At 41.6% G+C, this 62,539-nt stretch overlaps 1 long non-coding RNA gene across 1 annotated transcript; it reads left to right on the top strand.

The window, feature by feature from the left end:
- Nucleotides 1-24,888: 24,888 nt before the first annotated feature.
- On the top strand, nucleotides 24,889-26,159 carry LOC127016709 (uncharacterized). Its single transcript, XR_007766514.1, has 3 exons — nucleotides 24,889-24,950; nucleotides 25,243-25,380; nucleotides 26,104-26,159. It is a non-coding gene; the product is annotated as an uncharacterized LOC127016709 (long non-coding RNA).
- The last annotated feature ends 36,380 nt before the right edge of the window (nucleotides 26,160-62,539 follow it).

The raw sequence follows: 62,539 nt of genomic DNA on the forward strand, positions 1-62,539 counted from the left end.
GTTTAAACTTCAAGTGTCTTTTAAAGGTGGCCAGTTGTAACACTTCATAGAGAGATGCCACAAGATTGGTTCTTTTTTTTTTTTTTTTTTAAAAAGGTGAACTTTATTTTTCTTGGAACAATTGAGTATGGTGGCTTTTTAAGGAAATTAAGCCCAGATTTTTTTCTGCATTTTTTAATGATAACTAAACTAATGTTGCTGGCAGTGAGAGGGCTGCTACTGAGTCAAAGGACAGCAAAGGTTCCTGTGCTTGCCAGCAAAGCTCCCCCTGGGCTGAGTCTGGCTTGGCAAAAAGAGTTCCATATGGTCCCATATATCTATGTGTGTGTGTGGGGGTATATATAGAGATATATATATTCTTGTGTGTGTGTATATACCTATATGTAGACAGGAGTTTTTAAAAACAAAAAACTAATCTCAAGGAAATAAACCACTTATCAGATCCCAAAGGGCTCTGCTCATTAAAAAATATTTTTATTTTGAAATATTTCTGTTATTTAAAAAAATATTTCCCATGAGGTCAAGATTCAGAAGTATCATCTCAATAGACTGTGTATTTTTTAGGAGTGTGGAGGGGATGGAGGGCGAGGTTAAGTTATCAGAAATATCGACGACAGGCTACATGAGCATCACGGCAAGTATCTGAAGAGCGGATTGAATTTTATGCTGGGTTCATGGTTTGGTGAAGGGTTTTCACTGGTGCTATGATGAAAACCTGCCCCTCTGCCCGTATTTTGAATGTGGGACAGAAAGAGCTCTATAAGCGTTTCTTGTCAATAGGGATGAATTCTGGTGTGAGAACAGGGAATTTTTTCTAGCACATGAGGTAAGAGGGAAGAGGAGATTAGTTTACTAGCTTTGTGCACTTTGGCCCTTTTACAGATACTAATTAAAGTGGTTTGATGGTAGTTTGAGGATAGTATTAGGATCATCTGTTAGTCAGACTTCAAGTTAATTAACCAGCCAACCCGCTCACAGTGGAAGGGGCTCGTGTATGATTATGAGTCACCCACTTGGGTAACTGATATTTGTTTATTTTTAGGCAGACTACGAGGCACCCAGACGCTACGGCAATGGGTTCCAGATCAGTACTTTAAATATACGAAATATACTGGTGATTTGGACCTTGCAGATGAGAGGAGTGTCTGCTTGCTCACAACCTCTCCCTTTGTAGATTATGAGGTCAGGCTCGTCACATGAAGACAAATTCCTTATCCTAAGTATAGTTAAGGCTCATTCCTGAAATACACAGAAAACATTATTTTGGGATGGATCTGTACGTGCTCCTGCAGGCCTTGATTGGCCCTATATTCCTACGTGAAAAAGTTGGTCTTTTCTGTGTAAGAGTATAAATATGTATGGCGCTACATTAATAGCTTCCAAATTTGTTTTGCGCCTTTGTCCTTTATTCTTGAAGCGTGGTACTGCTGGGTCCATGAAAGCACGAGAGGTTGGCAAAAGCAAGGCGCAGAAAGCACAGTGGGATTTGGGAACAGAGGTGGGGGTCTTTGGGACTGTTGAACTGTTGAAACAAGTTGCCTGTCTTCGCAGGTGATCGCACTATATAAGCCCTTTAATGAATTCATCACGCTCCATTTCATCCTGAATTAAGCTCCTGCCCTTTGCCACCCCAGAGCCACACTTCTCGCTGCCACAAACACATTTGTGGCCAGCTCAGACCCATTTGTTGTGCCAATGCTGACTTTGTTTCAGTAGCTTTTGTTATAGGGCATGTCCCAATTTGTTTCATCAGGAGTAGGAGGAAAATTTTTCTTGTCCACATTTCTGTATGAGGAATTTGGAAACAGAAGGAGGGCTTTGTCTAACTGGGAGTCTTCCAGGGGCCAGTGCCTCCTCCTCAAGTGGAGTAAGTACTTCTCTTCATTTCCCCTTCCTTTCCTCAATTTTTGCCTCCTCCATCCTTTCCTCTACCACGTTTCTCCCACTGGCCTCCTGTTTTGTTTCCTGTGGCACCTGGCGTGTGCATTCCCTGTCACTTCTGTGCCCATTTTGCTCGCTTTCCTCTCCGCCATCGCTTTGACGCCCAGGCTTCCTGGAGGCCGGCTCCTTCACCCATGGTGGTTCGGGTTCCCTTTCCGGCTCAGGTGAGGCTCCCTCACCTCCCGGCCAGCCACTGCTCCATCAAGGGCCAGGCACAGCTTTACAGTGGTGGCTGCAGACTTCTAGTGCTGGTAGCTCAGGCCAGTGCTCAACCCTCAACAGGGGTGAGATGTCACCCATCATGGCTCTTCAACTCTGTTTCAGTGAAACGATGGTGCTTGGGATCCTTGGCTTACCCCTTCTTACTTGTTTCTCTCTTCAGGGTCTCCCCTGGTGCTGTCAAAGTGCATCTCCCATGGGTGGCCTCAAGCCTCGTAGAGGGACCAGTGTCCACGTGGCTTTCCAGCTCAGCTGTGAACCTTTGCTGTGGGTGGGCAATGAGGAGCACCTGGGAGAGGGGGCTGAGAGACAAAACCCGCTGCCCCCCAGGGTAAGGCAGCTGCCTGTCTTCTCCGTGTTGAAGGGCAGCAGCGGAGAGAAAGGTGACACAGTTTCCATTGCTTGTTATTTGCTTTTGGTTTTGGGGAAGGCATGGGGTAGGGGGGCATAAATGTCACCGATTCCCCTGCAGAAGTGACTTTGGACTGTGGAGGGTGACGGGAAGAGAGACAGCCGTAGTGAAATGCAGTCCTGGTAGCTTCTTGTATTGCTGGATACCTTGAGTCCCACACATTTATCTGTGAATGTGAGATGTGGAGCATTACTTAAACTGTGTAAATGATCATTTATTCATTCTTACTCTATGGCCTGGTACACAGAAAGAAAATATGCTGGGAATAAGGTATCTTTCTGGAAAAGTGTCATTTTTATACAAATTGCATTAAGCAAAGAGTTGACTTAATTTAGAATTCCCCTTTTGTGGATTTATGTCTTAATATTGTAATTTTAACATTGTTTTTGTTTCGTGTATTTTGTGTAAGCAGTCACTTAATTTGCAATGACTTTATTTCATTATTACAAAGCTGATTTCCGTATTTTCTGGTATTTGTTTTAGCTTTGTAACTACATAAGCACAGTCTTCCCTTTGGTTTCCAGATGGAAACCCCTGCATTTTCATTTTCCAGAAGTGGGATCTTTTAAGATTTTTCCTTGAAATTGTTTTGCTGTATACATTTCATGTTTGGTCACTTCTGCAATGAAATTTAATGAGCTTTCCTTACAATAGTTTCCAGTGCAATAGTACTGCAGCACGAGTCCTATGATTTTGGTAAATGCAGCGAGAAGGTTTTTACATGAACTCTTTCTATATTGTGGTTACAACAGGATTTGGAAAACACTTTTTGACAATTATGGTGAAAATTAAAGAGAGGTCCTTTGTGCATGAGTTCAGACTCTGAGACAACTCACAGCAGTTTCATCCCAGTTGCTGGTGATGGGAGAATCACATTAAAGAGGTTTAGTACTGGGTGATCAGAAAGGGATTTTCTGCAAGCCATGGAGGCCTGGCAATGGCAGCGTGACGGGGGAAGTTTTTCTGCATGCCTTCTGGCTCTTGGCTCAAGCCAATGGCACAGATCTCATGCTATTACAAACACTCAATTAAATCACCACTGTATTTAATAAACAATTTAAAAATATCAGATGTAGCAAAACAAACATGGAGATGACAGAATCAGTTTTGTTTTTAGAGGTGGCAGAGAACAGAATGTCCTTTTCTTGGAAACGCTACATGTCCAGGAGGAAAGCTGCTCCTTTGCAGCATGTGTCTCAGCTTCTCCAGACTTTGTTTGGAAAGTCTCAGGCAACACTGGCCCATGGAAACCCGTGTGCCAATGTTTGTAGGAGCATGGGCTCCCCAGCTCTCCCGGCGATGCTCGTTCTATCTGTCACCTAAATAAAAATCACTCTTGCAATTCTTGCATATGAGGACTAAAAAGATTTTGTAAGAACCTAGGAAATAAGTAATTTGGATAGAGAAAAAGAAGTGTTTTTACTGACCTAGAAGTAGCTGTCCATTTTGAAAAGCAGCCGCAAAAATCATGCCTGGGCTTTGTCTTGAAATCTGTTATTTTAAGCTGATGACCAAGAAGTAGGTAGCTGCCATGCTTTCCACCTAGACAACTGCACCCAAGGGCTGGGTTTGCTGGCTGATGTGTGAGAAAGGAAGACCAACCTCCCCTTCAGGTCTCAGGTTGTGTTGATGCTTGAGTAGTTTGAAAACATACTAATGACCCCTTATTTAATAAAGGAATGGACCGAACCTCACTTCAACATACTGAACATCCCGAACATCCCGAATACAGCACAGTATTAAATCATTTCTCCAAAGTAGCCTTCCAAAGTTAAGCTGCAGATGAGTCCTCCTTTGTGTCAGTGTCCTAGTATACCAGGAGTTCTCAGAGAGTTGCCTGATTTTTGTTCTCTTTGGGCTGACAGATGCATTTCTGAGCAGGCTTGGAGGCTTTCATGCAGGTTGCCCTGTTGCCCGTATTTCATGCTCATCTGTCGGATCTTGAGGAGCCACTGTGCTGCTGTCTGTCCCCATTTGTTGGTGTGCTGGTAGAAATGCTGGTGCAAGGTGAGAAGCTTACAGCTGAGATCCTGGGGGTTCATTTAGCATGCAGCATGGATGCAGCAACTCTGGAAAGCTGCCTTAACTTGCGTAGGTGCTGTATCCCCAACAGGTGTTGCAACGGCAGAGAAATTACAGGATGCCTCACTGTGTTTGTTTTTGCTCCTTATTCTTTCTACGTCCGGCTCTAGCAGCTCTCTCTGGGGTACAGATTCTCTGCTGGAGTCATCCTCCAGGAAAGCTTTACAATCCTCTCACCCTGGCTTAGCAACTAAATGTTTTGCAGTCTAGGAGAGTCCTGAGGTTTTTGCATCTGTAAGGAAGAGCTGATCCTCCTGAATGGACTAGATAACCAGATGGATTAGATGACCTCTCAAGGGACCTTCAATCCCTTTCTTCTGTCATCACTCTCCTCAAAGAGATCCTCCAAGTGCTGGGAATGGGACTGAGGGCTGCCTGAGGGGTCGGAAGAACAGAGATTTAAAATGGGTATTTCCATGGAAGGGCAAGAAATGACCCTGAGGACTAAAATAGACTGGTGTCCTTCTGTGAGTGTTTGCAGTTAAACTCCCAGTATCACATGTGTCATCTCTCAGGGCTTGGGGAGAATCTAGAGAAACCAGTACACTTTAGCCTCTAGATAACGCTCATTTAATTCTTGGGCTCTATACCTTAAAAAAATTGCATTAAAAAAATCTATTAAGATTAGGTTCTATTTCAGTAATGATTTATTTTTGTCAAGGACTACTGGTTTCATTCTTGGGCGGGTGTGCTCTTTGGCTACCTCCGTTCCTCAGCTTTAACAGTCCTTCAGCTGCCGACGTTTCTCTTGAAGTAACAGCCGAGTTATTAAAAAAAATGACGGTCGCAAAGCAAAAGCAAAGACCAAACCTATTCAGCTTATGAAAATTTACAGGGAGTGGGGGCAAATATCTGTTTAGCTCTGTTTCAGTTTTGTTGGCATGAAGTTAAGGTGTATAAAATGTCCTGGAGTTTAAGATGTCAGTCCTTCAGGTGACTTTACACAGGTTGGTCACTGTGTGATGCGGAAAGCCTGTCTGGCTTGCTTTGCTCCTGTCCCTTCTCCCCCACCAGACCGAGCAGCACCCTCAGTTGTCAGCTCCCTCACCTGGACCCTGGGCCCAGGTCTGAACAGGACCCTCCTGTCAACCTGGGGAGGTGTTCTTATCCTCCTTCCTTCACGGGGAAGTAAAGGGAAGGGCAAGAGAAGAATAAAAATCAAATTTCTTCACTGGGGCCTGGGCAAATAGTTGACGCTCCAGCGTCTCCAGGTTATTTTTGTTTAATAAAACGCAGCAGAGGAGGCTTTCTCAGGAGGCTCTCTTTACTTCACTCTGTACTTCAGGGTCAATATTTTAACAACTTATTTTTCCTTGCATTTGTACTTTTACAGTAAGTATTTCTGCTGGCATGGCTCAGGTGGGACCGGCCCCATTCAAATGCAGGGAGAGAGGAATTAACAGCTGGGACCCTCAGCCTGTCACACTGCGACAGAATGAACAAAACGCCACAAACATACACACCAGGCACGGGTGGCGGGAGCTTTCTCGGGTGCTGCTACACCCACTGCACAGAGAGAGCACATGGGCAGCAAGGGGCAGATCTGTACACGAGTAAGTGGAAAACCATGATCTTCAAAATCCCTCTGTAGCTAAAACCTAACCCAAAGAAGCACCTTGGCTTTCGAAATGAAAATTCACTGGATACCTGAAGTTTATGTGCGCGTGTAGAGGCACTCCAGCCCTAAAGCCAAAAGCGTGATGCTAAGACCGTGCCCATGCATCTCCCCACAGGGATGCCAGACGACAGGATCCAACCACTTCCAACGTATCTGTAGCTGTGCTCTCTTGCAAATCAAGGTGAGGGGACCCCCTCGCTCTGCAATGTCTCTCCCGTTCCCCCTTGTGCTGGGCCAAGGCTCTGCTCTGGCACAGCCACAACAGCCTTGTGAGCAGGCCCGTGGCTCAGACCCTCTCCTGGGGCTGGATGAGACAGGGCTGATTTCTCTCCTGAATTAGTGCCTGGACCACTGTGCTGTGGGACACAGAGGGGAGCTGCGCTGCAGAGGGGCCGCTGCTGCCATGCTGGCAGAGGGAGGGTTTGCCTGCCCGCTTTCTGTCTGGGGCAGCTGGCAGTAGCAGCCTGCTTTTTTCCCTGGGGCCCTGCAATCCCTTCCCCAGCGTTTCAGGAGTAGACGTTTGCTCGTGTACCGAGCATGGCGCTTATCCCTCCACTTATGGGGGAGAACAGTGGCTGCAGATGGCTGTGGTGCCAGCCAGAGCAATAACTGCGGGCTCCCTGCCCGAGCCCCTGCGAAAGCGCGGAAGCAGGATATGTGCGGTGCACGCTGCCTCCCAGCAACAGCCATGGGGGCTCTGCCACAGCCCGGCCTGGCACAAGGAAAGCTTGTCCTACAAGAGGTGACCACTCTCTGGGAGCTTGCACGCTGCAGTGGATTAGAGTGTGACGGCTGAATCAGCTTCCCAGTAGTGTTGTGTCCACCCTCCCCGGCATCCCTACAGCGGAGACGGGAACCGAGGATGTGCAGGAGCTCCTGAACTGCAGCAGTTGTGACAGTCCACTACATTAAATTAAAGCAGGACTGATTTTGGTTTAATAAAGCAGGGTGAAAATGTGGAAATCAACACCTTTAAGTTATTTAGAGTTACACAGGGTTGAACTCAGTCCCTCACACAAGATTTTTTTAAAAATAAAAGTAATGAAAGTATTAAAAATACATGGAATTGATTGGAGCAGAAGGCCTATTGTCACAGGCTCAGGGTTCTGTTAAATGTATGTGGCAAACTAGAAGGTCATTAATAAAGGATAAAATGATGAGTGAGTGGGGTTTCTGCCCATTTGGGGTCTGCAGTGGGCACTAGGTGAGGAGGACAGATTTCTGGGGAATTTGTTAACCATCAGGGCTGCCCTGCCCAGGCTCTTCTCGAATCCCAGAAACCACTAAGTTACTAAGATGGGTGTCTTCTACTTGATCTCGGAAAAATTATGTAGTCAGGGAAATTGAAGGAAAGGATCTGGCTGAAATCTTCATTTCCACCCGGTTGGGCTTCTACTTCTTGTTTTCTTTCTTCCCTCTCCCTGTTTCTTCTTCTCCTCTCCTCTGTCTGCTTGTGCCCCTATTTCAAAGTCTGGATTAGGCAGCCAAGATTGCATTTTGTTAGAGTACTGCGAGGGCGCTCAGAAAGGCTGAGCGGTGCCCTGAACAGCTGAATGCTGGTACAAATCATCTCAGAGAAAATGATAAGAGCATGTGCTGTGCCCTTTCTTTCACAATGAGATGGAGAGGAAGAGTCAGCACCACAACAGCCGCTGTGTTTTCTGTCTCCGCAGCTCTTCCCTCTCGCTCTCCATTCGTGTGCTCTTGTCTTTTTTCCCTCTGGAGGAACAAAAGAAAACAACATCTGCTCCAGCCCATTTAAAATAACCTTTTCCCTTTTTGCCAAAACGGACAGTTGTTGTCACCTCCAGTACCTTACAAGAACCAGCCAAAGAGTGGCTTTCCCTGATAGTCGGTCATTCTGTAAGCAGGAAAAATAATGAAGCCTGTTTCTCTGCAGATCTATGTTCCTATCATGTAAAGGGCAGTATTGACTTTTAAGTTAATTATACTCAAATCTACTGTTATCTCTGCATAAAGCAGAAATGATATCGTGCTCTGCGACTTCCATGTTCTTCAGCCACTCTGCCTCCCTCGCCTCCCCACGGCTGCTCTGCTGCCTTTAGCTGGCTGGCTTTCCTCCTCCTTTCCATCTTCCCTGCACGTTACAGCTTCCGTGTTTTCCTGCTGCTCCAGGTTTCTCTTGAGATTGTCTTGTCATTTCCTCCTCCTTTTTAACCCATCCCTTGCCCTGACGTGACCGTTCTTCTCTTTGCAGGGCCATGCGAGCTGCCGTTGTAACCATAAATAACGGGAGGGCTGTGGTCAAGCAGTAACAACTCCCAGTATATGGGGAGCACCAGGGGAAGCGGGGCGATACCTCACCCCACTGCCCCACAACCGGTGATCTCTCAAGGTCCCTCATATCCCCATTAACCACAACAGACCCTCCAGAACTAGCCGTGTTCCAGAGATGGGACCCGTCAATGGTCCTCCTCCACTGCTGACCGTTATCCACTGGCCATAGTCCAGCTAGGGAATCTCTTTTTCCTGCTGTCTGCCATTGCACTGCAGGGACTACAGCTCTTCCACGCAGCTCTAGACAGCACAGGGTTCATCCCAGCTCTCGGTATGGGGGTGGGACTGTAGCTGTAACGATGGTACCAGGGCTCATGTGGCACAGCAACTAAAGGTAGAACAACTGAGCTACAGCTACGCCTCCCTGGTACTCAATCAGCCCTTTGCACTGTGCAGTGCACTTCCTCGGTGGGTGCTATCTCCTATTATACATTTTTAATTGATTAATTTTTCATCCTTATCCTAAGGTCGCACGTTCATAGCAGTCATTGTCAGCACCCCGTGTTCATCTCATGTAAAGCTATATTTAGACATTTCCCAGATGACATATCCCTAATGTCCAATATCCTTGTATGGCTTGTGTTAAGTCAGACTTCAGACCTTTAGACTAGGATTTGGTTAGTCCTTGTCTGGACCATAAGCCGTGCTGCTCAGGAGAAGCTTGTTGGTCCCACCGGTGTGACTGCAGTTACACAGCTACATGAGGTTTCCTGGTTTTTTCACACTTTTTTTGGCATTGCATTAGCCTGCCCTCGGCATGCTATCCGAGTGCGGCCGGGAGGGCTCCTGTGTTTGGCCTTTACCACAATGGCACCGCAGTGGCTGTCGTGTATAGCGTGAGTTGAGGCACCGCATGTACTCACCGCAGCACTATGCTTCCCCTTTCTTTTCCCTTACAACATTCCTCTTCCCCGAGTATTTTAAAGCCAAGTGGTATTCTAGAAATTGGGTGACAGGAACAAAATCATCTGAGGTCAACTTGGGAAGGTCCAAACCATGCTCTCTGCTTCCTGGCCACTGGTTTTTATAAATCCCGTAAGAATTTAATTAACTCTGAAGAACTTTACTTTCTGTATTAAATTCTGTTGAGATTGGCTAACGGGGGAAAGAAGATGGGGGGGAGAGATCTGCATTGCCCAGTTGATCTCATAAGCCTTATTTCTATAGGAAATTGGGATAAAATGGGAAAGGGAATAAGGGTGTTAAAAATAACAGCCTTAGTTGATCCTTTGCATATCTGATGCTTTTAATATTTTCTCTCTTTTTCAATATGTTAAGGAGGATACGCAGGGCTGAGATGCTCTGTCTGAAGCCTTGGACTTAATTTACCAAGTTGAAGTTGAGTTAGCACCTCCGAGCCTCTGGGGCTGTGTCTTGCATCAGAAACAACACAGCTCATTATCATCCCTGAACTCTGCTCCTATCAGTCACTGTGCTAGGTGATGCTAGGTGACACGTGGAGGAAAAAGGATCTCTTCCAGAATATGTGAAAAGGTAGGTTTGACATAAGATTAAATCAATAAGAGGAAGATGGATGAGCATTCATTACCTGTATTTATCGAGGAGACTGTTTTAAGAGAAGGGAAAGTTTACCTTAGGACATTTGTTCCCCTCCCTTTTGTTGTACAGCTGCTTATCAGTCAGCTCTTTGGCTGCCACAGTTGGGAGTGTGTGTTTCAAGGTGAACTGTTGCTTATTTCAGTTTGCCTTAAAATGTTGCTTGGCAAACCGAGGTAGTTCAGGAGATGATTGATGAGCAATGAGACAAGTACGCAGCAGGGACAGGCTGGACAGCTGGGATGACTTCAGCCACAGTCCAGAGCTGATCCTATCGTTTAAAGGGCAGGATTGGGTCGAAAGGAAAAGGGATGCTAAGGGAGAAAGGATGAATAAGGGAGAGAAAGAGAGAGTTTCAAAGGCTAGGAGACAGACTGTGATATGGTAGTCACCATAGTGATGACGAGGGAGGGAGGCAGGAGACAAGGCAAAAACAAAAAGTCAGTTGATAGTAAAAACATTCAAGGTTCAAAAGGCAGCCTGCTGGCTTTGTGCATGTCTGGGGATCCTGAAGACTGGGCAGGCACCAGCTGGCATCTCCATGCCTTTCTGCTGCTATTGGTTTTATTTTGCTAAAGATACACTTAAAGTTACTATTTGGACCATCACGTAACAGTGAGAACAATGTTTTAGCTAAAGGATATTCTCTTTTGATACAAGTGACTCTTGGCTAAGCTTGACTAACTTTGTGGTAGGATTGATATGGGAAAAAATTCCTTGTGGCTTCCTTCCTGTCTTTTACTAGTGCCTTTGAATTGTTAGTGCATTTATTTGCTGTGAAGGGAGGATTGCCCTACTGATGGGGTAATCAGAACACAGCTAAACACCAGCCACAGCAGGATCTGCAGATCTGTGGTAGACCCCTTGGTCCCCCAGTGCATGGAGACGGTAAGGTAACATCAGAAGGGGATCCACAAAATCCACTATGCTGAAATGCCAGTTATTGAAAATAGTCCAAAGGAGGCACTGAAAAGAGGAGACATCCTTGGATATACACTACCACTTCAGAAGAGGCTGCAGCAATTTAAGACATGATCATCCTTTCAGCTGTTTGAGTTCGTCACGTTTCTGCCCGAGGCTACCATTGTCACAGCAGAACGGCTCACCTGAGCACTCCTCGTCGGCTCCAGTGCAATGTGTGACCAGTTAGCTCTTGCACTGAAGCAGATGAGTTATGTCACAAGCAACTCTGCCAGCCCTGCCAAGGGAAAGCAACAGTTTTCAGCCCAGGAGTTGTAGCTGAAGGACAAGGAGCTAACTCCTTACACTGCCACAGTTACATTTGCAAGAGGCCATCTGACCAAAGCTTTAAATCCATCCCTTCCCATGGCATAGACATCTTACTGCACACCACCAGGCAGTGCCTTTCTCCTTTCAAAATTCAAACTGGAACTAGATGCCTGAAACTTTGCCTTATTGTGTTAGTCTGTTGTTGTTTTGTTTCTGTGTCAGCTGCTGGAGATGACACAAGAGTCAGGGGTTAGAGCACTTGACAAAGAGATCCATTCACCTCCTGACTATCAGCAGAGCATCCAGGCATAGCTGGAACTATGCTGGAAGAGAAGACCCTGCAGACCTTTTGAAGCTTTTCTCTAATTAGAGATTCTAGAGGGAGGACAAAGGAGGGGAATAACTCTGTTCCAGATGTTACAGCACCTATCTCTGAGTCTCAGCATCCCAGGCAATCCCTAATAATTTAGCTAGTCATGTCTAGTCTTGTTCTGTCTTTGTCCCCTCAAAACTTTATTCCAGACAGCAGTGTTTCTCTGAACTGTGGGAACAGAGACATATAAGCTTAGAGACAAAAATCAGTCTTGTTCCAGTTATTACTGGAATACACCAAGGACATAAAAATTTGACACTGGTATATTAAGTGTGTTATTGCTATCACTTTGAAGGCTTCAGGATATGCTGTATTTACTCTGACCCTTTTACTTGCAAGTGTGTCTCTTAATGCTTCATGGTAAAATCATCTGTGGTTTTTTTTTCTTTCTTCAGAAATTAGGAGAATTTTAGATTTCCAAATCTGTTTTCCTTGACCTTCTTCAGTGAAGAAAGGCCTTTGACTATGCTGTGAGAAGTTCAGGGGTTTTGTGATTTTTGCCTAATTTTTAAGGGTATAGGACAGACAGTCTCTGGATTTACTTCACATTCAATAAATATCCTCACCAGACTACTCCCATTCCGTTTGGGTTGCAAAACCAAGTCTAGCCTTGCAGGAAAGAGGGTGTCAAGCCTAATTAGCCCCTTTCCTTTGATCTCTTAAGCAGACCAGAGCACATGTTAAAGTTCTTGATTCTTGGACCCTGCAGTTCTAGAGAGCTTTCAGGTTTCCTGAGCCTCCCTATAACTATTTAAAAATGTGCATGTGAAGTGTACTGCGTGATGGACTACTGAAATTGTGAACGTGAATTACAGACAAACACACTGACCCTTACTTCTGCATGTATTTTTATGGTATTTCAATACTTTGTGTTATATGGCCCTTGTAGCATTCAAGCACCAACAAGAGCTCAGATTGCAGCATGGCAGTCTTCAATAACCTGCCTTTGGGGGTTTTTTTGACAAAGGTTTCACAATGGTACCCTGGTGTGGGGCGCAGGCCTAGAGGTGAGAGGGAGAGAAAGGGAAAAGGCAATTGTATAAGCAATAGGGAGGAGAACCAGGAATTAACATGATTAAAAGATGGCTGGTCCTTGGTGCGAAGGCATTGACAGTGTAGAAAGAGAACAGTACTTGGATGGAAAATCCAGAGATGGAGGTTATAGTGAGGCCATCAGAGAGACTGGGATGAGATCCCTGAGCAATGGAGAGTGAAGTTAAAACAACGGGAAGAGTGAACAGCATGAGAGGAAGCAGGGATGTGGAAAAGACTGAGACGCAGAAAGGCCCGTTTTAGGGGAACGCCCATAAAGATGTGCGATACCCCCCGTCAGTGCATGGAAAGGCATTCAGGCTGCTGAGCCTTCCTGTTCTGCTGTCAATAAACAGCAGTGAAGCTGTGACGGCAGGAGAGGTGCTCTCCCCTCCAGAGTACATGGCATTGTAGCACTGTGAGCAGATACTCCATTAGGTCAAGTGGTAGAAGTCTGTGGAGTGGATCTGAAGAGCCTCCTTTTTCTGAGCATGAGAATATGAATGATTCCAGATGATACATTAAAAAAAAGAATCTTCACTCTCCTTTCCCTCACCCCAGACTAGAAACCTACATGTACAAGTGACAATGAGGTTGAAGTTCAGGTGATTCAGAAATTCAGATGACTCAGAAAAATGACAGAATAAAGACTGCACTATGATGCAGTCCTTAGTGGGATACTATTTTTTCCAAAGGACTTGAATTTCTTCGGTACACAAGACGGACAGAGGATCCCTTAGTCATTTTGTTTCATCCGCAGTACTTAATGTGTGGCCCCCTGCATATTTTATTGTGTGTTGTTCAGGCTTGTTTTAAAAGTCATCTGTTTCCTTCTAAGTAAGGATGCCATATATTTGTTTTTCTCTAGTACATCCTTCTTTTCTGCCCTTTGAATCCCATCTGGATGATTCTTTTAGGCAGTAAACAGGATTTTAAAAGAGAGCTTGAGGGATAAGTGCTCTTGGCTTTGGAGGATTTGAAAGTTACCATGTAAGACCTCTACTCCTCCTACTTTTTGTCAGTGATATGGTAGCTCAAGTCCTAAAATTTTCACTAGTCCTCATCACTGCTGTTCTTGAGGGCTTCACAAACACTCAAGTCATCTTCATATCAGCCTGGAGAGGGTTTCATTTTGCTCTGTTATTTTGGGGAAAAGTTAGGTGGGGTTTTAGAAATAAATTTCATTATCCGTCTTTCAACTTTGATTATAGGGTGCATCTGTCCAAGCAAAGACCTTGCCAACAGCATGCTAGTAGCACAATGGATAACACTCTCTGATTATAGATCAGAAGACCGCAAGTATGACTCCTGGATCATTTTTCTTTTGCAGGCCACATGCTTTTCCATTCTCATTGAAGGTGTTTGAAGCACAGCACGATAAACTCTCTTTGCGATCTTGGATTCCTTACCAGCTGAGTGCGCAAATACACTATTTTCACCTACTTTCTATAGGACTTAGTTTGTGTAGCTCCAAGTACCTCTTTAAGGTTAAAGTGAAATAGAGATCTGGAAGGCAGGAGCCTCTCTTGCTGCACGCTTCACATCTAAACCCCAACAGAGTGATCCATTACTTGGAGAGGTAGCAGATCCTGTGGAAATGTGATTGCATCATTAAAGACTTCAGAATTAATATTCAGAAGCAGGGCAGAAGAGATATCAGTCAAAATGAAGTTGCCCACATAGGCTTAACTTCAGTACTTCCTCAATTCCCTGGTCACATTGTTCTTACTACATTTTGATATAAATGCTGGAACTAGGAATGGAATGACAAATACACTTAGCAGAACTGATATAAATTCACTGCAAAAATATCAGTTGTGACCAATAAAGTCAGATTATTTCACTGGATTTACTCTGGGTTTACCCTAGTGTAACCCAGAACAGACTGTGGTCCAGTGGGTATGGGAAAAGTTACACTTTAAAGAAATAAATCTCACCTATTTGAAGTTTTATTAGCTTCTGTTTCTGTTGTGCCTTTCAATTTTTGTATTTGTCATATACTGGGGCTTGGCTGGATGAAAGCTTTAGTCTTCACTGTGTTATAGAGTTTTTCTAAAGAGTAGATAATGATTTTAAAAAGCCAAGAATAGACAATACATGTAATTGTTTATAGTGAACTTACTCTTGGCTCAATTTAGCCTTTAACATGACAAAGAATTTTATCCAAGAGCATAGTGAATCTATATGGTATTGCCAAATTGAATCATTTAAAAATCATGAGTCAGATCTTAAAAAAAAAATATTATGACATGGACTTCTAATTATAATGTTTAGGAGCAAATATATGTTCAACTCATTTTGCTTTGCCTTCTGATTCCTGAGCCTTTGCAGTGTGCTCAGGTTATATTTTTAAGCTTTCTATCTACAACCATGAGAGCAAGAAAATTACTGCCTTTTTGTTTAAATGAAAGGAAAATGAGAGTTTCTCACATCATCATATCACTCCAAGAGCTGGTACTTTGAGGAAAAAGCCTTAAATATCACCAAACTTATGACAAAAATGGTGAGAATTGGCAATTTGTAGCTCCTCAAAGGTGTCTGAGTTTTAGGTGTGTCCTTCTTACAAATAAAGAACTTCCTGAAGTATATAAAAGATGCAAAGCTATACTTTAGTGGCAATACCATTAGAAATAACTTCTCCTTCTCCAGGAAAAGACATAGATTGCCACCTTCTCTCCACAACCACTGAAATGGGAGGCCCAGCTAAAGAAAAAAAAGTTCTGATCTTAGCTGAGTCAACAATCTGTTACCACACTATGGATTGGGAGTAACTCCAGGAAAGTTAGTGCAAATACCACAGCTTTCCACTTTGAATCTAAGATCAGAATGTTTCCTGATATCTTGGGGAAACTGGAGGAGGGAGGGATACTGGGTTTTGGTTTTATGACTGTGTATTATCTTGAACAGCCCAGGAGAGGTTTGGGGCCTCGTTCTGCTCTGGATTACGTTGGTTTAATTCTGCAGTGATTGCACAAAGACAAATTAGCATACCTCAGATAAGACTGAGGCCAAAGAAGAATTTAGCTTTTTGCAACTTTTAGTTCAGTACAAAGATGACATTAGATTTTGTGCATTTTAACTCACATCTGTCTGCAACAGGGGAGCATTCAATTCAGGAAGTGGAAGCACTTTTCTCAATGGCTAGAGCAGACACTGAAGACTGAACTCAGGAAAGTGGTACAGGATCAGATATGGGCTCTTATCTCTCTAGGATATAATCTAGGAAGAATGAAAAAGTGAAGAACCTGGGAACTGCTGTGGTGTGACCTAGTGAATGGTGAAGTCCCATTGTCCCATCTCCCTAGGGATCCTGAGAATTCAGCTATTCCATTTGAGGCTGGACATGACAGCCCCTTGTCCTCAAACCAAGCAATGGCATTTGTCTGCTATTACTGAAGTGAGAGGGTTGCATTCAGAATATTCTGGGGCTGCTTTGGCTACATCTGCTAAAATTACAAGAGTGCCTGGGCCTGCCTGCAGTTTGACAAGAGGTTCTGTTCTATTATTATCTGTTTATATGAACAAATACATGCACGTCTCTTTTTGCTTTGCAAAGAGTCCTTGTTTTCCACTCTGGCAGCAGATTACTAGGTGTGTCCTGCAAGCTGACCAGATGATCTCTCCATACATCTTCCGCTGTTCCAATGGTTCTTTACGGAGTTGCAGCCTAAGCATCTCTCCTGAGTTTCAAGGAAGTTTTTTTTTTTTGTCATGAGTGCAGCTACAGCAAAGTGTTACCACCCTTTGTCCATTTTTCTGCAGGGAGATGCGTGTCACTGATGCACCATCCCATGGCTACAGCAGATGACTACCGCCGACAGCAGTAGCTCACTCATTTCATGTGGAAAATCTTCAAGCCAGTTTTGTCAGGCACATTCCTTTCCAATCATCTGAAGGCTCCAAAGGAATTTTTCTAATACTTCTAATATTTCACCACTTCCACAACAGGTCTTTCAGCATCTGGAAAAGCAGGAGGGGCTTCTTCTCCGGTGGACGTGGCTCTTGTGTGGGTTGGTGCCAACAGAACTTGTCTGTTATCCTCCCAATATCAAAACAGCAGCCTCTACAGTGGAATAGTTGAAGACTATCCAATAGTTGAAGACCCAATGTCCAACAGGTCTGTTTGGCTTCCTCTTGCTGCTTGGGCCTTCGTGTGGGTCTGCACCAGCAGTCTAAATAGTCCCGCATGATTAAGAAACTCAAGGTAGTTACCCTACCAGGGTAGCTCTCTTCCAAATGCCATACATGAGAGATCCACAGCTCATTACAACTATCTGGCAGCTGACTGGCACTGGCCTTCCTCAGACTGGGAGGCCTCCTCCTTCCTCATCGCTCCACTAGCAGTTCTGCCATCCTACGTCTCTCAGGTTCATTGAAGTCTTACCCTGGATAGCCAGCTCGCCTTTTCCTTCTCAGCTTTTCTCCCCAGTCTATGTGCTCTTGAGTCATTACTCCTTTATGCTAATCATTGGAGTTGGGTTCTTTCTAGCTCTCTTTAATTACTGTCTAGCTTATATATAACCCCCTCATACTGTAATCATAGAGATAGTAAAGATTATGCAAATGCTGATTAGGGTGTAATGTGGCTTGCAGAGCACTCATCATAACTGGTGAGAGGGGAGAAGAAGGGAAGCTTGATTCTTAGGGACTAGGCTGAAGTTGTTCTTAGAGCATTTAGATTTTACTTCTTTTACTTGAAAACTGAACATATTTGATACAGAGAATGCTGAAACTGAGCAAGGAAAATATTTGAATATAATCATGCTTCCCTGAAGATACATTTAAACTAGATACCTGTTCTTGGGTCTCACCTATGCAATATGTGGGGGGTGCTACGACAGTCAGTTCTTTGCAACCCAAGACAGCCACTCTCATCCTGATACCACTTGGAGCACTTTTTGTCACTTTCTTCATATGCACAGGGCAGAAACCTCCCCAAACCCTGTGATAAAAAATTATAGGCAAAAGTGAAATTATTCTAAATATCAGTCAGTGAATATGCTGATCTTCTTTCCTCTCCTAACTCTGAAGACTCAGGTGGGTAAGTAGAATCCAGCTAAGAGATATCTTCAGACAAACAGCTGGGTAATTATTTTTTCTCTAGAGTTACTACATTTTATTCATACTGTCATGAGGCAGAATGAATGGTACCTGGGAAACAGTAAATCTGAATCACCAATTAGTATACAAGGTGAGAAAATGGCTAAGAAAGTGGAAAAAACTGTTGAATAACAAGAGGCAGACCAACAAGGTACTACAAACTTTATGGTAAAAGCCAGAGAGACAGAAGGACACTATACCATCATATAGGTGTGCATATGTCTTGGATCCAACACTTGTGGATCTACTAGAGGGCTGGATATATGTTAAGACAAAGGCTGGCAGGGAATTGTTAATGCCACAAAGGAAGTCCCAAAACTGTGTCTGTAAGAACTAGATCCGGAGTGGAACGCCCTTCAGTAGCACAACAGTATCTCTGTCATACATGCAGGGCAAGATCCATGCGATTTAACAAAGGGAATCAGGGTTAGCTTTATCAGCTATAGCTCCCAAGGGAACAGTGTTGACAAGAGAAGTGTTGTTTTCCTCTAGGCTTCTAGAACAACTGTTCTTTAGATGATGATTGCTCCTGACTGGATTCTCTCCAGGAATCTGCTGGCATTACCACATAGCAAACACAGAGGTTCCATCTCGCAGTAATCTCTTCGGTACCGAAGCCTGGTAGGTCTGCCTGGGTCAGGCTGTGTGTGAAGTCAGGACAGAATATTTCAGGGTTTGGAAACACATCTTTTGCAGACGGTTGACTTATAACAAAAGAACACCCAGAGGCTCAAACAACCTTCAAGAATACCCTGAAATCTCCCTTTAGAACTTGCTAGAGCAGTGTCAATAAAAGGGGGAAAAAAAAGCCTCTCAGCTGGCACAACTGGAAACAAATCTGTTCTGAGGCTCTGATGGCACTGGAGGTAAGGCACACAGCTAAGCTGGAAGCCAGGAAAGTGATGAGACTCAATGACCACCTCCCAGTTGCCTCAAATGCTCACATTGTTCCTAAGCCTGATTCTCACAGGTTCGTTTGTGTTCCCATGACTACACGCAGAAAAGGTGAAAGTAAAAATAGTTACGTCACCCTGAAGAAACAGCTATTATTGATTACTGCGAAGAGCCAATAACAATTCCTACAATAATGAACAATTCTCAGCATTGAAAGTATACTCATCTGGTCTTTCTGCCAATATTAGGTAAGGCTTTTTCCTCTTATATGATTAGATTCTGAGATTCTTGATGGAGAAAAGATCCTGAGGATATTTTCAGAAACAGATGTATCATCCAGAAAATGAGGGCATCTGGATAAATCAATACAGCTGTTATATTCATGTCAGCCTTTTACTTTGCCAGGTATTCAACAGAATCCTTGCAGTCGTTAGTTACAAACTAGTATAATAACTGACATTTTGTGTCTGGGGAAAACTTTTGGACCAAATCCTTGTTCCTGATAAAGCTGCTTTGTGCTGCTCAAAAGGCACAAAGCAGCCTTTAAGATGCTTTTACCGGTTATATTCAGATTCAGCTGTCACAGGGAAATCTCCATATGGTGGAAAGCTGGTCTTGCTGAGTCTGCACTCTTCCCATCACAGCTCTGATTTTGCAGCCATACTGAGAGACATACGTACAGTGGAAGCATTGCTATGCTCTAGTAATTCCCTGCTGTGGAACCGTATCTTGTCTCTTTTTCCAGGTACAGCTTAGAGTTCACGTGAAACACTTTACGGGCCTCTTTGGAAATCCACTGACATGCACTCAAAAATTTCATTTGACTCCAGAGTCAATTTGGCACAGGCACAATGGCAGTCTTGATGGTAGGGGAGCCTGGGGACCTCAATATATTTTTAATAGTCTCAACAAGAGAGTAAGAAGGCCCTAAGATTACTGAGACACAGTTGTGATATGCCATACTAATATTTCTTGTCAATTGTGAAGCAGATCTATAAGCTGACTTGGGAATTACAATTAGCTAGAAAGAAAGGAAAAATGTCACATAGCATACTCATAAAGGCATATATAACTAACTTCTGGAAGACTTGGGGAATGTTTCGCCTCAAATGCTTGTCATTTAGAAAGCCATCACTTTCTAGGAATTTAAAGTAGAAAATCACCGCTTGGGCAGGGGAAGTCTTTTTTTTCCTTAAGCAAGTGGGCTATCACATTAGACATTATTGCTTAGTAGCAGTTGAAATAAACCCCGGGGAATCTTTATCTCATGTATAGGATGCAATAAATGAATGTGTATTCCCACGACACAGGTCCTCTTGGGCTGTGCTTCAGCAATAACAAGGAATATAAATGTAATGATTTTATTATTCTGTTAATAAGCATCTTCAATCCAAAGCACAGGATGAGGAAGCTGCAAGTCAAGAAGCTGCCTCAGTGCCGGAAATGCAGAAACTGGGTCCTGCTAAGTCTTGCTCAGACCCACAATAGCTATCGATTAGGAACGAAACACAACCACCTTCTGCAGAAACTGTGGAGAAGGCACACACAACGCACACAAATCACAACGCTTAGAGTTAGCATTGTGTACAGAAGCAGTGCCAAACTGCACCTGAAACAGCAGGGCTAATAACGGTGTACGGTATCATTACCAATTACAAATGTTCAGCTGAATGACTGTTGATTGCAATAAGCCAATTCACACAAGAAACAATGGTTTGCTGCCCCCCCCCTCACCCCCCCCAGGTTTACTGCCAGCATTAAAAATAACCTGTTGATGCCACTTTTGGGAAGATAGGACTGGAAATGATCCCTTTCTACAACTACACAATGGCCATTGTGTTCAGGAGGTCTCACGGAATACCTTTCCTGCAGCCCCTACTCATTGACGGTCACAAAACGTTTTTCAGAATCAGGTAATAAACTTAAGAGCTGCAGTAAAAGACCAAACCTTTCAAGCACAATATCACAGAAGACTATAACTAGTACCCCTGCAACAAGATATTTACCAAATAAATCTCCCAGAAGATTCTGAGAAAGTGGCAGGGGGAAAAAAGGCAAAACACTCCTTTGCCAGGCTCACCTGAGGGAAAAGGTTCAGTTGTGACCCAAATCTGGCAATCAATTCAGCTGTACGCCTGTGAGCAAGATGCACCACAAACCACCTGATGATTTAATGTCACCAGTGTCCTTTCTACATCCTGTCTCTGACTAATTTCCAGTGCTTCAGAGGCAGTTGAAAAAACCCTCACAAGCCAAATGCAGATGGGGTAGAGGACCAGAAGAAGCCCCGAAGCTTGGGAATGGTCGAAGTACAATGCCAAAGGTCAGCAGCTCAGTCCCCTTTAAGTCTCCCTTGGACACACTGAAGTATCATGCCCTGATTTAAAATAATTTAGGTGCTTGTGCCTAGAGTACTGTTTGTTTGCTCCTGGAATGGTTAGAAAGCTTTCCAGTCTAGGTGACCTCATGACCAATTTATAACCGTACACCCTCGTGCTAGTACAATTCTTTAATTTAAATAGTTCTCCTTCCTTGATATTTACTGTTTGAATGTATTTACAGTGAATCATCACGCTGTTTTGGCTTTGTTTGGCTAGCTAAGGAAGCCAAGCTTGCTTGCTTGCAGCTCCTGTTCAATGGGATCTCTGCTCCCCCGCCACCCCAGTATTCCTCTTCTGCACCTGTGGCGACCTGAGTCAATCTTTTCTGATTGTAAGTCACCAGAACTGGACATAATTTTCCAAACAAGGGTCCTTAGTAAAGCCATATTAATACTTCCCTCTCTCTACTAAAAATACCCCGCTTTGTGCATCACAGACTCACATAAGCCTTTTCCACAGCTATTCCCGCTGGCAGCTCGCAGTCATTTTCTCATGGAGGAACTCACCCACATAGTAAGGTCAGACGAGTAGGCCTAAGGCTACCAGCATCACCACCTTTCTCCTATCACTATAGAGTGTTTTAGGCACAGGGTACTACTACTAATCTTGAACAAATCCTTGCTTTGGCAATTGTAATTTCCTTCACCAGCTTCTTTCAATATCTCTGGGTAAAAATCATCTTCGGGTTCCTCTGTCCTGTCAACCTCATGAATTTCCTCCATTTCTCTTAAGTTTGCTGTTCTGTGATTCCAGGCCTTAGACAAAGATCTACATTTGTCCCTCCTGCAGTTTAACATAAGCCGGATTAGTCTGTGATCACTCAGTTCAAGATTAGTTTCAGTACCACAGCCTTGTACAAGGTCCTTGCCGCTTATTAATACTAGGCCTAAAATAGCATCCTCTTTCATGGACTCACTCCCTGTTTGCTTGAGAAATCGAGTTTCTACGACACTCGAGAACATTTAAGCCCTACCATTTCCCAGTGGTATTTTCCAGTCTGTATCTGAGAAATTACAGTTTCCCATAATCACATGATATTTGCTTTTCTATATCTTCCCCATAGTTTTTGGAGATAACTACCCCTGTCCAAGTTTGTAATGGATTACCACCCTTCTCTTGGTGGATTTTTTTTTTAATTCTTCACTCTCATGTAATTTTCCAATGTAATGCCCTATTATTTTATTTCTTCAAACCATTTTACTAAAATATAGAGTTACTCCATGGTCTTTACCATTATTTCTGTTGTTCTAAGTAGCTACCCCTCCAACAACTATATTGTAAACATTACTGCTAAGCAGTGGTGTGCAGCACGTAGCAGCAGCATTGAGACACAGCGTTTCAAGCCCCAGTGAAAACGTTGCTTATAATATGAAATTCCAAACCAGTTAAAGCAAGACATTGGTGACATATCTCGCTGTAATAACTGTATCTTTAAAATCTTGTAGTCGTGATATGGAAAAAGAAAAAACTACCAAAGCACTTGAAATGGTAGATACTGCATTAGATTAGATCAACACTTTATCCCTTCGGCTACAGACATTTTTAAACGTGGGAAAGCTTCTGACATCTTTTAGATGGTGTAAGAATTTGTTGTCTCTTTTGGAGGAAGAATACATTAGTACAGCTGCTAGAGCTACAGGCACTGGAATCCCATTATGTTTTTTCCTTTTTTTTTTTAGGGCAAAACAAGAGGACACACATACAACAGCAAAAAGAGTGGCAAAGAAGGAAATTGCAGGTTTGTCTCTGATAGAAACTTATTCGCAGCCCTGCCACTGGAGAAATCCGGGCTTGGTGCACAGTCCTATCAGCTGGTCCAGAGCTAAGCAATCTTGAACAAGTGATGGGAACATTTAAGACATCGGTCTTAGATTGTCTTTCTGATCGCAGGTTCACGGCATCATTTCAAAAGGCGCAGTTGTCTTGACAGCTAAGCCAGCCTCTTACTGGGGACAGCAGCAAAAGGCGGGAGAGGGGGGGGGAGAGAGAAAGCAGAGGAGTGGGGTGAGGAAAAAAACAGCACACAAGGGGGGAATTAGCAGTGTGAGCCAAGCTTCGTATTTTAGGGGCTGGTGAGGACACAGCCGGAGCTAGAGATGTTTGGTTTTGCAGGGCAGGTTGGCGTGGGCGTTACAGAGATCCGGGGGATGAAGACCGAAGAGGGTCAGGACGGATTTCGGGACGCGGGGAGATGCTGTAAGCGGCAACTATGACGCAAAGCTTGTCCGTTCAGGATCACGCATCCAAGTGTTCCTCCCTAGTGATCCCTCGATAAACAACGTCCAAAAAGGATGGTGACCTCATCCCACTGAAATTAGCCAAACACCACACATTTCTCCGTGTTCAGCTCCGCACATTCCTTACAGCTCCGGCTCTCCCGGCTCCCTGACCTACCAGCCCCATCGCTGCACCCGGAGCTCCGAAGGCCCCTGTGCGGCAATTCCGCCAACCGACCCCGGCCCGCGCTGCCGCCGGCGCTGGCTGAGCCCCCCCCGGCTCCGGCTGAGCCCCCCCCCCCGGCTCCGGCGGAGCCCCCCTCCCAGCTCCGGCTGAGCCCCCCCCTGCGCCGCTTCTGCGCCAGAGCCGCCTCTCCCCCTCCCCTCCCAGCTGCCCGGTGAGGCCGCGGGGACATGACAAGCCGCACAGCGCTGCCCCGCGTAAAAGCGAGGCCGCCGGTACCGGCCGGGCATCTGCCCTGACCGGGACATGCCGCGATACAAGCGGAGCCCGATACAGGCATTTACTTAACCTGGCCGCCCGGAGCGACAGGTTCTATCGGGTGTCAGCGCCGCCCCCCTTCCCCCGCTGCCGGGAGAGCCGCCTGAGGAGGGAAGACGGGTGCTTCTCGCACCTCCGCGCCTTCGGGACGCCGGGGAAGGGAACGCACCCCCCCGCCCCGCCGGCCGGTGACTCGGGGTTGCCACCTGCGGTTGGCCGCTCCGCGCCTACAGCCGGCGCGGGCCCCCGTGAGGCGACCGGCCTCTCCGGGGGGCGAACGGCTCTGGCTCGTTGCTCTTTTCTGATCTTTTCCAGACTCTTCTCCCCCTCTCCTCCCTCCCCCCGCGGTTTTTCCTCCCTCCCCTTTTTCCCAGTGGCATTTTTTTTTTTTTTTTTTTTTTTTTTAAATAAAGGCTGTTGTGTTCGAGGCGACCCTTTGTGCCGGGTTGCTCGCACCTCCGTCGGGGCGGAGAGGGGAAGCAAGCGGCTCTCCGCCGCGCCGATCCCTCTCTCCCGGCGCCCCACGTCCCGGCGCCATCCCCCGCGCCCCAACGGTCGGGCCGGCGCGGCAACGCCCGCCCTCAGGCCGAGCCCCCGCAGCGGCAGGGCGAGCCTCGGCACGGCTCCCCCGGCACCACCCCCCCCGCCCCGAGCGGGACGCGCCGTCTCCTCACAGCCCACCCCGCGCCCCCTTCGCCGCTTGCGGCGGACCGGCAGGCGCCGGGCGGGACGGGCTCCGCCTGCCGGGCGGCGAGCGCGGGGGCCCTGCACCCCGGGTTGTGCCCGCGGCGGCGGGGAGGGGGGAGGGGGTAACGGCGGCATCAGGTGCAGCCGGGGCAGGCGGGCAGGGCAGGCCCGGCCCCCGGCTGCCGCCTGCGCGCTGAGCGGCTCGGCCGGGCCCGCCCCTCGGTTGTGTGAGGAGGAGCCGGGAGAGCAGCGGGCTTCGCCGGGGATTTCCAGCCTGAGCGGGCGGGAGAGGAAGTGCGGGGCGGGGGGAGACGGCGCAGAGCGGCAGGGACTTTCCGTCGGGCTGGCGGTCGCCTTCGCCGGGCTCCAGCTGCTGCCCGCCGCCCCGCTCCCCTCACACGCTCGCAGGTAGGGCGTCCGCGGGGCTCGGTGCGCCCCGGGAAGCGGCGCGGTGCGGCAGCGAAGGGCGGGGGGGGGGGGTGTGGGGGGGAAGCGCTTCACCGCCGCCGTGGCGGCGGCTCCCGCTCAGGGCTCCGGCACCGGCCGGGCTCGCCTGCCCGCAGTCGGGCTCCCTAGGCAGAGGGACGGGGCTGGGCGGGCGGTGAGAGCTGGGGGGTGCGGGGGGGTGGGGGTGTGCTCCCGCGGAGCCGGCGGGGGGCAAGGCGGCGGCGCGGCGCTGATACGAGGCATCTGGTACCAGGCAGGGGCCGAGCGCGCTTCACCCGCAGCCTGTTGCCGGGACCTTGGCGGCGGCTGGTGCCCGGGGATAGATCAGCCTCCGGCGGGGGCGGCGTGGACTCTGCCTGCCCGGACGCACTCACACTCCAGGGCTTTGCAGGTGCCCCCTTTTCACTTACTTATTTCTGCCTCCCCTCATCCCTACCCCCCCGCCCCTTGCTTTCTCCCCCACTCCGCCCCGCGGTGTGTGTGTGTGCGTGTGCGTGTCGGGGAGGGAAGGAGAGGCGAGGCCGGCCGGCAGGCCGGAGCGGAGCCGTGCGGCGGCGGGCGGGCGGCGCGGCGGCGCTTGCGGCGTTTGATGTGTCGTTTGAATGCAGAAGCCTCGCTCCGCTCCTGGCTCCCTCCATATGCAGTGCTGGGGGCGGGCCGACGGCCTTTAAAGGGGCACTGCCGGCAGCCGCCGCGGCTGGGTGCCGAGCGCGGGGCCCCCCGCAACTTTGCACCTCCCGAGGCTGCCCTCTGCGGCGGCTCCGGCTCCGCTCTGCGCCGCGGTGGCGGTGCCTGCGCCGGCGGCCCCTCGGCTCCCGTGCAATGGGGGCTTCGGCGGTCGCCGCCGGGGAAAATCCTGTGCCGTTGGTACGGAGCTGCCGCTGATCGGTGCGGAAGGAGTTATATTTGTGTAAAGTCTGACTGCCTACAACGGCCCTGCGCTAGAAGCCCGTCTGCCTGGCGTGAGTGGAAAGGAAAGTGTTTTGTTTTCACGCCATTCATTTTATGCGCTGATTCGCAACAGAGCGTTTTAGTATGTTAAATTAATTGCCGTGTTGTAGGTTAGAAAAAATAACGAGTGTTTAAAAGTTTATACTGAGTCATTCCTCTGCAGATGAACCTATGACTGACTCATAATCTGAGAACTGCAGTGGCTTGTAAAATAGGAAGGTAAGGCATTTACATCTTGATTTATTTGTATCTTCAAGTGTCTAAGATCTGAATTATCTGCGGAAAACCAAGAGAAATGGTATTGATGCTAAGAGGCATAATCTCACGTTCTGCTGATCTGAGCTTGTGTGTGACGTGAAAGACTGTACATGCACCTCTGTGTGGATCTTTACCATGCATTAGGACATTTTTCATTTTTTTCTGTGGTAGTAAAATGTGGGAAGTTCCAATGATACAATTTGAAATTTGCAGTCGCCTTGGGTCAGTGACTTCTCTAGCTTGTTGAGATCTAACCGAGCCTTGTATATTGTAATTCGTGCATTTTTTATTTCTTCAATAGAACTGTGTATTTTTCCTTGCAGGTTTGTCCCGTAGAATGCATGTAGCGTTATTGTGCACTAATCTGAACTTGCATTCATAGACCAAAAAGGAGTTTAGTGTATGATGTGAAGGTGTACTAGTGGTATTTAGCTTAGACAAATGAAGTAGTATAATTTGAAATAGCTAGTAAAAATCTGTATTTAAAATAGCTACTAACTTGCATAGAAGCTTGGATTTAAAGGGTAAACTGATTGTTGGACTTTCTTAGAACTAAAGAGATCATAGCATATACTGTATGTTGTCCTATAAAATGAGCCATTTGGTTAAAAGTGTCTGTAAATGGCAATCCATACATCGCGTGTGGATTGACGTAGATGTAAATGTTATTTATTGTGATTAGGGAGAGGGGTTTTGATTTAAGAAGAGAAATACTTGAACATTTGGACTGAATCAGAGTTTTTTATGGCTGAACTGGGAAACCCCTTGTCATAAAGCTTGATAACGGAAACATTGATGTATCATGAGTTTGGGCATTGCAAGCAGATGGCACTATGAGGTTATAAAAGTTGCTTTGTTCCAACATGAAAATGGTAGGTGTTTTACTGAAATATGACTTGATGAAAAGCTTCCAATAATAGCTGGACCTAGAATATAGAAACGTAAAGTGCATTCAGTAGCAAAGCAAATTAATTCTGATCAAAAGAGGGTGCTAAATGACTCAGTCTTTAGGCTTTCCTGAAGTCCTTCTGCAATTAAGTTTGATGATACCAATTTTGAGAAGCCATTCTTGTATGGATTCAGAGAATTTGATCATCATGTAAGCATATTTCCTGTTGGTACCTTGGAAAACTGTGTAAGATGGCAGTAGTTAGCATCAGTGACAAAAAATTCTGTATGAAGTCTTACCAGTCCATGCTAATACAGTTTGTCTTCTAAATGATTTCAAGATCTTGCTGTATTTTAGATCTTCACATTGTTCTTGTCCGCAATGAAAAGTTTAAGTGAGAGAAGAGGAACATTTCAATACTGAAGTCCAGCTAGTCTATCAGTAGATATGGCAATGCTGAAAATATGAAAAGCCAGAAATCTTAATTTTTAACTTTTGTTGTTAAACCACTGGATCATAAATACATTGATAAGTAGACAGTCATAGTTCTTCTGCAGATGAAAAGGCATTTTAAAAATAGGAATGACTTAAATCTACTCCAATATCCTAAACTGGCTTTGTATGAATAGATATTGCAAGAATAACATGTTTTGATCTCTGATATCTTAGATGATGCAATAACTGGATTTCATTAGGTTTTTTATTATAATAGTGTTTCTTAATTGAAGGTGCCGGATCTTACGAAGTCTGAAGACTGCTCATTACACGTTGGTTTCAGACGTCTGTGCTCTTGTGCACAGCTCCTTTAAAGAATTGCCAAGGCTTAATTTTTTTTTTTTTTTAATGCCTGTGGGTGGGTACTTTATGAATATGATGCTTGTATTTGAAACCTCCTGGCATTTTTGGCATGTGGCTCAGGAACACCAAAAGTGGTGGGAGAGAGTGAAATTGGAGATTTCAAGATGTGGTATGGGGAAAAGAAGCCAAGGGAGGGAGAGTAGTATATTTTTGTGCAACAGAATAAAAGTGTGATTGTAGCACAAGAGATAGTGCTGTAGTCACACTAGGTTTTGTCTTACACTTTTTAACCTGTGGTGATGAAGTGGTGACATAGAAACTACAGCAGTGAAGGGCTGGCAAAGAGGATATAACTGGTCTCCCAGCTCTGCCTGCTGGAAGCCCATACCCTCATAAATGGCTAGTTTAAAGTCAGTATATGTTTGTTTTGACAAATCACAAACGCATTTCATTTTTTCTATGCCTTTTTTTTTAAGGTAGAAAGAGAAAAGACTAGAGAATTGGGAGGAAGGGGGGGCAACTTACAATGAAAGTTCATTAGGTGTCTGCAAAGTAGGAAGAGGTGCTTTCTTCTAATGGGAAAGAAGAGAAAAGGAAATAAAGACAAAAAGCCCCTAGAAAATCAGTAAGGAAAGTATACAGTAGAAAGATCTTAGAACTTAGGGAGAAAATAAGGCAAAAGATTATTTGGTATTGGGAATTGTGAGAGAGAGAGAGAGATGTATTTATATAGTCTTTGAGGGTGTTTTTGTTTTCTTCCTGCAGATCTTTTCTACTGGAGCACTGACAGCAAAATATCGTTGCCACTGTGACTTCAATTGCTACTGACTGTTGGCTTTGCAACTAGGTTAACAGGGCGAGTGCCTCTAAAATTATATACAACAACTGTAGGTCACTAATCCTCTCCACCCGCCAAAAAATGTTAAGCCTTTGATTTCCATGCTGTTGTTCTTCCCTGCTGCTTTACTCTGCATGTGTAAAGTGTGATTTTCGTAGAATTCCAAGTTCTGCAGTTCGTCTAGTCAAGGGCAGCATGGGGAGCAAAGTCTTAACATGTTCATGGATGCTGAAGTTCAGTATTGGACATGTGCGATGACCTCCATCCCTAGCTCCTTCCTTGTACTGAAAATTGGGGTGTTGTGTACTTTGACACCAAGATTGAATTTTTGCAAATTGCAGGCATTAGAACTGCAATGGGCATAGCAGGAATGCTTTAAGTTGGAATGTTTCATAGTTCCAGTATTATTTTATATAGTATCATAAAACGATCATTTATGAAATAGATTTCTCTTATGTATAGAGGAAACATTCTGTAGATTATTTACAATGATAAAAATTGCTAATAATTCTGTAGTATAGTTTAAATGCTCTGAAGTGAATATATCCTTTCACATACAGTATACGTAGCAAATGCTTCAGTCAAAAAACTAGTAAAAGAAGTCACTTTGACTGTATGAAAGCTCATAATTAGAAAAATTTAACATCTGGAGTAATACTGAACTTTTGTCTGACTTCGTGGTTTCTGCATTAATATGAAAAACATCTTTTTGTAAATAAAGTAAGATATGCCCACTCAAGACAAGCTCGAAATGCCATGAGTCTTTACAGCTTTCTTAGGCGTCTAGCAAAAAGAGTTATTTTGATTTGGTCTGTCTTGAAAAGCATGTTGCAGATGCTACTGTGAGATAAGAAGTGCTTTCCTGGCTGCCACTTCATTCCTGCAAGCTTTGACATCTATCAAGAAAGAGAAGATGGTCCATTGAAGATACCAGTGTGAAATCTAGGAGACCTGGAGGCTGGTTGTTTTTTGGTTTTGGTTTTTTTTTTGTTTGGTTTTTTTTTTTGTTCTTTTTTCGTTCCTGTAGATGTGTGTACTGTAAGTCATTCAGTTAGGGCCAAACCAACAAGGGGCTTTGATGTTGCATGTTGCAGTGCGGAGTGATGTGGCATCATGCCTGAGTCCCAGGGGCAGAAGGGGGATTCCAGTCCAAGTTTCCTACTTCCCTGGGGAGTATTCTCATCATCAAGCCACAAGCCAGTTAAGAGTAGTGTCACTTCCTTCTCTTGAAACTCTTCTGCTATGCCAGGAATAATCAAAACTTGGTGTGCCTGAGAAACAGAGCAAGGGGAAGCATGATGTCTCAGTCAAGTGGTTGGGACAATTACCAGGATGAGGAAAGACATAGAGTCTGCTGATGGTTCTTCCACTGCTGTTTTGTTTATTGTTTTCTGGTGCATTTGAACTTGATATCGAGATGCTTGCTGAGGTGATCAGCCTTGTCAAGACAGATGTTTCCTTAAGCATAGAAGATGTGCTGGGGAAGAAAAGAGTACTGATACTTGGGTGCCGCTCGGGTTAGGTGGTAGCTGACTGGCAGTTCTGAGAATAACTTTGATGCAGCTAGTGGCTTATATGTGTCTGGCTTCTGGCTCCATATACAGACTATTTTCCTGGTCTGTAATAAAATGGGAATAGTGGCGCTTCCCTGCAATCTGAGGACATAAAAATGATGAGGTGCTGAGACCCAGCAGGGCAGTACAAGCGTCATCTGTTGATAAATGAAATGAACTGCAAGTGCTGTGTAGAGGCATCCTGTTCTGTCTCCTCTGCAGTGCTCTGCCATTCTGCACCGTCAGCATCGTGGGACAGGAAACAGTGTTTGCTTCACACTCTTCCATCGTTGCGTACAGCAAACACACAGTGCTGTATGGAGCTGAGTGTACGTGACAGAATTTGTCAGTGGTAGCTGTTCTGGTGCTTGTACTTGTTCCCAACTTTCTGCTTTGGATGTTCTAGAAAAGTAACAATTTTGTCTTATTCTGTGGAACCAGCTTACACGATAAATGTGCCTAAAATAACTTTCTAACCGCAAAGCCCAGCTTATAAAACAAATTTTGGCAATGTGAATGGATTTTGTTTTGTAAGCTCATCCATGTACTTGAGAGAGGGAGATAATTAGAACAATTATTAGAGGTTTTTATAATGGTGATCTTGTGTACCGTACCAGTTTGACTGTGCCCTCTTCCTGTCTTTCCACAGAGAGGAACCTTCTCAGAGTAGGTTGCCTTGTGTGTTGTGGCTTCTAACTTAATGACTCGCAGATGTAAGTCTTGATTTTGTATAGGAAGTATAGCCTTGCAATTTTCATTCAACTTGTTCTTGTTTTAATCTCCTTTAAACCATCCCAAGTGACTCCTCTTTCTGCATTTTATGCTCTTCAGCTACTAATGGAATGCTCTTGTCCATGCTGTGCTTCTCTTCCATCTTAAGTTGTTTGGCCGAACAGTATAAATACTCTTAATTTCTCAAGCTGGTTCCTCTGATTCTTAGAAGTGGCTGACTTTGAACTGCTTTCAGTCAGATCTCTTGTAGTTTTAGAGTTGTTAAGGGATGACTTTTATTCCAAGGTGGTTTCATCCTTGCCCTTGAGCAAAATGACTGCATTTTTCCCCTTTACTTCCATTTACATCACACTTCTCTTGAAATACTTGTTTCCAGGCTTGTACTTACTTTCACACTTCTGGCTAATATTTTTTGTCTGCAAATCCACTTTTCTTTGACCTCTCTGTAGCTACCTGCTTCTTTGATTCCCTCCCCACCCCACCTCCCACTCCAGGTGAATTAACAGGCTCTTCTCTTCCAGATCACTAAAGATGGTGTACAATGTACCCTACTATTGTCTGAAGTACGCGTCTTTAAATCTACACTTGCTTTCTCATTCCATCCTTTTCACTGTCCTCTTTTCTGTTCAGCACAACATCCTTGAGAGAGGAGCATTGTGCTTTTGCCTGGGAATGTTTTTATTGTTATGACTATTGTGGTTGAACCTGATTAGGATACCAGTTCTACATTCAGTAGGTGCCAAAGGTAAAGTGCTTGTGGTTGTAAAATGACATACTCTCAAAATGCTACCATTTGGCTGACAGTTTGAGTAGAAGGAAGTTGGATACCTAAATAAATGAAGGCTGCTGATTTGCATATGCGCATCTCCAGCAGTTTTGGAACCTTTGATGCAGTAGTATTTTCATTGCCTTCTAAAACTCAGCTTTTTGGGGGGAAAAAAAAGAAAGGATTTGACCTAACTTCATTTGAAGTGAATAATACATAGTATCACTTGAAGTCAGCGGTATCTTCTCTGTCTGTTTTCTGTCAGTTGAATCATGTTTCTATCTACAGAACCTGAGCATGCTATATTTCAGATTAGCAAATATGTCTTACTACTCGCCCATGGTGTCAATATGTAATGGAAATACCAATGGATCCTATGTTGCAGTTCAGCTAGTAGATACTGCTGTTGTGTTGCTCATACTGTTTGGCAGGGTTTTTTGTATCTGTGTTATAGCAAGGTATTTTGACACTTTTTTGGAGCATGTGCAGAAGAATGCTCTTGGCAATCTGTAGGAGATAAAACAAGTTTATTGTTATTTGTGTGTTGTACTGTATCAGCTATTTTTTAATACTAGGACCATAAATTTCCCTTATTCCTCTTTCCTTCTTACAGATTCCTGAAAACTTCACTTTCGTTTTGAAAAAGATTATTTAGACATGCAACTTTCAGTATTTTGGCCAGTAAGATTTTGCCAGAGTTTTGGGGGATTTACTCTGTTGATTGCTTGTGTGGGGGTTTCTGGTGGGTTTTTTTGTTTGTTTGCTTTGTTTTTGTGTGGTAGGTTTTTGTTTGTTTGGTTTTTGGTTTTTTTGTTTTTAAAGAAAGATTTAGGACAAGCAAATAAATATCTACCCACTGCATTCTGTGTATTTTTGCTGAGGAGGTTCTCTCAAAATAAATGAGGAAGAAGCTTGGAATTGTCCTGTTCGTATAAATAAAGCTGTTAGTACATATAGCCAAAGTATGATGCTGTATTTTTGCAGAATTATTTACTGCTTCTGGTGTTTTGGGTTTTTTTAAATACGAACTCTCAATGTATTAGTTGACTGTTCTGAGATGAGATAGGGCAGACAGACTTTGAAAGTCCTTTGAGCTATACATAAAAAGGCAGTTACTCTAGAACAAGAGTGTCCATATGCTGAGTTAATTGGAAAAGTTCAAAGTAGCTGAACCCTTCCTTGCAATGCTGTGATTTATATAAAGAACAAGGAGGACAAAATACCGTGAAGAAAAAACACTACTTCTTATAGATCCATTTCGTACATAAGTTCTGTCATGTTTGTTTGCATGAGAAAATGTTAATGAGATAAATAGTGGAAGTTGACAACAGTCATCATGCTGCATGCTTTATTGATGCTTATGATAATTTGCTACCCATTTCCCATAGTATGTTTTGTAGCAGAAGTGCAACGTGAAGATGTCTTGAAATGCTTAACTTCATCTTAAGAAGGTGTAGGTAGTGACTTCTGTTGCTATGGTTAAGGTGTAGGTTTGTCAATATTCCTTACACTTTAGAGGTACTGACATCTCTGTTTTGCTTTCAGAGGGCAAGTTTAAACATGCTTAAGGTAGCTATATTTTTAAGCTGGCATTGCTGCTTCAGTTACTGTTTTTCAAAAAAAAAACAAACCAAAAAAACCCCTTCTAACTAAAATCTTATCTCCTGGTTAAAAACGTCCTGCTGTACTTAATAAATTTGTATGTGAATGTAATGTCTGTGGGGAAAAAAGGACTGTCTGATTGTTGTCTATGGAGAAATGATTTGGCTTCTCTTGTAGCTAATCAGTTTTTACAGAGTATTAAATAGGCCATGTGTTAAAGTATCAGTTGTTAACACCTCCAAAATAAAATGTTTGTCATGTTAAAGAAAGGGAAAAATTGGTGAGCTCTCCATTAGATGGTGCTGCTGGGATTGAAATATTTATATACCTAATGGAAGCAGGCTTCTACCTAAAACCGTTTTCATGGCTGTGTGTTTTACTTTTTTTTTTTTTTTTTTTTTTTTTTAAGGACTTCTCTTTATTAAAATACTTTTCCAAAGGCAGGGATACTTGCTAAGATGGGTGGTGTCCCGTCCCGTCCCCACCCCCCCCAGTTTGAAATGAATAGATAAGATACTAAAAAGACAGGCTGTCTCCATGGGAAGGAAGTATGGAAGAAATAAATCATATGCTTTTTGCATGGGTGATTTAGGTTTTTAGCAGCTGCCTCTGTTGTAGCTCTCATCTGTTTAAGTGTTGAGTCTGTGTTATGTTCATGCCCTGCCATCATATAGATGGGGATGCTGCAGTATTAAAGAAATTCAGCATCAAGAAATACTTGATTTAAAAATCTAGAGATTAATTAGACTGACCATTACAGCAATAATACCCTCATGAATCTAGTAAATGAGTAGCTGTCTTCTTGCTGACCCCTGTCCACTAGCATTTCTTTTTAAAGAGCAATGTTTTAACTTAAACACCTAATGATAGTATTCCTTTGCCTGAGCCCTGACTGACTAATGATTTTAGAAAAACTTGAGGGAGCAAAGATGGTGCCTACACACAGAGGCACTGGGTACCATCTTAAATGCCGTAGGTGATCCCAGATGGTCTGAAGTTGATGCTCCAAAAGTGTGCAATCTTCCATATGGCCAAACTCTTTATCTGCCAGTCCTGCCCATGTCTTAGGTATTTTAGGGCATCTAAAATTGTACTAAACACCCATGATTGGACACCTGACTCACTCTGCAATAGTTAGAGTTGAGATACGTATTAAAATAAAAAAAAGTGCATTAGCAAGTGTATTTGTTAAATACTCCTTGCTGTTAGGATTCCTTCAAAGATAGCAAGACAAGGTTGCTGAGGTCTTTGAATTCTCCCACACCACAGGGCTGTAAGTAGAAAAAACCCCTTGTTTTTAGAAATGGTGTTGGTCAGGAGTGATAGAGTTAGTCAGGTTGGGTTCATGAAGCCACAGCCCTCTTGTCATTACAGGTAGAAATATTTTTAGTGTGATTTAAAGAATCAAGGTAGTTGTGACCAGCTAGGAAAAAAGATTAGTAGCATTAAATAGCACTGAGCGAGAAATGTAAGAGACAAAAAACTTTCTCAAGAAACTGAGATTTTTTTTTTTTCTCTTTTGAAGAAGTAGCTTAGCAAAAATCCACTTCTTGAGGTTGGAAAATTTAAATAATTTTGGATCCAGCAGCAGGAAGCCTAGCTTAACAGACTTGGCCCGAGTTTAACAGCTGTTAAAGTGGTGTGCCACAGCCAGTGGACTTCACATGTAATTTTCTGTTTTCAAAAAAAGAAATTGAGAAGTTTGCAAAAAATCTTTGTTGACTTTCTAACCTTGGCCAGGGTTGAAATGTGTGATTGCCAGGTGCTGTTAGTTCACCAAAATCTAACAGGTTGAAGTAATAGGCAGAGGGATGGTTCTCCTTGATCTTAATCATCCATTTTGGAATAACTCAAGTAGGAAAAGTTATCAGTTATGTGATAACTGGAGAAATGGACAAGCTGTTGTGTGAGAGAACTTGGCCATTAGTGTTTTATCAGTTTGCTAATAATAACTTACAGCTTGCTAATAATAGCAGCCCTTAAAGGGGCAATTAAAAGGTAGCGGTTGTGATGTCATCCAGCCATACGACTTCACATCAAATATGAACTTGCTACTCCTCAGTTACGTGATTGGCTTGCTAAGTGAGGCCAAAGGTGGAAATGAATCAGGCAGAAAGTAAGTCGTGCTTGGTCACCTTGACTAGGAAGCCTTGATTCTAGCATTGCCATAGGATAGTGTATAGACAGAAGGGTGTATTCTGGGCTCTATTAGTAGATACTTAAGTATTAGCAAAACCTAGCCTTGCTTCTTCCCTCCTACCTTCACTTTCAACTGGTTAGGAGACTACCTTTGTGTTTACAGGCTAAGACTTGGCAATTAACAGGATTTGTCATTGTATTTTGCTGTGCTTAGATTCCAGATCGAGGAATAACTGTTGTTCCTACGGCCAAAATGGCATCAACAGCATATCCCACAGGAATGTTGATCAGAAAGGGCATAGTAAGGACAGTCAGGGAAGAAGTGACAATGTATTGTAGTGTATTAAGGATGTGTATGTTTATTTTTAGGTGAAGAAGGTAACGAGGGGAGGTCTAGGGAGCGATAAGAGCACTGTTGTGATAGACCTACCAAAAATGGGTGGGGTGGTGAAACTTATTTCTGTTTTAAAAAAAATACTAAATGAACAAACACTCAAGCATGAGATTTGGCATAAATGAAGGGTTTTATTTGCACAGGTATCTTTTGAGAAAGGTGCATGGGACATGCACTCCTATGCAAGAATTTATCGATGTACGGGAAAGCTCTTGATAATAAATATAGATGCTTGTCTTGATTTAATATTGACCAAGGGAGGAAGGAGCTGGTTAAAAAGATGGAAGAAGGAGGCAGCTTATGAAAGATGAACTGATAAAATTCAGTATTTGTAGGAAGTGAAGGAGGAAGAACAGCAAAACAGAGCAGAACAGCAAAATAAAGACAACGATAAGAATTCAGAAAATTTGTAGGGAAGATGCCATAGGAAGCATGTTAGAGTGTAAGAGGAATTCAGTAAAGTTATCTTCTTTTTAGGGAACAAGCATGAATTAGTAATTTTTACTTTCTTTTGCACTGACACATAGCAACAGACCGCTTTGGCTAAATCAGTACATTGCTAATGATCTGAAATGTGAGAAGAAATTGTATGAATTTAGGTGACACTGTTAAAGATGAGTGAGAAAGAATGGCACAAGTGTGTAGGGAGAAGGTTGGAGTGTTTGAGCCATAAAACAATATCAAACTAATGAGAGATAAAAGGATAACGAGAAAATGTTTTTCATATGGTCTTGAGCGGTAAGAGGGTATTGTTCCAGTAGCCAGCATGGAAGGAAAAATGACAAAAGTTGATGCCAAGAGAAATTAAGTAATTAATTCTTTTCTTCTGTCTTCCTCTTAGAAGAACCAACTGATATAATGTGTAACCCAATTAGCTGTTAACTCTTTCACATCTGTTTGGGATAATTGATCGAGGTTAAATGCAATTCAAAAGGGTTTTTGTATTTGATCTTGTGATTTGTTTTCTGTGATAAGTGGTGTGAAACTGAGTAAAGAAACTTATTTTCCAGAAAAATGAGAATAAATGTTCTGTTTGTAAACATTTGCAAGATAACAGAATGATGGTAAGGGCCATTAGCAATTTCTCCATAGTATTTTATCACAATTCTTTCTGTGTCCTGATTTAAGTGTCTTGGGGACTGAGGAGAAACAGTCTGGTTTAAAGGACGTGGCTGCACGGGTAGCATGCCATGGATTGGAAAAGTGGGCAGGAAGATGCAGGTAACTGTCATCATCTTGGGTAATACTGCCTAGACATCTATTTTTGGCTCCTGAGATAGTTAAAATTTTCCAACAGTGACTTTAAGGACTGAATAATAGAGAACAAATTTAGTACGTTTGCAAATGGATACCAAACTGGGAACCCCCGTAAGTATTCTGGAGAACAGAACTCCAGTTCAAAATGAACAGGCCTTGATGGGCTCAGTGGCATCAGGTAGCTCACTGCTCTTAAGTTTTCATATGGCCTACATTTTTCTTGCAACCAAGGATGCAGCTTTAGTTTCTCTTGTTCTGATTTCAAATACTGAATCCTATTCAAGATGTCATTGAGCTTCAAAGTACTTGGCCTACAGCCTCCTATATTATCTTAAATGAAATGCCTGATGTTAAGACTAGATGCAATGTGTCAGTCTTGATGCTGTTACCAACACTGACATGAGATCATGTATTTTCCCCACTCTTAGAGTAGACCCAGAGCTGCAGTGTGGTGGAACTTGCTTTGTAGCTTGGGTAGTATTTAAACCACCAGTGAACGCGAGTTTTATGTTGTATGACATCGTGAAGTGAACTATAAAAACCAAGAAGCCATGGGTTTTTTTGGGGTTTTTTTTTTTTTTTTTTTTTTTACTACCACAAGCATAGTAAATTCCAAGGAAGAGGTGGGAAGGCCAAGTAAAGATATCCCAATATCTTAATGGCTGTAGTTAGTCACCACGGCTCAAGCATCAGAGCCTATTGCCAAGTATTAGATACCGTAAGTAAAATAGAAACAAGAGCATTTAGAGAGCGTTTTAATAATACATGTTTCTATATGGCCTTATTCCCTGTTAGAGCTCCCTGAGCCCATATGATACTCTCCTTAAACTGCTATTGTCTCTTTGTTCTTCTGGTCTCTACTCATTTTCCTGTAAATAGAAATGTTTTTAAGAAACCTTTAATGTTTGCATACAAGTGACTTCTGAGATGCTGTTTCCTTATGGCCTCGGATGAAACCACCCTACGTATCCAGATGTTCACTGCAAGAATAAAGAGGCCAGCGTATAATGGCTGTAAATTAGTACAGAAGAGTTCAGCTTCCAATGTTCTAAGCTAATGTAGGATATTAATCTGTTTTCAATAACTAGGATGAGAGTAAGTGGTGACTGGGCCATTCTTTCTGCAGATACTCAAAGTGATCAGTCCTCTTTGTGACAGTATCACAGTTTTGCTATGACTGGCAGAACTAGTTAGTCCAAATTAACTAACTTTGGAAAAGCAGGTAGGATGAGAATTGCTACCAGGCTGATGACTTTTCAGGATTATGTTAACTGATAAAACTGACCTACTACCAATACTGAATGAGGCAGAAATGCATAGGGGAAATAGATCTTGGAATGTTACACATTTTAAATCAGTAATACCATTGCCTGCAATTTGCCCAAATGTAGTTGTTTCTGGTGGTTGTCTAAACACAGAAGGCTTCAAGGTTGTCTCCAGTCCATGCTCCGACTTGTGGATAATCGGAGTGGAGATATAAAGTCTGGGAAGTCAGTATGTCAGTAGAGGACTCTTTAAGTGTTCTTAAACAGTGATGGAGGAGGCTTTATCTTCTTATGTCCACAAGCAGAGCACTGTAGAAGGACAGAAGTCTCCATTACAGAAAAAAAGGAGTGTTTCAGGTGGGTAGTGTTGTTCTGTCTGCCTTCATCCTCTCCTTTTTTCTGTTCACCAGAGGACTAGATCAGGGACTGGACTATAGGCTAGAACACAGCTGTTTGTTGCTGCTGCAAGGATTTCTTTTTTTTAATCCATCCTTTGCCTCTGGTCTAGTTTTTTGGTTTTGGGGGGGGGGTTGTCTTTTTTTTTTTTTTTTTTAATTTGCATTGTACGTTTTGTGTTTTGAGTTACTGTACTGAGGTCCTTCCCTGAACCACAGGGAGTTACAGTGTTAGACAAGAATTACTGAAGCCTCTATGGCATTATATTCCTATCTGAATTGAGGAAGCTGTTTTCGTGGTGTGACCTTAGCTTATGACAGTATCTCCAAGGGTTCTGATCTCTGTAGGGCCATCTTGCAAAATAGCAGATTAAGCTTGCTCCAGCGTGATTTCCAGATGTCTAACGCTCTAGGAAGAGCTGTGCTTACTCTTGTGATTTGAAGTGTAGCAATTGCCTTAGGTGGAAAACCTAAGGCAGACCACAAAACCAATATTGTTCTGGCTGTGGTTTTTTGATAAGGCGTACAGGGAGTGCAGCCTGCCAGGAGGGTGAGGACTGGTATTCAGTATGCGGATAAAGATGATGAAGTCCATGTAAGTACAGCACTGTCAAGACTGACAAGAAAAGTCCAGTTGCAGGTGAGGAGAGGTGTTTAGCTATCCCAGGAAACTTAAAAAGCTGTGCTACTGTCTCCTTTGTGTGAACTGGTGGACACTTTTGGGTCCTCAGGGCAGTTCCCAGAGATTGCTTTGGTCATTACAACATGGAGATGTTACTTTTTACTCAGGCAATGCAGCTGTATCGCTGGTCTTGGTCTGTATGCTCCAGGGGTAGAATTTAGGCCCTTAAATGAATGAGTACATCACCAGATAACAGAAAGAAACATGCTTTTTGTTTTGTTTTGCATTCTTTTTTTTTTTTTCTTTCTCCATAATTACAAGTTGGTTCTGTTGTGCAGTGGAGACAGCCCCCTTAACTAGGTTTCAATTTAAAAAAGGGCATCTAGTTATTGGAGTCAGAAGGCCTTTTTCATTCCTTCTTCTGTTGTCATCAACTAAGATAAAACTCGCATAATCACGAATGTGGCTTTTGCTGGCAAATACATAGGCGAAGTAAACTGTCTGTGAGAAGAAAAGTGAGATAGGATGTCTTAATGTATGGTGGGGTGGAAAGAATGTTTCAGTAGCACAGAATGCTTTATAAAGGATTTGCATCACCAAAAGTAAAATAAAAAAATAAGGACCACAGAAACAGTTGTTCATATATTGCATTATGGAGCCCTAACACCAGGGGTTGGCAAAACATGATGAATTTAACTCTCTGAATTTGGGATTCTAAACTTTTTTTTTTTCCCCCTGAATGCTTTGTGGCCTGTTAGGAAAGTTGTACTACAGTGTCATGGTAACAGAGCTGTACTTCTTCAGCACTAAAACAAATGTCGTCTTTGCGCTTTTGAAACTTTACATAGTAGGGTTTAGTTTATGATCAGTTTTGTAATTTAAAGTCTGTTTTAGAGCTCGAATCCTAATATTTGTGCATTTATGATCCACAACACTAATTCAAAATATTTATTCAATTTCCAATGTTCACAAGGCTGTGTAACTAAAAAAAAGACTTACTCTTAAGTATCATTAAAAATATTTTAAAAGCAGCAACTAAAATATAATCTGAACAATCTGTGTTTTTAAATTGATCATTTTTAGCAGAATAAGGGGAATAATATTTGAGCTGTGAAATGTTTTGAATTTACTCTTTGATTTTAAATATAATCCTTAAGCTGTTATCAGCCCTCTGAAAACTGAGGAAAGATTCCTTCATTCAAGCTACTTTACTTTGAGTGAACTGTAGTTGTGTTGCAGCATATTTTCATTGCTAAAAGAAGGAAAGAACACCTTTCAGTTCGTTACTGACTGTCTGGAGGGATTCTTGGCTCTCTTGTTAGCTTTTATTTCACAGTAAAGTGAAAATGGAAGAAAGAAGATGGTACGGTGCTTTCTTGTAAATCCATTCCAAGTGTTTCACTAGTACTGATTTTCTACAAGAATAAAACTGGTAGCTTAAAGAACTACTTCAGTTCACAGTATCACAGTTCAGAAATGGTGATGATGTGCTAGCCAGTATGTTTGAATACCATTTGGTGGTAGTATTAAAACTACCTGTGTTTTCAATGTTCATATTTCCTTCGTTTTATATCAGAGTGTAAATCTTTCCTATGCTGAATAGGTTGAAGTACAGTAGCTAGTAAAATTAGACCTGTGTTGTGAAATGGAGCATGCATCTCGGATAGTTTCTTTTCTTGGTTTTGGTTTAGTTTAACAGAAGTATCTTTACATCTGCAGTTTCTGGAAATTTAAGAACACTGTGAACCTCTGGCCAATAAAAATTTTCCCATTATGTAAAACATTCTTGCAGATTAGCTTGACTCACTAGTGGCAGTGGTGACTTCCTTCATGAAGTAAATAGACTTTTGCAAGGAATTTTCTAGTGAACTAATAAATCTCAGTGCAGCTTTTTGATTTGGTATAGTTTGTTATGGTTTCGTGCAACCTTAACCTACTATTTCTCTTTTCTGCCTTCAGGCTTGTGAGAATTGTTTCTGTGTATTAATAGGAGATGCTTGAAACCGACTTTACTTGTTTGTTTCCCAGCAGGAAAGCCTGAGTGATTAGGCTTTAACTGAATCAAGACCAGCCCTCGGCAGTGGGAGACAATATATTAATCCATTGGAAGCACAGACTGCAGTCTTGTGTGTCACTGTGGTTTGTGTTGTGAATTTTTTTCATGTAAACAGGTAGGTAGCAACAATTCTTCTACTGTATATATTTTTGTGATATGTACATTTAGAAACCTCATGACAGTTGTGTGAGTTGGGGTTTTTTGTTGGTTTTTTTTTTTAGTAGAAGTAGTATTTGTATCACTGCATGAAACTGTCAAGTACCTTGTTCTCCTTTGTGTTTTCACATCTTTAAGTTGATGATATTAATTTTACAAATCATCTTCAGTGCCTGGACTTGCTTTAGTTATGAATGAGGGTGATACTTCAAAATTCAAACATGTTTCATTCTTACTTCTGTAAGTAGGCGCTCTTAGAGCCTTGCTCTTTCTTGTTCTGTGTCTTCCACACAATCAGAATGGACTACTTAGCAAGTTCTTCTGCAGTCTTTGCCTGATGGAATTAAGTTGCCTGATAGTATATGGAGGCTTGTTCATTTATAAATTTTTGGTTTGTTTTATCAGTTCTGCTGTATTTGCAAGGAAGGTAAGCAAATTATTATCTCCATTTCATTAAACATCTGAGGGAAATTTTTTTTATTTTTTATTTCAAATAGCTTAAAAATGTGATTAGAACTCATAGATGGTAGCCAGTTTCCTCAGTCAGCCACAGCCTAATTTGGAAAACTACATTATACCTTAGTTGCAAGAGGAGAAAACATCCTGAAGCTTTTAGAACAGTACATTAAATGTGTTTGAGGTTGTGCTTTCCTTCCTTGTTCCACTACTTTTTCTGGAGTTCAAAAAGAAATGATGCTTCTACAAAAAAGTTAGTAGTCCTGTTTGCCTTCAGTTTAAGCTGTAAATTAGGAATGGATAAAAAAAGTGAAACATGCTCCTTTCAGCTTCTTGACATGAACATAGGAAATTCCTCAGTCCTTTAGGTGAGTGATAGGGGTTGTGTCTTTGGAGAGTAGCAGCAGGTGATGCTCTGGGACTACTCTGTGGCGTGTTCCTCAGAGCAGGTGAAGCTCTGTACAGGTGGAAGGTAGAGAGGCTCTTTCAAAATTTTATGTGGAAAAGGGGTAAAAATAAGCTTTTTGCTACAATAACACTAGACAATATGTTAAGCCCTATGACTAAGAACTTCTTGTAAGTAATAAATTATGTGAATTAATGATGCTGTTTATACACAGAAGTTCATGTTCTTGTCACAATAAGTTCTTTTTGTAGGTTCGCGTAACAGTGTAACAAGTCCTTTCTAGGTTGTGATCTAGACATAGCACCTGAAGGGTGCAGGAGGAAGAAATAGTCTGCTGGAATGATTGGATACTATCTTGGCCTTTTCTTGTTCTGTCTTACCCTCCCACCAAGAATACATGGGACCTTAAACGATTTATGAAGCAGACTTGCTATCTTTCTGTAAGATTTTCTTCCTTGGCCCCATCTTCTAACTTAGTGCTAGGTGTTTTTTTCCCTAAGAAATGCTGTGTGCATCCTTGATAGTGTGTGAATCCCAGCCAAAAGGCAACTAGGCTGCATGTGGCTGCCTTCAAGTCATTCTCAGTGTCCTGAAGCAAAACAGGTTAAGAAGTGTCGCTAAGGTGCCAGTTTTAGACTAACTGTGGAAACTGAAAAATATTTAAAGATCTTATTTTACCATTCATGTTCTGTTTTTAGGGGAAAGGGATATTTTTGGTCCTCCTTCCCCCCAAGTTTATCAAGATATAATTATGGTTTTGTATTCCTTATTTCTAGTTATTTTTTCACTTTTGGCAGTTCCCAGCTTAAGACTGAAGTCCTATTATACAAGGTAATACGTATACAAGTATGTGAAGAGATGGGAACTTGGTAGGTGTCCAGGTAAGATCAGAGAAAGGAGGCATTATATCTGTTCCTCAATGAAGGAGAATAGAAATGTACAGAAGTGCTCTAAGTCATGCAGAAAGACTCTGATAGCTCTTCTGTTTTTTTTCTGTTTCAAAGCCAACAGGCCTTTCCCCTTTTCAAATTCATTGTCATGTTTTTTTAAATGTGGTACATGTTTGGTCTACAAACCAGGGAACAGATTTGAAACTGAAGATGACCGTTAGTGTTAAATAAATTACTTTTAGTAGAGAGTAGAGAGTATTAGCTTAAAATAAAACTAACTAAAACTTTGTTTGGGAGCCTAAACTGAGCATATGTTGTCCATTACAGGAATTTCAATTTTAACCAAGCCATGTTAGAAAAGAAAAAAAAAAATTGCAAAACTGGTGTTTTAGTGCATGGAAACTCAGGAGCCCCTGTGAAGAGTAAGCAGAGGACTTGTGCACAGCTGTGAGAAATTAATTTTCTCCCATCTGTGGGTGGGAGTGGGTAGTAGGTATGTTCATTATATCTGGGAGTCTGTATCTATATTGCCCATTACCTTTTCTTTAAAAGGCCAACGTAAAACTTGTTGAAACATGCCACTAAAAACAACCAACCTTTTCACTGCTGTGAGCCAAACCCCAAAAGGATGCATCTTCCTCCAAACTCTCCTGCTTCCTTTCTGCTTATCCCCATATAACATGCTCTGAATGCTGGCTACTGCCCCTTCTCCTGGGGGGCTGCAGCAGAAGGTAGGGAGGTGCTGAAGAGCTGCTGGAGGTTTCTGAGCTTTCCATGTCGTCGTCAGCATGTGTTCAGCCCTGCCTAATGTTCCAGTGAGGCCAAACCAGAAAAGACTGAGCAGGATCCTCCCCCAAGGAGGACATGGATCTCAAGGAACAATAGGTTGCTGATGGTAGGCAGCTGGGCTGCTGTGGGCTAAAAGATCTGGCCTTGAGCCTTGCTCTGCAGGATGCAGAAGGAAGGAGGGGTGGAAAGCAAATGAGCCAACAACTGGCTGATTGACACTGAGTGCTCATTGTTGCTCCCTTTGCTCTTAAATGCAGCTGTGGAGAATGAAGAAGTGAGGAGAGGAGGGAAAAAAAGATAACCCAAGTATAAATTAGACTTCTAGTGTCCAAAGAGGCAATGGGCGTAAACTAAAAAACCATAAAATTCCATCTGAACACAAGAAAAACTGTTGACTGTAGGGGTGCTCAAACACTGCAACAGGTTGCCCAGAGTGGTAGCAGAGTCATGCTCTGTGCAGATACCGTTCTGGGCAGCTGGCTCTAGCTGACCCTGCTTGAGCAGGGGGGTTGGACTAGGTGATCTCCAGATGTCCCTTCCAACCTCAACCCTTCTGTGAAAGCTGCTTTAATATTTGGATGTATTCTTTAGCTGCTGTTGTGGAACACTTGGGAAATAATTACAAATGCCCCTGCTGGGCAATCATGGCAGTTTTAATTGCATAGGGAAAGCATCCAAGTGTTAAAATAGTTAATTGACTAAACTCCCTGATGTAAGCAGCAGAAGCAAAAAAACCACCACCACCACCACCCCCCCCCAAGACCCCAGAAAACCCCAAAACACCCCAAAACTTAAAAGACTTTTCTTTAGTTTTTTAACTCCTTAAAATATTACTGGTTATGAGAATAAAAGGTAGCTTTAATATAACTTATAAACAATGAAGTCACTAAATATAAGAAACAACTTAAAAATTTAAAAAAATTGTTTATCTTTTTCCCCCAATTCCCTCTAGTTTTGCAACAAAGTGAAATCCCAGAATTATCCTATGAAAAATGAAGGAATAGAAAGGCAGGAACATGAGGAGGAACCGCAGAGAGAATCCTAAGACATCCCACCAAACTGTTCAGTTTATTCCTTTCAGCCCACAACTAATAAGACATAAGATGATTTGAACAAACTTTTCGGTAACTGTGTTTCTTTCCTGGGCTCTTTCAGTCCTCCCCTGTTTGCATTTTGCATAGCCCTCAGAAAGAATGCAGTGCAATAATTGGCAAGGAGGGAATTACTAGAAGGGCAAATCAAGCTATGGTGGCTCCTTTTGCAGTGTTGTGTTGCTGACATCTGCCTTTTGGAGCAGGAGGTAATTAACAGCTGCCTTCAGGTTTCCAGTTCGGAGATCTGACTGCTTGCAAAAAAAGAACGTGGATAAGTTTTCATTAAGTGTCCCTAGTGTGTGCATGGCATGCTGGACAGCCGTTAAGTTTATTGATGCAGTGGTTTGGTTTTTTCTTGATATGAAGCACTTGCAGTTTCTGCCTAATACTTTGTTTTTAATCCTCTGTGCTCAGACAGTGGAGAATAAGGTAAGGTACTTTTTGTTGCCTAACATATAAAGGATAATAGAAGTAATTTCTGCATGTTGTAGCATGCAACAATAACTGCGTTCTGTTGGAAAGTAAAAGTTTTGATTACCTTTTTTATTGCTTGTAACTCATTGAAATTCATGGTAGCAAATTCCCTGAATTATCTAGTATATTAAAGTTGACAAACTGTTATTTGTACTTTGTATGTATTAAAATATTTTTTTGGAGTCAGTTTTCACTTTGGTTACCCAATATAATAAGGAATTGTTTTCAAGAACAGTGTTCTGGGAATGTTCATCTTTTTATGTTAATCTTAAGAGCTAAAACCACAATCCTTTCTATGTCTTATCCATGTCTTTGGATGGTTTTTTAATGCCAGAATTTTAAGGGTATAGCACTGTCATAATGCTGCTGTTTAGTTGTGGAGTGCGCTTGTTCAGTAAGAATGAAACCTTGGAGGCACCTGAATTCTCTGTGAATCAGAAGTGGTTGGTTGCTGTGTTGGGAGGGAAAGGAGAGGCTGGAAGTGCAAAACTCCCTGCACTAAATTCAGCTTTATAGCTAAGAATATGAATGGACAGTGACCACAGCAGTCATAATTGGTGTCTACACTCAGGATGGGAGCTTAAAAGAGCTTTAGAACTTAAATTTCTTGCTGAGTTACTATATAAATGTTTAGTACAGAAATTTGTACTTCATTCTTGACATCTGTAAGAATTATGGGCTGATTTGCAATTTATATACTGTTTTGGTGGGGAAAGTATTGTACAGTTGCAGATCTCCTTTTCGTATGGGTAAGAGTTTATTCCTGTAGGTTTCTATAAATCTCAGTGCTGGGCTATTTTTCCAGCTACTGTGTTTCTAGAATGCAGCAGAGTGGGCTTTCCTTGGCCAGTGTGTTTCTTTTGCCAGAGTCTGTAACCACTGGTTAGCCTGTTACTTAATATGATTCTGGTCCAAAGCAGCATAGCTGCTACTTTGTTAGTATCAGTAGCCTTTCCTTTCCACCTCCTGAGGACCAAAGGTGAATTGTAGCACGTGACGAAGATCAAAATATCGGAAAGCCACAAAAAAGACTCATCTATAGCTGTGGAAGTTTGTGGCATTTCTCCTGACTAGATAAATGTTATCTTGGTCTCACGTTACAAAGTCACTTACTTTAGACATGATAGTGGGAATGAGAGCCCAGCACATTTAGTGGCAGGTATGCAATTCTGTGACTGTCTGAACTTCCATAACCAGCTCTGTGTAACTGCTGAGGCTGATCGATCTTCGCAGCATTCTGTGCAGGATGACAGCTGGGAACACGCTGCCGAGGTGGGCCCTTGGTGCCGGTCTGCGTAGTGTCATCTGGGAACATCGCTGCTCTGGCACTACGGAATAGCTGCTCAGATTTGTCAGAGTTCACTGGCACTGTTGGACTCTGTGGTAGGTGGATGCAAACTTCATTGACAAGAGTTGAGAAACTAAAATTCTTGCAAAAATGTGGTTTGACTGTATATATTGTAAATGGTCAGGTGAGGTTACCGGAACGTGGTCACAAAATGTTGTCCTTGAAGTGTAAATATGAGAGAGACTGTGGGGACTTCAGATTTAGTGTACTGGTGGCCTGGGCATTGTTGTAGCATTTGTTGCATCTAAACTTTACTATCAACGTTTAGAAATGCATGTAGATAGATTGATGAAGATTTGTATTAATTATGCTTTCAGACTCTTTTCCTCTTTTTCTCTGTGCTTGTAAAAATTCCAGGATCAAACAAGCTTCCTCAAACCAGGTTGCTTTCTTCTAATGATCTGATTGAATATTGTCATAGGGTGGGTTTTTTTTTTTTAAAGAAACACTGTGCAGAACAATTAGTTACTTTCCCAGAATTGGGCTGATGCTACCAAATGGAATTTAACAGACTGTTACCAAGAAAATGGCACTGCTCTGAAGATTTTGTACAGTCTGTAATGACACATAATGTATCTGGGTGGAGAAGTTTGTGTGTGTGAAGGCAGGAAAAATTAGCCGTGATTTTTACTTTGTGCATGTCCTACTATAATATTGTTTTGTTGAGAGTCCTTTGTGAACAGTAGTGGAGGAGAGGAAAACAATGGTTTAAAAATCATATGTTGGTATGTTACCTATAATGTTCTTTATGTTATGTTTAAAATCTGTCATTAAAAATTAGTTTGATACTTACTCAGTTTCATTAGACTAACTTTACAGATGCTGAGAAGCCTGTTACAGGGTTTTTGAATGAAGGTAACATAACTTAAACTTTTCTTTCTTTAGGGCAAAGAAAGAAACTGGGCAGACTATAGCAAAGCTCCCCTTATTGGCAAGAGTAAAGAGAACCCTAACAGAGCATTGAGAAAGCCTATTCTGCTTTCTCCTCAAGCTGCAGATCAAACGAGATTTAAATAAAACAAAGGAAATGTAAGCAATCAAAGAGTCTTCCAAATCTGGGGGAAGGGAGGGGTGTTAGTGTGTGTGGGGAAAAAAGAAGTATACAGATTTGATCAAAAAAACTGTTGCGCGAACTTTGGAAATTAAGAGCTTTTTTTAAACTAACAGTTCCCCTTCTAATATTGTAGGCTTTTCAGTTGTCTGTCAAGGAGAACTGTTATGTGAGAAGGAGTGCATAATTTGCAGACTGATACAGAGTTTACCTGATAGCAGATAGCTAGTGAAGAGGTTAGAAGAGGCAGTGAGTAAGAACGAAGTTTGGGCTGGGAAGACGACAAGAACTATCAAGGATTTCAACCTTTAGGCTGTTCTGACAGCAGCTGTGATACTGATGAGGTGTTTAAATGGAAAAGGGTCTTGTAACCTGTTCTTAAGGCGAACCTGTTCTAAAGAGTAGATTGTAAGAAAATGCATATATTTTATGGAATCATGTTACTGCTAGTTTGGAGACTTACCTTTGATCTTCTAATGCTTGTAACTTGACTTGCGGGTTGCTTGAAACTATTCACATCTGTCAATTTCTTTGGTGGCACTGCCACTGCTTCATGTGGCTGTGACAGGGTAAAATTCTTTCTTGATGCTTTTGTTTTTAATATAACTTTTTTTGGCTGCTGGGAAAAATCTCACATTTATCAAGCATGAAAACTGATAGCGTTGGATAAACTTTGAAGGAGAAAGATTTATTTGGAATTACAGATTGATGTACTTTCTTTCATAGGTTTCTTTTACCTTTTGTTTGAGTGCATGGCTGAACTGGGCTGTACTCAATCCAGACTTCATGAGCTTGCTAGTTAATGGTTAGGAGTCAAATTGCTACTATATTTATTAAGGAGTTTGTGATTTTTTTTTTTTTTTTAACTTCCGCCCCCCCCAGCATGAGTATTTGTATAGAGGAGAACATTTTACCTGAGCAGTCTTTTTACTGCATTGAAGTAGGTGGTTAGGACTCATGTGGAATATTTTTCTACTTACCTGCCATCTCAAACTTTACTGGAAATCTCCTTTTTGCTTTGTTTTTAATTCAGCATCTAGTCATATGCATAATATTTCCTCCTTACATCGAAAATGTATTACAACTTTTTGTGAGGACGAGCATTTATTTTGATGACTTTGGTCTGAATTTCCATGTGCATGCTTGGTTTCCATGGCACTGCTGCTATGATGAAAGATAGACACCAGGAATACATATTGCAAAAATCTGTGTTGTTGATTTTTATGTTGTGCTTCAAGGTAAAACTTGAATGTGGTAGTGGAGGGCTTGATTGAAACTACTGGTCAAAACTCAGCAGATGAGAGAAAAAAGGGGGCTATATAAAGGATAGTATATGAGTACAAAAAGTTTGTATTAATAGAGATGAGCTCTTACTTACATATTATATTCAGCTTAGGCCACTTTTTAAAAAAAATATATCTGGAGATTATTTTTAAAAAATTGGGTGATGACATATCATTAAAGATTTAAAATTTTCATGTGGGAAGAGAAAGGAAATTGGGATTGTCCTCATTCATCTGAACTTTTGAGATACTGTGGATTTGCCTTAATCACAGCTGTTGTTGGCCCTCTATCCTCTGTAAGCGCGCTGATGAGATCCCTTACTTCAGTGAGACACAGAAGCTGTTTGGATTGATAACAAAATGTATCCTTGTTCCAAAATGGGATAACATTCACTTGTACTTATTTGCTGACAGCTATGCTGGTGGTAGCTGTGATTAGTAAAACTCTGGTGCAGTCAATACCCAGGAGAATAAATTGCTAAAACTATATAAAGCAATAAATGCAGTGTGAGTTTACATATACCTAGTTTAATAATTCTTTTTTTTCCCCTGAATAACTGTCTTGAAAAGTGGAAGATTAAAAAAAGAAGGAAAAACCAATTTTTGACACTGTATTACTAACCTACAGAACTTGCTGATCTGAGATAATACTAGGAATTCTCTGCTTTTGGCCTCAAAATAATTGCTTCTAGGGTTAGCAGAGGTATAGAGGAAACGGGAATCATGCTTACCAGGTGCTTTGGAGCTACCTTTTTCTTTTTTTCTTTTTCCTCCAACTGTTGTATGTTGCTAGAAAACTTTCAACTATGTCTACTGAAAGCAAATGCTCCTAGGCTTGAATGAAATTATGACATGATGTCTGTCTGTGCTGTAGGCTATGAGCCTATCACTAGTGTGTTGTAGAGGCTGTTTAATGATGAAAAGAATCCCAGGAACTGGATTGTGCCTGGCTTCATGGATGTATATTATGGCGTTTTTGATGTATTTTGGAACTTCATGCTATATTGTAGGAAGTGCATTTATGTATGTTCTTAATCGGATTCAATTTGACACCTTTTTTTGATCTTCTAAAGGCAGCAGTACAAGAGCTTCCAGAACAATGCGAAGCAGTTATAAATGCTTCTGTGAAGAATCCTTTCTAATGTTAAGGTGGTAGTTCTCCTTATATATAGAGACGAGGGTACCTTGACCTCTCTAGCTGTTTGTCTATAATATTATACCTAGTGTTTTCAGATCCTGAAATTGCTTCATATAGATCATAAAGCATTGGGCTGCAGTTTAGCTGGAAAGTGCTATGAAAAAAAAAAAATCTCTTATGAGACTAAGAAGGGCGGGCAGGTGATTTTTTCTTATCCAGACTTCTAGGAGGATTTAGACTGGTGACAAATCTCACTAGAACAAGAGTCTAAAAATAATACTTCCTACTGATGTAGAACGCTTCAGGCCAGGGATTCTATAAAAGGTAAGCAATACTGTGTTTATTTTACAGTTCAGGGGAAAACAAAGTGGTAAAGTCTTAAAATCATGTAGCCATTCAGTAGAATTGCTGCAAAAAAATTCCAAACCACTGTCATGTTGAAAGCTTCATTGCCTAGATACAAGTTATTTGCAAGAAGTGGGGAATCGGCACCGTCTGTCCTCTGAATACTCTTTAGCGGTGCAACATCCTTTAAACTCTAATCTTAGGACTTAAGCGCCTTGCTCTAACAGTGAATGTCATCTGCATACTTTTAAATCTGGCATTTGCTCCAATTGGAAGTTATTCTTTGCATTCTGCATATCTAGACTGTGCCTACATGGATCTTTATAACGCAAGCAGATAGTCTTTATCAGCATAAATTCTCCAAGGAATCTCTGAGTATTCTCATTTAGTTTCTAGTGCAACACCTGGAGGCTTTCAGGTTTGAATTTTCAAAAACAAAAATGCATGTTTAAATGTTAGATTGCCATTAATACATTAAACAAAATTGCTCTACTCAGTATTTATTTGGTAGAGGTGAACACAATTTCATTAGTATTAACTAGAGAAGCCCTCTGGCTTTAAGCATGCAAAAAGAATATTCAACTAAAACTGGCAACTTCATATTCCAAATCTGAAGACAGAAATCTTTCTAAGGCCTTGTGGATGGTTTGGAAAGCACCAGTTTTTAACGTGTCTCTTAAGCAGCAGCAGTACTGTACAATTCTACCAGAAGTTTCTTTGAAAGGTTGCTATCTCCTGTGTTAAACTTTTTTGGCTGTGTAACAGTGATAAACACTTCCTTTTGGGCAGTGATGTGAAATTTAGTCAGAAAAATTTGTAAAGTACCTTTACAATCTTCACATTAAATATATTGTAGTAGGACAACATCCTTGTCGTTTTTTGTTAATTCTCAAAATCCAGTGCAAGAGAGAAACATTCAAAGGGACCTGGGTTTTTTTTGTCCTTAGTATCCTGTCTGAACTGGTGCTGTAGAGATGGCGTGTTCTCAGGATGTCAACAATATCTATTGATCTGAAACCTCCAGAATAGCAGTTGATATAAACCTGCAGGCAGCAAATACAAGACTTAAGGTTGGCAAGGCAAAATAATAAAATAGTTTGATATATGGGGAAAGTAATCACAATCTGAGAGAGAAACTAGGAAATTGCATGCAGGTTCCAGGTAAAAGAATCTTTTAATGAGACTTTGCAGCTGGAAGAACGAATACTGTCATACACCAGAAGGAATTTGTGTCTTATGTAGACTTGGCCTTCAATAGCATATTCCCAAAGCCTATGTTTACTACAAGAGGAAGCAATAAGTTCCTTCCTTTCTTACATTGCTGGGAAACATGTTTTGTGAATCTAAATATTCAGTTACAAAAACCCCAGCTTCTTCCATGAACACCTTTATAAAGGTAAAAAATGCTTTAGATAGTAGTGAATGTGAAGTTCTGATTCTGAATATTCTGACAAGTCTGAATTAAGGTTCTGTGACTTTTTCCAAACCTTGTTTTTTCCTCCTGAAAACTCAACTTCCATAATACATTTTTACTAGAGATGTAGAAACTGGAATGCACTTTAGTATAACTAGAAATACTAGCACAAGTGTTTTGGTGGTTTGGTTTTTTACATTCTTTTTTTCTGGTATTTTTTTTTCTTCCAGATTCCATTTACAAATGTGTTTCAATTGGCTTTTTTTCCTCTAACAGAAAAGTCTTAACAACCACTCCCCCACACACTTTTCCTAAACTTCAAGATGTTGGTCATAGAAAATACAATATAAACAGTGAAGTATACAGTATAAACACTGAAATCACTGAAGTTAAACTTGCTGTCACTTCATTAAACAAGTGGACAATGTTTTTGTCTTCCCTCACATTCTGATAAATAATAAAATACAGGCAAATGATAAGAGAGAGTTGCCCTTATGCCCTTTTTTCCTGTTTCTTCCAGAATAAGAAGCAATGATTTTAGACAAAGCTGAAGACACCATCTAGAATGGTGGAAGAATCCACTTAAGATTAGTGAGAGGTTGAGATCTGTGCATGAACGAATGTCCTCCAGGCAGTTTAAAGTTAAATAAAATATTCTGATGATGTTGCTTGCTGTTGTTAGTTTCTAGAATTTGATTAATATTTAGGGTAGTGTGAAAAAGTAATTCTTTCTTACTGGTGTTTATAGTATGCAGTGGTCAACTGGATAAAATGGAAGAGCAGGACATATTTTATGTGGGTGAGTTAGTTTCCATAGGAGACAGGATAGATAGATTGATGATTTTTTTTTTTTTTTTTTTTTTGAGCTTTGGATGTAGGCTTAGAAAACTTACTTTGGTTAGAGTGGAAAGATTTTCTTGTGGAAGTGAGATACTGTGATCTCAGTTTTCTGGGATAGCCATTTCTAGTTGCACAGTACTTCATTTCAACATTGAATTCAAAAAGTGCAGAGCCATACTTGAAGTTGCATTCTATTTAATTTACCAGCTTCCTCTATACTCTGCTGTGTTCAGAATTTCCTGGGAGGATTATTTTGTTAAAGATGAGCTGCATTTTAAAATCAGATTAACTAATATTTTTGGGATTCTTGAGAAGGCAGTTTTCCTGTAATTATTTATAATAAGCCTCTTGAAGTGCTTTGGGTTTGTTTTTGTTTTTTTTTTTATTTGCTTGTCTCTGACACCTTTGCCTTCAGATTCTTTACCTCATCTTCTGCAATTGTTAGAAGAAAGTATTTAAGACAGGTAGTACCTCTGCTTAGATTTCAAGGCTAGATTCATTAAGAGTCAGCACAGATACACTCTGCCATAAATTGGCAATGCAGAAAGTATTCTTCATGCACTTTCCAGTCAGCACAGTAGACAGATAGACTGTGATTTGAAGAATATCTGTTGCTATTCTGCTAGGCTTTTGAAATTTCATTAGATTTGAAACTGAGGATCTCTTTGATTAACAGAGTGGAAAAGAACAGCATCCATTGATAGGTCTTGGTTTAAAAAAAAAGAAAAGAAAAAAAAAGACTGACAATAACTTTAAAAGACAGCATGATTTTTTGATTCCTACTTGGTGATTTCAGAGATGAAGAGACTTCGGTGTCTTAAGTTGATATAATTTAAAAGCAAGTTGTTTCTGATAAATCATGCAGCAGATTTTTCTTGAAGACACACCTTGGGAAGAAAAGGGGACTTTTTTAGGTCACTAGAGGATGAGACATCTTTTTCTAGGACTGTATGCTTTGGCCAAAATGATTTGGACATGCCATCTGCCTTAACCCTTGTTTATCCTTGTTAGGGTTTGTCATGGGTAGTTCAAATTTACTGTTTCCCTGTCATGCCTAAGTGGGAAACACAGTGAATGACTTCTCTTTTGGGTGTATGTGATTTGACATTACTGCTTGTAACATGTGAACCAATGACTTCTGTGCTGTGCAACAATGTTAGGCTTGCTGTGAAATGAGAAGTGGAGGAAATCTGGACTGATGGAAATAGCTTTCCATAAAACCAGAGTTTTCAGAATGCAAATATAAACTGGTTTTGCTAGTTCTCTCTTCAAAGCATATATAAAACAATTTTGTAGAAGGAAACTACTTTTAACTTGAAATATTATAATTATCATGGCGTTTCACGGAATATATGATCTGAATATTTTTCTTCTGTGGTAGATAGAACTTTTCCTTTGTAAACAGAGCCAGAAGTTACAAAAAACCACACAGTGTTGATCCACTTCCTCTACATGGGACTGGCATATGTATCTCAATCATGGACTTCCCCTGAACAGCAGTGGAAGAGATTAAAGTACACTTTGTCCTGTGATCATGTGATCGTCTTTTGATCTTTCCTGTTCTTTAAATGCTTCTACTAAAAACCTCGTATGGAAATATGGATCCCAGCTGGGGGTTAACTTCATAGGTGAAATGCAATAACCTTGTACGTGTTCTCTCTTCTCTCCTGCACCCATAGACAAAAACCCAAATTAGAATTCAAAATGCAGAAGAAAGTACGGCGAGCTTGGACAGCATGTCTCTTATCTGTTGTCTTGTGACCCAGGATCTCAAAGCTTAAGAGGTCTTTTGATTTCTAAAAGAGGCTTTTGATTTCTTGCACTTCAAATGACTTTATACTGTATTTTGGTAGCCCACTGAGATTACAAAGTAATTCTTGAGAGCTGTAGATAACAAGTATAAGTCAAAATACAAACACTTTGTTTTTACTACTGCCTCAGGCTGAATCTTAAAGCTGTTTTGCTAGCCCATATGTCATGATTCAAAAGAATGCTGTTAACTTTCAAAAAAGTAATAGTTGAACATCGTGTCACGTAAAAATCAGCTTTCCTAAATTGCACTGAATTACTTTTCTGCTGTCTTTTTTTTTTTAAATAGTTTAATCCCTTTTAAAGTGGTTTTTTTTTCTCCCACCAGTGCAGTATGTGTTAGACTGAATGTTAATTCTATTCAACATATTATTGGGTATTTACTAAAAATGTCAGTCCCTGGGCTCTTGGATACTCCAAACTATATTAATACTACATTATTATTTATAACTATTCCCATTCTCATCTCTTAATGCTGATGTAATTACTTTGCACATCTATCCAATGCTTTCTTTTCTGTTTAGAATCTAGAAATTCGTTACACTGAGCAGGAGGGAGTATATATTAGAACTGTTTTCATGAAAGCATAGTCTAGCAGGCTTGCTAAATTGAGTTCCCTGTACTTGAATGCTGTTTTGTTTAATCCTGGAAGACATTTCACATGAATGTGTAGGCTTATTATTGAAAGAAATAAAGCCAAGGAAAGTGATAAGAAGTTAAAAGAATAAAACAATGTAAAACTTACCTTACTGTTTATTTTCTGCTATTCACTCATCTTGCAAACTAGAACATGGGAAATACAGAGTGTTTGCGATTCAAGTGACATACATGGTTGTTCTTTTGCAAGAATATCAAGATACCATTTTTGGTTATGCTTCTGATTTTCTAGTTCAGATAGGAAAAGAAGGAATAGCCTATACCATCCGAGCCAAAAATAGTTTTGCTATTTGTTCAATAATTTTTATGGAATAGAGCCCTTAAAGTTTATGGTCAAATCTGGTTTAGTTGCTTGAGAACATAGCAGTTTGTGTATCGGAACAGGCCTTTTTTCTACATAAGAATATCACGCCATAATTGCTATAATGAAAACTCCTCACAGAGGAGTGTTAAGCACTGGAACAGGTTGCTTGGGGAGGTTGCGGTATCTTCATCCTTGGAGTTTTTGAAAACTCAGCCTTGGACAACCTGATATAACTTTGAAGTTGGCCTTGCTCTGAACAGGAGGTTGGGCTAGATGACCTCCTTCTCTGGGATACTGCACCAATAAGTGGCTGTGAAGAGCTTGCAAATGGCAGAAGGTTCTTGTGCGGAGAATACTCGGTGTCTTCTGTGTGTTTTCAAAGGCTTCTGTCCTATTTGCTTATACCCAAGTGGTCATTTTTCCTATTGATCTTCATCTGTTCTATCATGTGTGTGATCTCAAGGTGGTCTTCGCAGTTGGTTTGCATTAGTTTATGCAAGGAAGGTGGATACTTATGGAAGTATAGGGCAAAGTTTAAAGTAGTTAAAATACCCAATTTATTTTAGCACAAGGAAAAATAAGTTTTAAATATCAATGTTGATTTTATTTTCGTACAGGAATTAGACTTAATATTTGAATGTTTTGCATAAAAGAAGATAAGGAATGGTCTCGTCTTTTTCACTGTGTGAAGTTAATATCTAGCGTTGGTGACCAGCAACCCTTCCCCATCCTCCCTTACCTCTCAGAATTTTCTCTTAAAGCATATGCTGGAAATACCTCAGCACTGGTTAGTTGTTCCTATATATGCTGCATAGAAACAGTGAATAGTGCTTCAAGCATGACAAGCGCATGGAGGAAAAAAAAAGTAAATCAGTAGTTCCCCTGTACAAACAAGAGGAGTGAAAGTGCCAAGACTTCTATGGATGATCCTCTGCTTTCAAACCTGCTACTCCAGTGCTGCTTCAGTCACTGCCTAGATATTTTTGTGGAGTGATTCAAGCTATTTGCATTTTATTTATCAGTTGTTCTTCTGTGCCCCTGTCCAGACTCAATGGTGGGGCTTTTACCAGAATGCCAGGCTGAGGGGTGGCTGGATGTTGTGAGAATGGCCCTCTACAGTAAGACACCTTCATGCTTAAGAGCTCTACAGTCAAGATTCCTATGGTAGCCTCCCTGCTCAGCTTTTATTTTTTTTGATGTGTGCGCACTGAGTAAATTGATAATACGTTGTCACCAATATACTGCTTTCAGCTTGCATTATTGTTTTAACCAGTCATCAGGGTATGACAGTATCTGTTGCATGTTATAATGGCACTCAGAAGTAGAAGCAGAGCTGAGTCAGAAGAGTTGTCTAAAAGGTAGTGAAAGACGTACGTTCTTTTCAGTAAGTATGTGCTAGGAATTTATTAGAAGCTATAAAATGCTGAAATATAAGACAAAGGAAAAGTTCAGATTGTTTTAATAATTTAATTTTAAGATAAAGATTTCTCTGTGATAACTTGAAGCAATAATTCTTGGTGATAGAAAGCACATGGGCTAGGAGGACTGGAGAGCTGGAAATACCACCCCAGGTACCTGATTATCTGGATCTCTGAGAGTATCCTGTAAAGTACAGAAGAAAATTCTGTGAAGAGTGAAACTGATGAAGTCTGGTTTCCTACTAATCTGTGCTCTACATCCCTTTCTTACCCCTACTCCCCCCTTGTCAATTAAAAAAAAAAAAAAAGACCTCCAGCCCACCCCCGGCCATTATAATATCGGAGGAGACTGAGACCATGAAGTTGGCCTGGACAAGATGGAGCAGGTGGTCTTGGCTGGTTTGAATGTAATTGTGTACTGACTGGCCAACTGATAGACCACACAGAGGTGGTGATGATTGAGGTTGCAGTTCTACAGTGTCTTGCTCACTGGGACACTACATTAAGTTTTTCTTTCTGTTCCCCACATAGGTTTCATGAAAGTGAGCAGCTATCTGTCCAGTTGGTTCCCAAGTGTTTTTGAGAAGCTGAGAGGAGAGACAGCACAATCACAAGCCCTATCTCATTAAAAGCTAGACTAAAAAGACCATACCCCATGCTACCAAAAAAATTACCTAGTTAGGATGAGACACTGAAGTTTGTGTGGTTTTACGCTTTTTAGATAAGAATATATAAACTGTTTTTTGAAGAGGGAAGGTTGAATCATCTCATTGGTCACTTTTCTGCTGTGATCTTTAGCTCCCTGTCCAACTTCAGGTTTCTTTTTCAGAGCTTAATTTAGATATTGTGCATGCGGTGCTGTTCTGTTTGAGTAACTTCTGTTCTCAGTGCAAATTGTAATTTGATCGAAAAGCTTTTCTGTCCTAAGTAATAACCAAATTAGATTGTGTCTTCTGTTATCCTCTTCTTGGTAGTGTAACAAAAACATTTATTCCAAATAACTTCTTGACCTTTTTGAATTTTAAAATTTTGGCAAAAGCTTATTTGCTTTGTATTGTGACTATATTGAAACTGTCTTCATGCAGAGCTTGCTAGGTGCCAAATCCTGTGGTCCTTTTTTGCAATCCATTTTTTAGGGAGTGTTTTAGATTACATAAGAGTTAAAATTTTTTTCTTCTGTTTTTTTTAGATGCAAATTTACTTTGAATTTTTATAGAAGCTTTATTGTATTTCTATGTTGCAAATTGGTTTTATTCCCAAAGAGCAAATAAAAAATATTTGTGGTATAATACAGAACTCTAATGCAGATTTCTAGGATGTTTGCCCTCTCTGCGGTGAGAACAGCATCCTTGCTTAAACAAGGAAAGAGCAAAATGCTTTTTGTTTGGGAACTCCCATGCTTTCTAATTCTTGGAACATCTTTGTCGGTAAACTCACTTTTGCTTCCAGTTTCTAACCCTCTGTACTAAAGTTAGGTATGAGTTAAGTAATAACAAATTGTTCTAACCTTTATTACAGTATATACAGCCTGAAATATTAAATGAGGTCCAGCCTCAGATATTTGAGTACCACTTGTATTGAACAAGAGTAGTGACAAAAATGGAGCTCAGTGAGACCTGACAGACTGGAGCAAGCAGTGTCACCCATCTGATGACCAGAACAATCTCTGCTTCTGTTACTCCACAGAAGCGGGAATATAAGCATATGCTGGCTGCAGGAGAGGTGGCTGAAAGAATATGATCAACAGTGGACAGAACTGACCTTGGTGACTGTGCCTCTTTTTAGGTGCTTATCTGTCCTGAAAAGTGACTGTCCAAGATTTAACAGTTTTAAAAGACATCTAAAAGTCATACTGTTCTATTGTGATGATTTTTCCCAGGGATGAGAAACTGGAGCTTAAGAAATAGCTAGTGGTGAATTAGGAGTTAAGATTTAGCTTGCTGAACAAGAACCAGAGTCTTTGACTTGATGGCAGCTTGCCATGCCTTTAGGACTCAGAGGCCCCCACCAGAACTAGGTTATCTTGAATGTTCTAGCCAGACTCCTCTCCCTGTTTTCTGGAAGTGCGTTATCTTCACTGCTGTAAGCGCATAGTATCTTACTGAGGTGTGACTTCAAAATTGCTTCTTGTTGGCAGTTTGAAACATGATTATGGGGGTATAATCTGAGTCCTGCTGTTAAAGGTTCCTGAAAAGAAGACATTGCAGATGACACCCTGTAGTGGTATGTAAAACATAGTAGCTGTTTGCAAAAGGGTGGCAGCTGAAATGTTTGTATTATCTGCATTTGCGTTCACCACCGATCCCGTATACAGATGTAAGAGCATGAGGACATAGCCCTGTGCATACAGATTTGTGTGTGCAGTTTGATATACATCACGTCTCCCCACCCCCTTGTTAAATGCAGCTCTTTCATTGTAATAAGGAGGTTTTGGTGTTCTTTTAAGCTCAGTTCTTTATTGTATTTTATTGCAGTACTTCATGAATGGCTTTGTAGTTTTGCTGCATAAGAAAATGCTGGCAGTTCAGAGTATTGTGGAAGAGAATTCTTCACCAAGCTGGCTACTCTGGTGCTGCACTTGTTTAGCTTTTCTGGTCTGACATACTTCTTCATAAAACAGAAATATATAAGCTGAGGCACACAAATCTGACTGTTAGCATATTGCATAGTAAATTTTATTTATCAGTGTGCTTTCTGGTTGTTTTCTGTGACAAGACATCCAATACGTCAGTTCCAAAAGTGGAGTCCTATGGAGCCCTGTGCAGCTTATTTTGATATGAAATCTCTCTTGCCAGCTGACAGTCCAGCCCCTGAGCAGTTTCATATCTCTATGAAACTCTCACCTGCTGCTCATTTGGCATTCGGTACTCTTTCTCAGTTAAATCTTGAATATTCTCCTTCTCACCCCTGCCTGCCTCCTTGTGACTATTCAGTTTCCATGAAGGAATCGTGCTATTGGAAGACTTCACATCTCTAATCATCTTTAGCTTCTTTTTGTTTGGAAGAAACTTCATGGGAAACAGATGTTCAGTAGTTGTGTTGTATGACTTATAAGTTCAGGAACTTTGTGCTCTCTTGACTTGCCAATTCTCCTATCAGCATCTCTTTTTAGTGCCTCTTTTTCTGAACTTCTTTTGTGGCTCAGAATCAGGCCATGCCTTGTTTTATTCTGGCATTTTAAGGAAAACCATGTTCCCTGTCTTGTTCTTACCAGTCAACATGCTTTTGAAGTTGGCTTTTGACTTCAAGAGTTGACAGAATGGTAGAGGTCTTGAATATGAAAAAACCAAAAAACAAAAAACAGTTGTAGAGGGAAAAGAGGCATTAGTATCTATCTACAAATTATAAATCAGAGTACTGAAAACCTTTACAGATTCCTAAACTACAAGCTCCAAATGAAGCTTTTCCCACAGTCACACACAAGGAACAAATCCACAGATAGCTAAGTTTCACCAGTCTGGATGCTTATGGAGTTGCACTTTTCTCCCTCTCTTGCTAATCTCCTTTTCTTTTACAACTGCAACTAAGTGCCAAGTCCTGAGCTCATGATTGGGTTCCCCTCTGTCCAGCAACAGATGTTCAGCAACGGCAAGCCACAGATGTTCAGCAATGGCAGTCGTGTCTTGGGCAATCTCTAAAGCTAAACTACTGTCGTCAGCTGCTTTCCTTTCTCACTCATGGCACTTCTCTTTAACCTCCTTGTGTCTCAGACTCTTGTTCTCAGCATGACATCTCATTTCTTGTGTGCTGGTTACAATCTCTTGAATGGCCTCTTCAGTGTCATCATTATCTGTTGTTTTTTGGGTTTTGTGTTGGTTTTTTTGGTTTTTTTTTGTTGTTTTTTTTTTTTAATGCTTGCTGCTGAAACTAGTTCAGGCTTTGCTTACTTCCCCGCTCTGAAATAATCTGAATTTCCTCATTAATGAGAACTACAAGTTACTGTCAGTTCAGCACTGACTTTTCTGTTTTTTTTCAGTTATTGTTCTGCCAAGGCATTAGACTCTGCAGTCGTTGAATAGTAGAAAAGGAACAGGCAGGCATTAATTCAAATTATGGACCAGAATTTATATCTCCTTTCAGTTACTGTAGAAACTGTTTTGTTTGGGGTTTTTTGTGTGGTGGTTTGGTTTTTTGGGGTGTCTTTTGGGTGTGTGTTGGGGGTTTTGAGTAAGACCCAATCATCGGATCTATATACCGAGTTACGAAGATGGTTTCCTTGGGCTCTCTCTGTGTTTCACAGAGATACAGAGAGGCTTTCCCCTGGGGCAAGGGGGCAATGAAGTGTGGATTCGTCATTCAACACCTCCATCCTTGCTCAGCTGATGTTGGTAAAGACATGAAATGGTATCAGTGATGAGTTGCAATGATTTTGTCTTTTGTTTCTAGAAATAGCACTTGGCATCAGAAATGAAAGAAATTTCCTTGTCTGTTTAGTCTCCATGGAGAATTCTATACCAAAAGTATAAATGCAGGAATTATCTACAAGAAAATATGTTTGATTACAAGTACTTGTTTTGGGCTTAACGAGGGAAGATAATAGATCACAAAAACTGTGTGCAGGAAGGTTTGCATATTTGGGATCTGAGGCATTTGACTCCCTTTGTGGAGTGGACATACTTTTATAACGGAGAAATGAGCTGGACCTCATTTCTTCATTCTGCTGCTTAAAGTTGAATTATAACTGTAGCGGTTGAGGCAACTGTAGAGCAGTGGAATAGATTTATATTTCAAGTGTCAGTTAACATGGAAGGAGAATTGAAGTATGCCTTTCTTTTGTAAATAGCCAGACATATCTCTTATGTAAATAGATGTTGTATCCTCCAACTGTGCTTTCTCCTTCATGTGCTGAGGTTTTTTTAAGACCACTTACACTTAATTGACTACAAGCTAAGCAAGGAAATTATTGAAAACGGGTTTTAGAATTTAATCTGGGGTATTCTTCCTCTGTTACTCTACTAATGCTTTGCATGCTGACCTAGAAGAATCATAGTCCAAGATAATAGGTACTGTAATTCAGTCTTCCACTGCATTAATTATTTTCTCAGCTGCCTGGTGAGTTAATCAAGTGGCCATGTTATGTAGGCCTTTCTCCTCTGTCAATTAGACTTGTATCACCTGTTCTCTTCATGTGGGGATGTATGATGAAAAGGTTGGAAAGTGTTT

This window comes from Gymnogyps californianus, chromosome 5, assembly GCF_018139145.2.
Source record: "Gymnogyps californianus isolate 813 chromosome 5, ASM1813914v2, whole genome shotgun sequence".
Lineage (NCBI taxonomy): Eukaryota > Metazoa > Chordata > Aves > Accipitriformes > Cathartidae > Gymnogyps > Gymnogyps californianus.